The 63,851-nt window shown below is 43.9% G+C and overlaps 1 protein-coding gene and 1 pseudogene across 1 annotated transcript; both read left to right on the top strand.

Moving 5' to 3' along the window:
• Positions 1-30,251: 30,251 nt before the first annotated feature.
• LOC122108605 (NACHT, LRR and PYD domains-containing protein 1a-like) lies at positions 30,252-60,412 on the top strand. Its single transcript, XM_042680593.1, has 14 exons — positions 30,252-30,292; positions 31,264-31,457; positions 36,809-38,408; positions 40,831-41,001; positions 43,184-43,354; positions 45,397-45,486; positions 45,692-45,783; positions 46,349-46,505; positions 47,944-48,167; positions 51,130-51,392; positions 52,523-52,648; positions 57,295-57,436; positions 58,805-58,849; positions 59,202-60,412. The coding sequence occupies exons 1-14, from the start codon at positions 30,252-30,254 to the stop codon at positions 59,471-59,473; spliced, it is 3,588 nt and encodes a 1,195-aa protein (XP_042536527.1). The 3' UTR covers positions 59,474-60,412.
• LOC122108584 lies at positions 54,516-54,920 on the top strand (annotated as a pseudogene).
• Positions 60,413-63,851: the final 3,439 nt, after the last annotated feature.

Below are 63,851 nucleotides of genomic sequence, written 5' to 3'. Positions count from 1 at the left end.
GTGACTTTTAGCTGCCTGTTGTGACCACCATTCCCCATCCACCTCAGATCCCCTGCTGACATGACCATTGACAGGCCCTGCCTTATTCTGTCGCTTGTCCCCCAGCTCTGAGTTGACCACTACAGGACACTTCTCTCCTGAACACTTTCCCACTTTTATGGTGACCTTCACATCGCCCCACGTGCCAGATGCTTCATCTGCCTCTGAAAGAGTGTGCTTGCAGGTGCTTCAGACACTCCTCCCCCATGACAATGACCTCGGCCATGAGATCTTCCCCCATCGCTTCAGAACGCAGGAGTCTGAGACTCACATCATTTTTCCCCTGAAAATCTGACTTTGTTTATTTCAATGATATCCCAGGCACTCCCCCTCAACCCTGAAGCCTAAACCTGAAAAGCAGTGCTCCCTCACCACCCTCCACCCCACTGACAATGCCCGCTCCTGGCTCCCTGCCTCTGTGACCAGTCAGTGTCAGTCTGTCTGTCTCCCCTAGACAACTCTCTTCATAAATATTTATCAGACACTGAGCTAGGCCAGGCCCTATCAAATACAAATCAAGGAGCATAAGCCCTATCTGAAGGAGCGTGTAAACAGCAGAGAAGAAACACATTCACTCAGTAATGACAAGAGTGTGTGACAACTGTAGTGAAAAAAAACCCACAGTGACCCAAGGAAGGAAGTATTCACACATGGGTATTACAAAATGAGAGACTCTCTGAAGAAATTGCTTGTTTATTACATCTTCCAGTTTCAATTTTTTAAAGCTTTTCCCTCTGATAAAAACTTACCTTCCAGCTGAGTATGGTGATGGGAACTTCTAATCCCAGGTTCTAGGACTGAGGCAGAAGGGTCATTTGAGTTCAGGAGCTTGGGATCAGCCAAGGTAATATAACAAGACTCTATTTTTTCAAAAAAAGAAAAAGAAAAACATAGTAATGAGGACTATTAGAGAAGAAGCTGGGAGAGGATGGAGGGGGAGGGAAGGGTAAATGAGTATTAAAGGGCCAAGAATGATCAAAGTATGTTAAAGCTATCTCAAAAATGTCTCAATGAATCCCTATCATTCAGTAATTTGCCATGTCTATTGTTGAAAATAGGAATGTGCGGAAATGAAAATTAATATCATTTAGCATTCCATCACTCTTGAGAGAACCATCGTGAAGAACTGAAGTAGGTGTGGCAGGCACAAGCCGGTAGCCCCAGTTCTCAGGAGGTGAAGGCAAATTACAAGTTCAAGACCAGCCTCAGCCTCAGAGGGAGTTACAGGTCATCCTGGGCTATATAATAAGAATAAACCAAGAAGCTGGGCACTGGTGGCTCATGCCTGTAATCCTAGCTACTCAGGAGGCTGAGATCTGAGGATCGCAGTTCAAAACCAGCCCAGGCAGGAAACTCCATGAGACATTTATCTCCAATAAACCACTAGAAAAACCGGAAATGGTGTTGTGGTTCAAGTGGTAGAGCACTCGCCTTGAGCTGAAGAGCTGAGGGACAGAGCTCAGGCCCAGAGTTCAAACCCCACGACAGACCAAACACACACACACACACACACACACACAACAAGACTTCAAGGTATGGCTCAGTATTAGAGCATTTACCCAGCACATGCAAAAATTACACCTTAAGAAATAAACTGAAGGGACTGGGAAGGTGGCTCAGTGGTAGAGCACTTGCCTGACATGCATGAGGCCCTGGGTTTGATTCCTCAGCACCACATAAGCAAAAAGAAAAAAGCTGGAAGTGGCTCTGTGGCTCAAGTGGTAGAGCGCTAGCCTTGTGCTGAAGAGCTGAGGGACAGCGCCCCAGGCCCAGAGTTCAAGCCCCACAACTGGACCCCCCCCCCAAAAAAAAAGAAAGAAAAAGAAAAGAAAGAAATTGAAGTATATCCTTGCAGTATTTTCCTATGCACTTTTCTATTGGAAACCTCAACTGTTATACATTTTGTCTTATAGACAACATTTTTTCTTAATCTATTGAATTATATTGTGTTATTAAGATATCAAGCTGGGTATGGGTACAAATATCTGTATAACCAGCACTCAGATTGTTGAAGCAGGAGGATAATGAGTTTCAGGGCAGCCTGGGCTACATAGTGAGCCCTTTGTTTTAAAGGAAGGAAGACTCACTATTTCCAGTGGACATTTCCTGGGGAGAGCTTCATGGCTGTTTTCACAATCTCCCTGTTCTCTGCCATGATAGGTTTTTTAGTTATTATCGATGATAAATATGATTTGACCTTGAGGGGCCTGAATACAGGTATTGCCAGTGGCAGTGGATTGATGTGAGGCCTTCAAGGAGTGCAGAGAAGACACAGGACAGAGGCCAGATGCAAAAAAGAGAGACCAAGGACATCAGGCCAGAGCCAGAGGGTTTGGAATGAACAATAATAATTCATGGAGATTGGAGAGAATCCTGGGGAAATTAGAACTTCTATTGGTGAAGGAAAGAGATGTGTGAGGAGGTCCTGAGTCATCCAGGCAGGGCAGGGAGCAGGAAGGAGGCTGCTGAACACAGGCTAGGGAGTCCAGGGAGAAATGGTAAAGACTGGTCCCAGGCAGTGGGGAGGAGAAGATGGTCCACTAGAGATTCTAAATGAAGGAAATGGCAGGAAAAGACCCTCTGGGCACTTAGTTCATAATTAAACCTCAAGGATTTTGGAAAATAAAATTTTAAGCTTTGTTGCAGTCAGTATAAATTATATATATATGCCATTCTTGGAAAATTATTTGATTTCTTTTACATTTACCTAGTTTGTTGAAATTGAAAAGATTCACACACACACATGTGTGTGTATGTGTATGTGTGTGTCTGTGTGTGTTGGTACTAGGGCTTGAACTCAGGGCCTGGGTTCTGTCCCTTAGCGTTTGTGCTCAAGGCTGGTGCTTTACCATTTGACCCATGTTTCTACTTCTATTTTTTGCTAGCAAATTGAAGAGTCTTACAAACTTTTCTTCCTAGGCTATCTTCAAATATGGATGCTCAGGTCTCAGACTCTTAAGTAGGATTACAGGCATGAGTCAGCAGTGCCTAGCAAAAGAATGTGTTTCAGTCAGCGTTGTTCACTTGTAATCTCTTGATGTACAAGATGCAGTCATACTTCTGAAGATGTCAAAGCTAAAAAGAGCACTAGGACATTTTTTATTATTAATAAGTTTTTATGTGAAAATACCATACAGAGGGGTTACAATTACATGAACAAGGTAATGAATACATTCCCTATTAAGCATTGTTGCCTCCTACTTTGTTTCCCCTTCCCATCCCTGCCCTCCCATTCCCCTGACTCCCTACCTCCCCACCTACACTCCCCATCCCCCCACCCCCGCCAAAGTTATAAAGTTCATTTTTCAACATAGCATCTTGTACATTTCATTGTAGCAATGGGTCCATCTGTATCCCTATTTAAACCATTTGTTTTTTCCCTTCCCCTCCACAAATTATACCAACATCAAATACAGTGAAAACAGGGGTTATACCATGGGTGATGGACATAAAAAGCAACAAAAAATCACCTTATAAATATATTAGAAACAATAGCAAGAAGGAAAAGCTATTTGAGTCCTTATCTTGGGATTCATTTTGCCTAATATCAACTTATCTGACCTTTTCTGCTTCTCTCAGACATATACTAGTTATTGCAAATAAGGGAAACCATGGAACCTATGTTTCTTTGGACCTGGTTTACTTCACTTAATAGCACCCCTTTATGATGAATGCTCTGGAAAAACTAGAAATCCATGGAACATTCCTTAATACAATAAAGGCTGTATATGACAGCCAGCATTATACTTAATGGTGAAAAACTAACGCCATTTCCTCTTAACTCAGGAACGACACAAGGATTTCCACTCCTCTTCAATCGAATATTAGAATGCCTAGCTACAGCAATAAGACAAGATGCAAACATAGAAGGTATCCAAACAGGAGGCTGGGAAGATGGCTCAGTGGTAGAGCGCTTGCCTTGCATGCCTGAGGCCCTGGGTTCAATTCCTCAGCACCACATAAGCAAAAAGAAAAAAGCCGGAAGTGGCGCTGTGGCTCAAGTGGTAAGAGCGCTGGCCTTGAGCTGAAGAGCTGAGGGACAGAACCCAGGCCCAGAGTTCATGCCCCACGACCGGACCCAAAAAAAAAAAAAAAAGGTATCCAAACAGGGAAACATGAAGTAAAACTCTACCTCTTTGCAGATGACATGATCCTGTATTTAAAGAATCCTACGGCCTCCACTCCCAAAGTACTCGAGCTGATTCAAAACTTTGGCAAACTAGCAGGGTATAAAATTAATCCTCAAAAATCAATGGCTTTTCTGTATGCCAACAATGAGAAGAGCACGGCTGAAATCAGGAAAGGAGCTCCATTCGTAATAGCTCAACAAAAAATAAAATACCTAGGAATTAACTTAACCAAAGAAGTGAAGGACCTCTATGATGGAAACTTTAAAAACCTGAAAAAGGAAATCAAAATAGAACTTAGAAAATGGCAAAACCTCCCATGCTCCTGGATTGGAAAGATCAACATCATGAAAATAGCAATACTTCCCAAGGCTATCTACAAATTCAATGTGATACCTATCAATATTCCATCCTCATTCTTCAAGGAAATACAAGAGGCAATCCAAAAATTCATATGGAACAATAAAAGACCTTGAATACCAAAAATGATCTTTAACCCAATATCAATACCAAATTTCAAACTCTACTACAAAGCCACAGTAATCAAAACAGCTTGGTACTGGCACAAGAACATACCTCAGGACCAATAGACTAGGACTGAAGACCCAGAAATGAACACACAAATCTATAGACACCTAATCTTTGACAAGAGAGCTAAAGAAATAAAATGGAAAAAAGACAGCCTTTTCAGTAAATGGTGCTGGCAAAATTGGTTGAGTACTTGTAGAAAACTAAAGCTAGATCCTTATATATCACCCTGCACCAGAATCAACTCCAAATGGATCAAAGACCTGGGAGTCAAAGCAGACACCCTGAAACATTACAGGATGGAATAGGAGAAACCCTAGGTCTCCTTGACATAGGCCGAAATTTTCTTAATAGAGACCCAGAAACACAACAAGCCAAAGAAAGATTGGACAAATGGGATAGCATGAAATTGCAGAACTTCTGCATGGCAAAGGACATAGCTAACAAGATCAATAGAAAGCCCACGGATTGGCAGATGGTCTTCACTAGCCATACAATGGACAAGGGTCTCACATCTAAAATATACCTGGAACTCAAAAAGTTAAATCCCCCAACAACAAATCCTCAAAGAAACAACTGCCCAATAAATAAGTGGGCTAAAACTTCCAGAGAAACTTCTCTGAAGAGGAAAGAAGGATGGCCAATAGGCACATGAAGAAATGGTCAACCTCCCTAGCCATAAAAGAAATGCAAATCAAAACATCACTGAGATAAAACCTCACACCAATTAGAATGGCTATAATCAAGAACTGTAACAACAACAGAAGATGGAGGGGATGTGGACAGAAGGGAACCCTACTGCATTGTTGGTGGGAGTGTAAACTTGTTCAACCACTTTGGAAAGCAGTATGGAGGTTCCTCAAAAGACTCCACATAGAGCTCCCCTATGATCCAGCAATCCCACTTTTGGGCATTTACCCAAATGATCACAAACAAGACCACATTAAAGCTACCAGCACAACTATGTTTATTGCAGCATTATTTACCATAGCTAAGATATGGAACCAACCTAGATGCCCCTCAGTAGATGAATGGATCAAGAAAATGTGGTGTATATATACACAATGGAATTCTATGCCTCCATCAGAAAGAATGACATTGCCCCATTTGTTAGGAAATGGAAAGACTTGGAAAAACTTACGTTAAGTGAAGTAAGCCAGGTACTAGGACTTTTGAGAGACTGCAGTATTGTTCAATGCTCATGACCCATCTGCAGCTGCAGAATGATGGCTCTACTGACTACAGTGGAGGCCGAGACACAGAGTCTCAGATGCAGGCATCTAGGTTCCAAGCATTGGCTCCTCATTCACCTCTACGTGGGATGTGATGGGGGAGGAGGGAGAGATGAGTGGATGCACGGATGCTGGACACTGTTTGGGACCTACTGAGTCAGAGTTACTGAGGTATTGAAGCAGAGATATCTAGCTAAGACACAAAAATACCAGCTTGGCACCTATGGCTCACATCTATAATCCTAGCTATTCAGGAGGATCCCAGTTCAAAGCCAGCCTAGGCAGGAAAGTCCATGAGACTCTTATACCCAATTTACCAACTGAAAATGGAGCAATGGAAAACCAGAAGTGGAGCTGTGGCTCAAAGTGATAGAGCACTAGTCTTGAACAAAAGAGTTCAGGAACAGCACTCAGGCCCTGAGTTCAAGTCCCATGACCAATAAATATATATATACTATATATAATATTTATAATATATAAATATAAGTTATATATTATACTACATAATTATATGTTATATAGGATATATATTAAAATATATGTTTATATATAAATATATGCACATGTATATTTATGCATATACATATATAAATGTATTATATGTGTATGTATGTATATACGTGTATATAATAGAGGATGACTGGTGGAAGTTTGAAAAACTGAGTATGTATAAAAAATAAAGAAAAATGGACGGAAGTCACACATGGCAGAGTCTGTTCAGAACTCTCAGATGTAGCTCCTCATCCCCACCAGTGGAGGATGCAAACATTCTCTCCTACACCTTCCCCTTTTCTAACTCTCTCCTGAGGTCATCTCTGCGACCTCACTGTCCTGGTAAGGGACGGGATCCAGGCAAACCAGCATAGACAGCAGTACATAAGATCAGCTGCAAGATACAATCACACAGTCATCCTCAGAGCAACTCTTCCATCTTCTCCTTTTCTTTCTAGCTACTGAGGCTCTAGTATTCTGTGCACATAAAGACAAAGGTATCTGCAGAGAAAGCAGGAAGGTGATCCAAATTACCAAGCTCCCCCTTGGTATCAGATTCTGTGTGGGCCACTACAGATAAAAACAGATGACAACATCAGATGCCAGAGATATTATGATCAAGAAAGACATGGAACATGATCAAGGAACTTGTGAGAGATTGGTGACTGTCTGGAACTATACTAACAAACATGTAGAAGATCCAAATCTCCCATTCCCACCCTCCCTGCCCCCTCAAAACCACTTCTAGTGTTTCTTTGTACTTTGTTTTTTCCAAGATTTCACAAACAAGTGGGATCAAGCAATTTTCTTCTATGTCCATAGTTCACTTTGAGGGTTGCTCTTGAAATACATTGTATAGGCTAGAATCAAGAATTGAGTGTATTAAGTAGACAAAGAAGTTGTTGCAAATAGAGAGGTGGAAAGGTCAAAGAGACAGAAGGAGCAAGACCAGGAATGGACAGGAGGATGTAAAATCAAAGACACCTGAAGGTAGGGACATGGCCTCCTCTGAAGCAAATAAACAGAGAAGGACTGTGTGAAGGCATACGGCTGAGGGCAATGTTGAGGGACATGGAGTCTCGTAGCAGCACTAACATTCTTCAGGGCCCTGCCCCAGGTATGTGGAGCACCTTAAATCCCTGATCTTTGTAAACACCATGCATAATATTGTAGTAAATACACATTGTAGATGAATAAATGAAAGTTGAAAGTAAGGAGACCTGCCTCTAGTCTGCACCTAATAACACGCAGAGGACAATCTGAACCTCATATACGTCTGGCTCCAGAGCCCTTACCTAGCTCACTCCACCACCCCAGTCAGCTCTCCCAGTGTTCTCACTGAAATCCAAGGCCACAAAGAATGGGGAGAGGTGGAGATTTAAGCAAGAGAAATCTGCAGCCTGCACTTTAGATGGTAAGACTGGGGTAAAAAAAAATATCAGAAGACAGAATTGTTTGTGCTGAGATGAGTGAGTCATAGGACAGAAACTTAACCAGTGGCAATGGATGTGTCACCAAACAGGAATAGATGAGCCAACTGGTGATATCTAAAATCCAGAGAGAATGGAGTACAGGAGGTAGCCACAGGAGACAGCTGTGAGATCTCCAAATGGCAAGCAAAAAGCTACCTTTGTATCCACATCTGCCACCTCCACTAAGACTTTCTTTGGTAACAATCCTTTAATTAAGGTGTTGGTAGCAAATAAGAAAGACAAATTGCCTAGGGAGATTACCCACAGCCTACACAGCACACTAAAATCCAAGTGCTAGGACCACTCCTCCATTCAACTGACCTTGGATCAAGCTGTTATGAAAATAAGTAGACACCAGAACTTTAGCATGGGATAAGGTCTGTGACAGCCATCCAGGAAAAGCATAACCAATCCCCACTCTGCCTCCTGCATTCTGAAGAACACTTTCCTCCTGCAGCTGCTTGCCATGCCTCCATGAGGAAGTCCATGCCCAGACTTTGAATCCTCCTCCAGGAGGTTCCAGAGGCCCCTAAACCCAACAAACTCCTAACTAGACGTTCTACTTTGTCTAAAGAAAAGCTACTTCAGCCTGGCGCCGGTGGCACACGCCTATAAACCTGGCTACTCAGGAGGCTGAGATGGGAGGATCACGGTTCAAAGGCAGCCCGAGCAGGAAAAGTCTGTGAGACTCTTATCTCCAATAAGCCACTCAGAAAACAGGAAGTGGTGCTGTGGCTCAAGTGGTAGAGCACTCACGTTGAGCTGAAGGGATGAGGGCCAGCACTCAGGCCCAGAGTTCAAGCCCCACGACCAACCAAAAAAAAAAAAAGCTGTTCCTCCTCTGAAGGAAAGCTTCATTATTATAAGGACTCAAGACAAAATAACCTTGCAATGCTCTTGGTCAAAAAATAAAGTTGAGGGCTGGGAAGGTGGCTCAGTGGTAAAGCGCTTGCCTTGCATGCTTGAGGCCCTGGATTCGATTCCTCAGCACCCATAAACAAAAAACAAGCTGGAACTGGTGATGTGGCTCAAGTGGTAGAGCGCTAGCCTTGAGCTGAAGAGCTGAGGGGCAGCGCCCAGGCTAAGAGTCCAGGGCCACGACCGGACCCAAAATAAAAACCAAAACAAAAAATAAAGTTGAATTGCATCTTGGTATAAGATATAGTGTCCTTGCTTCTAATAGATGGCCAACCTTCCTCTCAAATTATTAGTGTTTTTCTTTCTTATTTAATTTTTCCATTTAATGCTGCACTACCTTAAATTAGTATCTGGACATGGCCTAAAAGTGTCAGGTTTTCCCTCCCAACAGTCAACAGACCCATGCACCATGTCCCAAAGTGTAAAAGTTAAGCTAGATGGACTCCATTTCCCATGGGTCAATCACTCCAATTTACAGAACATGGAGAACCCCCATCAGGAGAATTACCAGAGTGTGTGAGGTGTTCATTCCAGATCAGCACTGCATGAGAAACTTGCCCTCACGAAACCACCAAGTGTACCATGGTGTGGATGCCCACCTCATCTTCCCCAGTCCTCCCTTAAGGCCGGAAACAGAAAAGTAGTGTTCACTAGGCTGAGAGGAAGGCAGGGCGGGACTCTGGGAATATGGGTGCTGGAAAGTTGTGGCCAAGAACTCTTCCTGCATAGGAAAAAGGGAGGAAATGGGCTAGAGGTAAGATCAAACATGAACTGAGGGCCCATTGTCCCATCAGAAAATGACATCAATCCAAAGTAGTATGATAGTGAGCAATAAATCCCCATCTGTGGGCTCTTCTGAGCAGGGGGTATAACTGTCCTAGTCATATGCCCCTAAACCTATTGCCTTCTCTCTCACAACCAACAGCTTTTGCCTTCCTATTCAATCTAGAAGCCTCCCTGGCCCCCACAGCTACAGAATCACTCACAAAGTACTATCAGGTCTGCTAGGAAACCCAGGCATTTGTTCTCCAGCCCAAACCTTGTACATACTGTCCTACCCAGCATGGTACACTCATGGTACACTCCATGAGTGTAATGCAAAGATCCCATCGCACAGGATCATTATTGCTCTCAACCAGGTGCAAATGTCTTCTGATCACTTGGAGAACTACCTCCCTCCCTCTTGGTATTTTCTAGCTTTGCTCTCCCACTCCACCTCTATGCCAACATGATTCCCTATTTCCCAAGGTCACATAGCTAGGAAGCAGCAGCCCCAGGAACTGAAGTCAGGCTTGACCCCAAATCCTGGTTTGAGGAAAGGAAAGGGAAGACTTTCTCATCTGAAAAGACAAAGTAAACCAGCCAACCCCCCCATCCTGGCTTCTCATAGATCAACTAACTCCCACCTTCTCTGTGATTCCTGGATCCTGAACAGTGAGGGATCCTACTGTCCTGGACATCATGGCGCTCAGACCCTCCAGATCTATGATCTTCCTGATAGACAGCCATCATTCTAGCCTAGCAGAAAGCTGGCTAGTGGACCCCTACCTTGTGTCTAATGGGCCTGCAGATCATCTATGGGAGCTATGTGATTTGTCCACTCAGATTAGGTAAATCAGGCTAGAGATCTTATCATTGTCACATTGAATGTAGGGCATCAGACTTGACCCTGGTCTTGAAAGCACTTACTCCATTCCGTAGGAAATGGACTCATTACCTTGCTCATGTAACTGTAACCCCTCGGTACAGTAGCTTTACAATCAAAATATGCATATATTTTTTTAAAAAAGAAAGCACTCCAAATCCCAGTATCTGTTTGGAAGCCTGGGATTGGCCCTTAGATCCACTGAACTCACCATACTCTCCCTCAACATTAGAAGAGAAGCTCACTGATTTTTCTCCTGTATTGGAAATATCATTAATATTGACTCCACCTGAGTATCCATTGTCCACTAACTGTGTACTGGGCAGGGTCACTGTGACTGACAATTAACCCCAGGTGTACAAATGGAACACTGAATAAGTTATTCTTCTCAGGTTGATACAGTAGGGACAGGAGTTCTGTGAATCCCAGAAGAACCTGCATAATGAGACTCCTTGGGTAACAAGGGAATTAAAGCCTCCCAAGTTGCCAGGCAAAGGTGGTTCATGCCTGTAATCCTAGCTATTTGGGTGGCTGAAATCTGAGAATCACATTTCAAAGCCAACCCAGGCAGGAAAATCCATGAGATTCTTACCTGCAATTAACCACCAAAAAACTACAAGTAAAGCAATGGTTCACGTAGTAGAGCACTAACCTTGAGAGAAAAAAAACCTCAGGAGCCATGTGTAGGCCCTACATTTGCCCTGGCTAATATTACCCCATGACCCAAGACTTACAGCTACTAAAAAGGGAGAACACACCCCGGGTACCCAGAGGATTGAGTCTTCTCGACAATGACTGAGTATATCTCTCCTAAAGGTTGGTTGGCTGTGGCCTTACCTCCAGAAGCTGCAAGGACCTGGCCTCTGTGCCCAGCACCAACCCTAGATTGAAGCAGCTTGAGCTGAGCAGAATGACTTGGGCAACCATGGTATGAAACTGTTCTGTAAGGGACTCAGTCATCCTGCCTACCAACTCATGTTCCTGTGGTAAGGCCTTGTGGGTCTGTATTGGGCAGGGAGAGGTGTGGAGCAGAGATGGGGTCCTAGGAGGCCACAGAGGCAGGGGAAAGTAACAGTTAACATACAGTAATCAGTCTGGTGCTTACCCATAGTACCAATTACTCTGAAAATATGTGACTCAGGCAAGTTCACTGTCTCCTCTGAGATTCAGTTTCCACATCTTTGCAAGAACAGTATCACACTCAGCTCATGGGTTACAGTGAAATAAAATGTATATATGTAAAAACAAGGAGCCAGGTGCTCATGGTTCGTGCCTAAAATCCTACCTCCACAGGAGGCTGAGATCTGAGTATCATAGATTGAAGACAGACTAGGGAGGAAAGTCTGTGAGACTCTTGTCTCCACTAAACTATCAAACAAAACCTGGAAGTGGAGCCATGCCTCAAGTGGTAGCTTGCTAGCCTTGAGCAAAACATCTCAGAGACAGAGCCCAGGTCCTGAGTTCAACCCCAAGACTAGCATCAAAAACAACCAAACCAGAACAATGCTGAGAGAACCAGATATGGCAGAATGATTTATTGTCAGGGAGACTGTGTGATCTAAGAGACTCCCTGGTTCTCCTCGCTCCTCCAGCACTGCACTGACTTCTTTTACTCTTTGTTTCATTCAGAGCATAGCTCCTAGGTGTCAAGCATTCAACCAGGCCCTAGGAATCTGGTGAGCAGCTTACACAGCTAGGGGGAAGGGAGAAGCATTGATATGCTATCACCGTGAACATATGGTCATAAGCTGTTTGAAAGCTATGAAGAACTATACAAAGTATTAGGAGAAGGTGGTGTTGGAGAGGGTGGAATTGAATTAAAACCAGAGAGGGCTTCCTTGGGGTCTGAAGGACACATAGAAACTGACCAGGCTAAGATGGAAGTCACAATGAACAGGAACTTCCTAGAACTGACAGGAGCCAGATCACTTGAGCCTTGACCAGTCCTTTGTGACTGACATGGAGTAACTGTCCAGCCCAGAGTTCATGCAAGCCAGGAATAACATCCTGCAGCCCTGGAGATCCATGTTCTCCAAACACCTATTGCCATGCTGTCTCTCTGCCATTTCCTCACTCTTCCCCCTCCCTAAACCACAAGTTCACAGACCACCCCTAGCCAAACACTCCCTGTCACCCCTAGTCAGGCCCAGCCATGTGCTTAGAACACTTCCGGTCTTATTTGGTTAGGGCCCAACATGGGCTTCGGACACTTCCGGTTGTCTTTTGTGAGGCCCCACCAGGTCCTCAGGGCACTTCCTCTCTTCCCTGGTCAGGCCCTGTCATGCCCTATCATGCCCTAAGAGAACTTCCACTTGTCCTGGGTTCAGGCACTGCTAACCAATAACTTGGCCACCTCACAGAGAAGCTGGCTCCTTAAAGCCTGAGACACTTTCTACTCAATTCCCTCCGGGAACCCTGGGTTTTGTGGACAGAAATGTATGCTTCCAGTGGCCCCTCAGCATTTAGCAGCAGCAGCTCTGACAGGTAATGGTGACAATAGAGGAGCCCTTCAGCTCCTGCCAGAGCAGTTAAGCAGTCAGGAACTGAGGACTGAGGTCTGCAAGAAATATCACACAGCTCCATGGACTTGAGACTTGTGAGTTTGAAACCAGAACTCTCTTTTTCTAGCAGACTTGCCAGACTCTGGGGAGGAAATCTCAGGGCTGTGCCCTAAAGAGTCACTTTAAACAGCTACCTTATGGGGGACACTGGAGAGTTCTATCCAGAGTCATTTCAAAAACAAAGGCATACCCACCAGACACTTGGACTGCTGCTGACTACAGGAATGCCCTTTGACAAGGAGAGCCAGCTCACACTCATCAGGTCTCCTTCCTGGTATGATCTGTATGCAAAGCCAGGCCCTCATTGGGCTATAAAGGCCCAACCCTTCCCTCCACTCTCCTCAGCACTGAAGAATCATCCTGGATTCTAAACTCCCAGAGTCGGCTAAGGCCCTTCTTGAGACTATCCTGAAACCCGTGTCTCACTCTGCCCAGTTCTCCTACTCTCCCTTCCCTGATCTTGTTAGTATGAATACATTACCTGGCAGCCTTCATGTAGCTCCACCTCAGAGCCCAACCACAATGGACTTGACTCAGATACCTTAGCAGCTGAGAGAGTCCAGGATCCTGAGGACTGAGGGCCTAGAGATGTGGATCCCAGGACATCCAGGCTTCCCTTGCACTTACAGGCTGGATCAGGAGGTTCATAGTGACCAGGTGAAGGAGAAAACTAATGGTTCTGAAAGGAGAAAAACCTTACCTGCTGGTCATCTTTGGAAGGTAAGGAGTGGAACTCCCTCTAGCTGACCACAGACCAGGGATGAGCCCTTTGTGCCTGGTCCAGATATTAGAGATGGGGAAAGTAGCCTGGGGTGGTGGGAGAGACAAATAGAGCCAGCCAGGAAGAAAACAAGAAACCACACATCCTGAGTGATGTAGGGGATCTTTGGTAGGTAGTGAAATTATATCACTTAACCTGGCTAAACCCTTCTGTTAGACAAGTAAGGAGATGAAAGTGAGTGCCTGAGTGAACAAGTGAGTGAGAAAGTAAGATAGGAAGTGTCCTCTGGCCCCATAGTATAATCAGCAGTAGCCAGTAGCACTACAGGCTCCATAGTGTGCCAGATTGGAACAATGAAAGTAGTCAGTACAAGAGGGGCAAAGGCAAAGAGAGATCTCCTTCTGGTCAGATTGGCTTAGAGTTTATCCATTTTACTTATCTGTTCAGTCCATCAACTTTTTGCTGATTCTTTGTATAGATTTTTTTAAAATCTTTACTTCATTATTTTTGCTCTCATCTTTATCCTTCTGTTCTGTTTCACTGGTTTGGAGTTTGGCTTTTTGGCTTTCAAGACCTTATGGCCTACCATTAGGTTATTGATTTGAGATATCTCCATTTTGTGGATAAAGGCACGCAGAGCCATAGACTTTCCTCTTAGAACTGCCTTTGCTACGTTCCAAAGGTTCTAATGTGTTTTCATTTTTATTAGAGTCTAGGAATTATTGTATTTTCACTGCTTTTTCTTCTTTGAAAATCTCCTTGTGTGTGCGTGTATCTGAATATGTGGGGTGTGTGTGTGTGTGTGTGTGTGTGTATGTGTGTGTGTTATGTGTGCTGCTCCTGAGGCTTGTATTTTTGCTCAAGGGTAGTTCTCTCCCACTTGAGCTACTGCTCCACTTTGGGCTTTTGATAATTAATTGGAGCTAAGCATTTCACAGACTACCCTGTTTGAACTAGCTTTGAGCCATGATCCTGAAATCTCAGCCTCATGAGTAGCTGGAATTACAGGTGTGAGCCACTGGAAAATTTCATCTCTTCAGTGGCCCACTCAGCATTCAATAATGTGGTCACTCTCTGCTTGTGAATATTTTCTGTGTAGGTTTTTTTTTATTCAACTGTTAGTTTCTAATTTCATTCTGTTATGGTCTGACAGAACAGAGGTCTGAGGTCTCTTCTTTCATTTTTTATTTGCAGAGACTTTTCTTTGAACCTAGAATATGGTCAATTTGGTGACTATTCCCTGAGCTGCTAAGACAGATGTGTATTGCACAGCTGCTGGATGAAATATTCTATAACTAAATGCCAGTTCCATTTGGTCCATGGTGTCATTTAAATCTGAGGAGTTTCTTTGTTGTTGAGTTTTTGCCTATATGACATCCTTCTTGGTAAAAGTGGGATACTCCTATAGGAGTCTTCAACTCCTATAATTGTTTTAGATTTTAAGGTGTTTTGTGCCCACACTGGTACATGAACTCAGGGCCCTGTGTTCATGTTCAGCTTACTCCCTTGCCACTTGCTCTACCACTTGAGCTGTGTCTCCAGTTGGGCATTTTGATACTTAATTGGAGATGAAGTCTTGATAACTTTTCTACGCAGGCTGCCTCCAAGTAGCAATCATCCAGATCTCAGCCTCTTGAGAAACTAGGATTTTAGGTGTGAGCTCTCATGGTCTGGCTTATTTTCAAGGTACTTTTATTGGCATACATTAGTTGTATAAGGGGATTTCATCATAAGATTTCCATATATACATACAAGCAACGTATCCCATTAACTTTCTATTTCCCCTCCCTCTTCTTACATTTTACCAGGTTTTACTGTTCTATTTTCATACATGTACTTTGATCATTCACCTCCATACTTCAGCTGATACCTTCTACTCAAAAAAAGCCTGATTTGGGCTGGGAAGGTGGCTCAGTGGTAGAACACTTGCCTTGCATGCATGAGGCCCTGGGTTCGATTCCTCAGCACCACATAAGCAAAAAAGAATAAAAGCTGGAAGTGGCTCTGTGGATCAAGTGGTAGAACACTAACCTTGAGCTGAAGAGCTGAGGGACTGCGCCCAGGCCCAGAGTTCAGGCCCCATGACTGGACCAAAAAAAAAAAAAAGCCTGATTTACAATCTGATCATTCTTTTTTGAGTTTATATTAGCTGTACCAAGGCATCTCATCCTAGTATTTTGCATGTGCTTACTCTTATTCTCTCTTGTCTCATCCTCCATTCTTCTAATATGTAACCGCATCTTCATACATAAAAGCCATGTGTTTTGTATTTCTACTTGTCAGTTAAAAGACCCTTTTAACCATTTTTGTCTTTTTTTTAAAAGCATCATTTTTATTTGTACACTTAAAAAGTTGTACATAAAAACTCTTAATACGGTTCTATAAAACTGCCAGGGGAAAGGGATTAAAAGACCCTTTTAACCATTTTTGTCTTATATAAGTCAAAGAGTTATAGAATTATAGTCCAGCAAGCATTAGAAGATGACATAACTACCAAGCAATCTTGAATAGCAAATCTACTTTTTTGGACAAGCAAGAAGCCAGTGAGAGGGAAAATACAAAAAGTAACTCAAAATCTTTACATGTCAAGGATTTAACAATTTAGCCTTTCCACACACAAGATAAATGGTCTTTTGCTGTTGAAACTTCTCTTCCTCAAAACAGTATAGGTTTTATAAAATAAGGGCTCAGAATAAAAGAAAGATGTAAAGATGGTGCCCCATATTGATATGAATGTAGCATGCTTTGTTCACCCCTGGAGTTATTTAGAGATCCTCTTCTCTGCTGTAAATGGCCTTATGGGGACCCTCAGCTTTAGCCAGACATGGTCAACAGGTCTGCATCTTTTGGGGCAGAGGGCAGTGTTGTTTCCAATGCCTCTTGTGCTTGCACGTGAGACAGAGTTTCTTTGATGGCTACCTTCCTTGCCCTAATGTGCAGATCTTCTGTACATACAGCAAACCTCTTGGGAGAGTACTTCCCAAATTTTTTGTGGGCACCGTAGCTTTTCAGCAGACAACCAAAAAATTGTTCTCCCTCTTAAGCAGACTCTGATCTCTCATCTTCTGGCCCGTATTCTTGAGCTAAGCCTGAACAATGCTAGTCTTTTCAAGTTTCTTCCTGAAGAATGAGACAGACTGTCTAATAAAGTATGTTTCAAACTGGGCACTGGGGGCTCACACCTGTAATCCTAGCTACTCAGGAGGCTGAGACTTGAGGATCACAGTTCAAAGACAGACCAAGCAGGAAAGTCTGTGAGTGAGAGTCTTATCTCCAATAAACAACTCAGAAAAGTCCAGCAAAAGAAGCTCAAGGACAGAACCCAAGTTCAAGCCCTGTGAGTGGCCAGGAGGCGGGGAGGGGTAAAACAAGGGGGAACCTATGTTTGATCATGACAATAGAACAAGTAGTATACAAGACACACATGAGAGGAAATCTTAGATCACTGACTTTTAAGAGTAAATAAAACAAACTTGTTTTACTTTTATTTTTATTACATTTACATAGTTATAGAAGGGGGCTTCAATTCTACATATCAGTTTATGAGTACAGTGCATGTTGGTCAATGTCACCCCTTTTATTCTTCTTTCCCAAAGCCCCCCTCCCCTCAATGTATCGAACAAACATTTAAATGTCCAGAGAAAATCAAGCATTGCCCTAAAGTGAAATGTCTGCTTATTGTGAGGCAAAAATAATCACATAATTCCTCCCCTCAGACATACTAGTTATTGCAAATAAAGGAAACCATGGGACCTATGTTTCTTTGGGCCTGGCTTACTTCACTTAATATAAGTTTTTCCAAGTTTTTCCATTTGCTAATGAAGAACTGAGAATTGTATTCACCATTTTGCAGTCACTAACTGCTGACTTCGCTTCTGTAACTTGCTTTTGCTAACGTTAAAGTATAAAGATAGGTCTGTGTCAACAAACTCTAAAGAATGTAACTGCTGTGATAGATAACTAACTGCTGACCTCAAGCCTCAAACATTCCCAGAGTCTGGAACAATGGCTAACACATATTCCGGATCCTCCTCTGGGAACTGGACCCCGAGATAATGACCACCTAAGAGAATTCCCCCTAACCCTTATCATCCAAAGCAACCATCCCCCTTGAGTCACCCAGAGCCAATCATTTTACAAAGAGTGTTACAAAATTTCCCGCGTGGCATAGTGATTTGCTGTGAGTGTCTACTGGGGCCCTGCCCCTACCTTAAAATGTATAAAAGGTGCTGCAACCCTTTGTTCAGGGCCTCCTGCTAACACCCCTACAACAGTGTGCATGAGGTCCGTGCTCGCAAGTTTGTTAATAAGCGACTCTTTGCCGCTTGTATTGTCCAAGGTCTCTGTGATCTACTGGGGGCTCCAAGACTCTGGGTACTACATTTGGTGCATTGACCGGGAACTGCTCCGTTGCAGACTATCCAGACATTGGGATAGTGAGTCGTCGAAGGAACCGATTGGTGAGCTTTTGGTGGTGCCACTTTTATGTTTTAGGAATTGGTGAAAGCCTGCAGGTGTGGTCTTGTGCTGGTGAAGTCTTGGCGGACATGCTATAAGACTGCCAGCGGGGCCAGTTGGAGACGTCCCCTGGACCCCTGGGTGGGGCTATCCTCGAGATCGGGTAGGGGGTTCGAGTCCCCTGATTGCCTGATTCTCTCTGGTTGGAAGCCCTTCTGGGCAGACTGTCTGACCAGCAGTCTGATGCGCTTGCTGTCTGTCTTGAGTGTGAGTATATGTCTTCTGTTAACTCTAATTTGAATCTTAGGCATGCAGCCCTGGGGCCAGTGGATGAGGGGCTTACTGATCCCCTAGACCAGAGGAAGAGCCCGCATTTCCCACTTAATTGCCCCATCCACCTTTTTGGAATTCCAGGAGTGCCCGGACCGGAACACCCCCCCCCCCCCCAGAAAGCGTGACCAAGTGCGCCCGGTTTTACTAATTTGGACACTCCTTGATGCAGAGATGGGGCAAGGACAAAGCAAACTTACTCCTCTCAACCTCCTGCTTGGTCATTTCAAAGAGGTAAAAGAGAGGGGGTATAATTTGAGTATAATTGGAAATCTCAGAAGAATCTGAAAAGAAAAATTCTCGGGAATGAGTAGAGGGGGTTCGAGTCCCCTGGTAAGTGGTGAGATGTCACCCATTCACTGAGACCTGATTTTGTCTTTGTGACCACTTGTTTGTCTTGTTTACTTTAGTGTGTGTGTTCATTTTATGTTTTCTGAGGTAGGGAAGTTCTGGGTGAGTGTGGCAGGCTCGTTCAGCAGACTCTGGATTCAGCTTACTGAGTGGGAGAACCACCGAGTTCTGGTAGGGATGAACTGGGGGCTGATTAGTCCCCAACTCAGCCTTCGGTTGTTGTCTTGTCTAGTTCTGTTTTAGAATTGGTACCAGTTTTAAATGTGGGTCCTTGGTTTTTGTGTTTATTTGTGTTTGTGTTTTTTATTTGAACATCTCTGGAGGAATAAAAGTTCCAGCCTCCCACTGAGCTTGGTCACAGACCTGCTAAGTCCCCCCCTTGTGTTACAGCAGCCAAGAGGCGGGGCATGGACAAGCCTCAGGCTGCACCTTCTCCCAGTGGAGGCTGCCAGCAGGGAGGGTATAGAAGGCTGTGTGCCTGGTTTGGACTTTTTCAGCTAGTCCTGACAATGTAACAATTTGTAAAGGGCTCTTGTCAATATTGGATAAAAAAAAAAAATCAGGCCCGTTTAATTTTAGGTGACCCCCTAAAATTAAACAGCCCTCCTCCAACAGAAGGGAGTCAAAAGACTGATTAGTGAATTGCCTTGCTAAACAAGCAAGCTCTGGGAAAATGAAGCCCAACAAAGGTACCTAGTTTAAAAGAAATACTGTCTTAAATTTTTGTTTAAAAACTTTAAATAATGTACATACAACTGATTTTGATTTTTGCGCTCTTTAAGATCTGTGTGAGTGTTTTGTGTGTGTTTCTGAACATGTTCAAAGATAAGAATTGTCAGCATGCTGTAACAATTGGGTGAGTTTAAATTTAAAATGTAAAAGGTTATGAGGTTTGGACATTACCAAAATTTTTAAAGAATCTTCATAGTGTTTTAAATGACTTTTCAAGGATTCTTTAACTTGAAAAATAGAAAATCTGGTATTTGAGGATGCATAAGACTGTTTATACTGTAATCAAGTTATCTGGCTTAACAAAAATGCATTGGCTGTTTGGGATTTCATTCCCTTGGCTAAAATTTGGGGATAAATATTAGAAGTTTAAATGTAAAGGTTAGTTTAACACTGTCAAAGACCATACCTGTTCTGTCTGCCTAAAACTGTGTATTTCATTCAAGAACCAACAGAAGACCTATCTTTAGGGGTGAGGGGTAAACAGGCAGAAGTGCAGTTCAGCTGGTCATGCATGGTAGGACAGACCCTGGGGGAGTCCACAGATGGTGGGACAGGCCCTGGGAGGAGTCCACACATGGTAAAAGAGGGCAAGCTGGCACAAACGCAGTTCATCTAACCCTAAAGAGTTGGATTGGGTGCGTGCCCGTTCCATAGGAGGGGCCAAATGGCCCATTTTGTTCTGTCCCTTTTCCCTGTAGATAGACACTGGAAACATGATTGTTAAAATGAGTGATGTGATGATCTGATTAGTATTGCTAAAACTATCCCTTGGATGTGTTAACATCAACATTAGAAAGGCCTAAAAAAGAGGGTTAAAAAGTTATTTGTATAATGTGGATTACTTTCAATTATGTTTTACAATTAGGATGTTTTTAAAAGTTATAAAGGTGTTAAGTCTAGCTTTGTGGCATAGTGATGGTGACTGTAATTTTTGCATTAAGGAAAAGAATTGTCATTTGAGTTCAAGATTTTTAATGTGTATCTGTTTTAAAACAAGCAGCCAAGAGGCAATGAGTGACACTTGGCCTCAAGATTTCAAGGGATCTTTTCAAAATGCAAATGAAAACTAAAGTATAAAATATTAAAGGAAATTAATAAGAAGCTTAAAAATTCAGACTGGATTTTTGGATATAAAATTTAAATGTAAAATTGTCCTTAACATTGGCCTCAAAGTGCACAAAGAAAAAATTAGGATTACCAAAAGAATTGCTATTCTAGTTCGCTCTTATAGGTTTTGTTTTTTAACAGTTTCCAGCAAACCCAGAGCAAAGCACAGAGGATTGTTACAAGTTTGTTAGATGTAACTTTGACTCTTAATAAGTTTCAGGTAAGTGCATGCTTAAAAGCTACTTCTATGCTGACCACCTTGTTGCTTTTAATTGGAGTAAAATGACCTTTTGTAAGACTCATTGATCTGAAACTGGTTCGAAGCCAGCCCGGGCAGAAAAAGGTTCCTGTGAGACTGTCACCTCTATTCAGCCAGCAGAGTGCTAAAATATAAGCAGTTGCTTTGGGACTCACAGTAGCAGAGTACTGGCCCTGGACTGAAGAGTCAGGGGACAGTACTCAAGACTCGAGCTCGAGACTCACAGTGGCAGAATGCTGACCCTGGACTGAAGAGTCAGGGGACAGCGTTCAAGCCCCGAGTCCGGGACTCAAAATAGCTGGGTGCTGGCCCTGAGCTGGAGAGCTGGGGAACAGCACTCAGGCCCCGAGTCCAAGTCCAGCAACCAGCTAAAGGGAAATGCCAATGAGACATTTATCCCAATATGGAGAAGACATTCCTGGGACAAGAGCAATGGAGGAGCATCCAGAGGCAGTAAGCCACTGCTTGGATGGCAGAAATGTCAGATCCTAGAGTCATTTGTGTGTGACCCTTCAAAACTGGTCAGAGCCGGGAGGTCATGGAAAGATAGTTTGTAAGCATGCCTAATGACTATCTACCTTGTAAGGGACAGGAACTTGCCAGTCCTCTGTGATAATAATAAAAAGCTAATGTTATAAAATGTGGGGGATAGTTTAAATCTTAACCTCTTTATGTGCCAAAAGCTCTAATTGGCAGTAACTTTTAAGCTGACACCAGTTACATGAAATTCATCTGCTCAGGAAAAAGTTTGTAAACCTGAGAGCGTGTTTCTATTGATATCTGTCTCAAGGCCTGCAAAGGTAATTTAGGCATAGTTAGGGTCACTAGAGATCACATTCCTAAGTCATCCAGAAAGATGCTTTCACAAACAAGAGTGCTAAACAAACTACACTGGTGTAGCCGGAAAAAAGGTCTATGCAGTTGTCAAAAGTTAAATATTGTTCTTAATGACATCTAACCCTGATAGCCTCTTTGTAAAATAGGCTAAGGTTAGGTTTCCTGGCTAGGTAGGATCAACGCCCCTAAAGTCAGCTTGAAGAAGTTACAGAAGATGGACCTTTGCCCACCAACCCTCCCCTTTTTAAGATCAAGGTCCAGAGTCAGTTTTGGAGAAATGAGGCAAAATAGATAAAATAATATTTTTTTAGAAAAAAAAGGCAAAAAGAATAGTGTTAACAGTTGTAGGTGTGCAAGTGTGGAGACTACATCTGTCAGAGATGATTACAAGACTAAGCCTTCTGTGTCTATTTACAAAAATATCTGGTTAGTAAAAAGTTGTTATTTTGGTAAATTGTCCTGGGCTATTGTCTAAATGTTCTTAAAAACCAACGGGGCCACAGCCTGCCAAGCCTATGTATTACTTGTATCCTTAACCAGTCTGTGTAGGAATTTGCAGCCCAGCATGAGGTGTGACAGTCCCTTGGAGCCACTGAGAGACCCTGCTGCTGCTGCTGCTGCTGTACACCTTAATGGGTAAAGTTCAATGACAGCCTGACAGTCACTTGGAGGAACTCCTGCCTGATTCCATCACCTGAGTCTGCTTCCTGGTTGAAAGCGGCTAAATCTAAGATCTTGTGGGACATTCTTTTGGGTGATATCCAAAAACCCTCTCTATTCCCACAGTGGATATTGGGGACAAGGATATCACTGGCTTGCTTGCCTTAGGCACTTCAGTGCATAGTGACTGGAAATCCACTCTATAGTAACAGCCTAGTTTGGCTCTGGTATGGTAATATCAATAGAGGTAGTAAATGAGACCCAACCTTACTCTTAGCCTTAAAATCTAGCAAGCTTCTGCATCACAGTGGTGCCTTAAGGCTGTTCTAAGATAAAGGTTCCTCAAGCCAAAGGAAAATTGGACAGTTTTAAACTCCAGCCACAAAGATGCTCAAGGAATTGTAAAGAAAGAGGGTGGTAAAGAAAGCCTTGAGAGGCTATCTACAAATTCAATGTGATGCCTATCAAAATTCCAACCTCATTCTTCAAGTAAATAGAAGAGGCAATCCAAAAATTCATATGGAACAATAAAAGACCCTGAATAGCAAAAATACTCCTCAATGGAAAGAACACTGCTGGAGGAATATCAATACCAAATTTCAAACTCTACTATAAAGCCATAGTAATCAAAACAGCTTGGTACTGGCCCAAGAACAGACCTCAGGACCAATGGAATAGAATTGAAAACTCAGAAATGAACTTACAGACCTATAGCCATCTAATCTTTGATAAGGGAGCTAAAAAAAATAGAATAGAAGAAAGACAGCCTTTTCAGTAAATGGTGCTGGAAAAATTGGTTAACTACTTGTAGAAAACTAAAGCTAGATCCCTATATATCACCCTGCACCAGAATCAACTCCAAACGGATCAAAGACGTCGGAGTCAAAGCAGACACTCTGAAAACATTACAGGATGGAATAGGAGAAATCCTGGGTCTCCTTGGTGCAGGCTGAAATTTTCTTAATAGAGACCCGGAAACACAACAAATCAAAGAAAGGTTGGACAAATAGGATTGCATGAAGTTGCAGAGCTTCTGCATGGCAAGGGACATAGCTAGCAAGATCAATAGAAAGCCCACAGATTGGGAGATCTTCACTAGCCATACAACAGACAAGGGTCTCATATCTAAAATATACTTGGAACTCAAAAAATTAAATCCCCCAACAACAAATCTTCAAAGAAACAACTGCCCAATAAATAAGTGGACTAATGACTTAAAGAGAAACTTCTCTGAAGAAAAAAGAAGGATGGCCAATAGACACATGAAGAAATGCTCAACCTCCCTGGTCATAAAAGAAATGCAAATCAAAACAACATTGAGATACCACCTCACCCCAGTTAGAATGGCAAAAATCAAGAACTCTAATAACAACAGATGCTGGAGGGGATGTGGACAGAAGGGAACCTTACTGCATTGTTGGTGGGAGTGTAAACTTGTTCAACCACTTTGGAAAGTAGTATGGAGGTTCCTCAAAAGACTCCACATAGAGCTCCCCTGTGGCCCAGCGGTCCCACTTTTGGGCATTTGCCCAGGTGTTTGCAGGCAGGGCCACACTAGAGCTGCCAGCATGAATGTGTTTGTTGCAGCATTGTTTATCGTTGCTAAGATTTGGAGCCGGCCCAGATGCCCCTCGGTGGATGAATGGATCAGGGGAATGTGGTATATGTACACAGTGGAGTTCTGTGCCTCCATCAGAGGGAATAACATTGCCCCATTTGTTGGGAGATGGGAAGACTTGGAAAGGATTATATTGGGTGAAGTGGGCCAGGCCCAGGGAAGCATGGGTCCCATGGTTTTCCTTGTTTTCAATATCTAGTATATGTATGAGTCAGGCAAAAAGGGTCAGATGGGGTGATGTTGGGAAAATGAACCCTAAGATATGTATTTTAATGTTTATTTTTCTTTCATGCATTTGTTTCTAACGCAATTATAAAATTGTTTCCTTGTTGCTTTGTATGTCCCTACCCCACAGTGTGACCCCTGCTTTCACTGTGTTTGATGTCGGTGTAGTTTGTGGAGGGGAAGGGGAAAGGCAGGTCGTTTGAGTGGGGATACAGGTGGACCTGTTTCAACAATGAGAAGTGCAAGTTGTCATGTCAAAAACGAACTTTAGAACTTGGGGGGGGGAGGGAGGATGGGAAGGGATCGGAAGGGTAAACAAAGGAGGAGGCTACAATGCTAGATTAGAAATGTACTCACTATCTTGCCCATGTAATTGTAGCCCCTCTGTAGAGTATTTTCACAATAAAAAAAAAAAGAGAAAAAAAAAAGAAAGCCTTGAGAAAGGAATTGGGAAAATTTGAAAAGTAAGGATTGTCTTTAAATATTTGAAAAAAGAAAAGAAGACAAACCTCAGAAAGTTTATGTAGCAAATGGTATGAGTATGTCTTAAAATTGGAGCTTACAAGTACAGCTGGTATAAAATTACGCTAACTGTGATACACGAAGTCAGGACTGATGGGGAAAAAAAATGTAAGGGCCTTTGGTAATGTTAATTTTGTTACAATCGGACCTTGTATACTCAACAGACTGGTGTCCTTTGTAAAAGAAAAAGATCAGCACAGTGCGTCTATTAGTTCTGAAATCCCAATACCAAACTGTAGATATAAAAGACTGCCAATAAGGGGACCATGATTGGTTCCTGATACTCTAGACAAGGGAAGAATGAAGAACATGAAAATATATTTAGACAGCACCTAACAGCCATTTTCGTTTCTGTATCTTTGCTTGCTAAAAACTCTGCTAAAACCTTGAGGATCAAGGTCAGGAGGCCATAAGGAAATAGTTTGCAAGCATGCCTATCCTATATGATTAGTACATTTACTTTTGACGGTCTAAAACAATTTTAAAAATGCGTTGTATTGTTGTATTTCGGAACAAGGGCATGACTGAAAAGTCAAGGATTTGACTTAGTTCCCAAGACAAGGGGGGAATGAAGAACTGAGAATTATACTCACCATTTTGCAGTCACTAACTGCTGGCTTCGCTTCTGTAACTTGCTTTTGCTAACGTTAAAGTATAAAGATAGGTCTGTGTCAACAAACTCTAAAGAATGTAACTGCTGTGATAGATAACTAACTGCTGACCTCAAGCCTCAGACATTCCCAGAGTCTGGAACAATGGCTAACACATATTCCGGATCCTCCTCTGGGAACTGGACCCTGAGATAATGACCACCTAAGAGAATTCCCCCTAACCCTTATCATCCAAAGCAACCATCCCCCTTGAGTCACCCAGAGCCAATCATTTTACAAAGAGTGTTACAAAATTTCCCGTGTGGCATAGTGATTTGCTGTGAGGGGCCCTGCCCCTACCTTAAAATGTATAAAAGGCGCTGCAACCCTTTGTTCAGGGCCTCCTGCTAACACCCCTATAACGGTGTGCATGAGGTCCGTGCTCGTGAGTTCGTTAATAAGTGACTCTTTGCCGCTTGTATTGTCCAAGGTCTCTGTGGTCTACTGGGGGCTCCAAGACTCTGGGTACTACAGTTCTAGTCACCTATTCAGGCTGTGGGACTGAGATGAAGCCTTAAGAAGTGGCGAGCACATAATAGAAAAATGAGCTATTAGGGAGACATTGTCAAGTGATTAGCCCTCAGGCCGGGCACATGTCTTAGTTCATTTTGTTTGGATGAAACAAAAGACCTATAGAAGAGAGAGATCATTTAATTTTCTTTTTATCTATAAAAATATTTTTTATCTTTAAGTGGTTGTACAAATAGGTTTCAATTCAACATATCAATTAATGAGTCCATGGGCCTCTACCTAGAAATGCCCCTCTTGCTCTGTCATTCATGGCACAAGGTGGAAGGAACAGAGAACACACATGTGAGATCAAGAAGGGGCCAAACTTATTTTATACAGAACCCTCTCTGAGTGTAATATAAACACTTCTTCAATGATGATATCATTGTCTGTTCATGGGGGCTAATCTTCATTTTCCCTTTACTTCTTTAATTTTCCCACCTATCCACTACTAATGTTCTGATCCATGAAGTTGAGGGACACATTCAAACCACAGCCCAGAGGGAGGAGTCAGGATGGTGTCAGTTTTGGTATGGATATATGGGTGGATAGGATGGGGGGGGCAGTCTCGGAGACAGGATCAACAAAAAGAGATATGGGCTGAGTCCAAATCCAGGAGTTGAACCTCCAGTGGGATGTGGGGAACACAGGCAGCAAAGATGGCCCTGAGAGGAAGTTGAGTGGGCAGAGCCTGATTTGTTTAATTCAGTGCATAAACAGCTTGTAGAAGCTTAGGTGCATGATAAGTTGTGACCTTTACAGTGATTAGTTGGTTCCATTTCCTCCCCTCTCACGCAGTCTTTTGCTTTAAAAAGGGCTTGCTCTGTGTTAATAAATGAGTTCCTGCTTGATTTGACTCCCTGCTGGGTCTGATAGTCTCCTGGGCTAAGGGAGGCTGGGGGATGGGGGAGAGGTCGCACTTAACCTTTCCTCAGACCCCGTCCGTCTTTCATGGGACGGACAAAGACCCAACAGTGGGTCTAGATTTTCCAAGACTGAGTTAGAATGAACATCTCTGTGCTCAGGAAGTCCAATGAGATGAGCCCTTATGAGAGCCCAGATGGAGAAGAGCAGAAGAGATGGAGAAGAGCAAGCTGCCGAGACCACAATAGGGTATTTGACTGGACTGGGGAGGGGTACTGTGAGAAGGTACCATGCCAATAGCACAGTGCCAGCTGCTGCAGCATCCACTCAAGAAAAGCCAAACATTTGTATTTTTTTTTCACCAGTCCTGGAACTTGAACTCAGCCTGGAGCTTCTTTTGCTCAAGGCTAGTGCTCTATCACTTGAGCCACAATGCCACTTCCAGCTTTTACTGCATAGTTTATTGGAGATAAGTGTCTCACAGACTTTCCTGCGTGGGCTAGTTTTGAACCCTGATCTTCAGATCTCAGCCTCTTGAGTAGCTAGGATTACAGTCATGAGCCACTGGCACTTGGCTTCCCAACATCTTTAATAGTCCATGCTCACATGGGATTATTTAGAAGAGGACCTCAGCAGAGCACCAGTACCAGTGATTCACACCTATAATCCTAGCTACTGGGGAGGCTGATATTTGAGGATCACAGTTTAATCCAGCCTAGGAAGGATTGTCCAAGGGACTCTTAGCTCCAATGAACCACCCAAAAGCCAGAAATGAAGCTGTGGCTCAAGTGGTAGAGCACTAGTCTTGAGCAAAAACACACAGGGACCACACCCAGACCTTGAATTCAAGCCCCAGTATCAGAAAAAAAAAGAAGAAGAACTCAGAAAATTGATTCAGTGGCATATCCTCCTTTTATTTCCTCTTATATTCTGGCTTACGTATTTCAGTGATTTGTCTCCCTTCCATGCAAGCATAGTTTCTTCCAGACTGGGGAACTTTCAAACAGAAGGGGGGACATTTTAATAGACAACCACTTAAAAGATGCTCTGCTGGATACTGTGAGTGAACTAAAAGTTTTGCTTTGTCTCGGTTGTCCTGTGATCTGAGCTGTTCTCTGCTGCCGTTTCTTTGAGCTCATTTGTTCACCAGAGAAAAGAGAAGATTTGATGATGACAACCATCTTACATGGGAAGCAAACTTGCCCCTCCAGCAAACCATGTCTTCTCTTTATTATCTTAGAGTTCAGGAGACCTAAATCACTCCTGTTCTCTCCATGACTTTTCCAGAATCCTTCCTGGGACCAAGAGTGAGCTAATGGTCAATCAAGACACACCTGTGGCTTAGGATTGTTTACACTATGTATACTACTCTTATCCTCTGCTCCCAATTCTCCCTATTTAATATGAAGCTAATTTCAATACCTCTAAAGATTGCTGAAGATGTACTGAAGTGCTGTCTTTCCATCATGACCATGGAATAAATCTCCTTTCTCTGCCCTAAAAAAAAATACAAACAAAACAAAACAGAAAGCAATCATTCAACACAGTGTTCAGGAGAAAGGCTAACAAAACCCAGCCTGCTCCAGCCACACCTGTGTCCCTCTCACCTGCAGCCATGAGAAGTTCAGGTCCTCAACACCCACCTACTGTTCCTAGAACAGTGCCTCCAGACCCTCTCACTTATTGTCATGGTGTTTCTTTTGATATACATCAATTATTTCTCTGGCAAAAAGTGAACCTCTTTGCATAGGTCTGCCAACACAAGAGTTTGGTACCCCAGCAAGCATTTACTGCCCAGAGTAGTGTAGGGTGAAGACAAAAGAAAAGATACACTATCCTGAAAGGTCAGATCTGTCTTCAACAGCTTTTGTTTCTTAGAAAACTTACAATGAAAAAGAAAACCTACAATTTCCCATTTAATGTTTTTTAATCAAGTGAAGGCTTAGATAAATGAATCGATCACCTAGGAAGTCAGGGTCTAAGCACATGGAGGCAGCTCATCAGGTATGGGGTCTCCTAGCCCAGAGGAAACCAAGTCATCAGCAGAAAATTCCCAGAGTAATTTCATAGCAGCAGATGGAGTGATGAGACATCCTTCTCAATTCTGCAGCCCTGGAGTGCTGCTCATGTGACAGAGGAAGAACTTCTGTGCTAGTCATCCTCCTGCCTGGGTTTGTGGTGATGAAGCAGGAACTAACCTTTGGCCCAGCTCTAAAGTTTCCACTAGTAACTGCCCTGTAAACACAGGGCCCTGTGATCCTGAGCCCAGTCCTGGGCTGGAGTCTGCGCCCCAGCTCTGCAGGCAAGTTCTGGGTGGTGGCAGGATGCTTGTGTGCCTTGTGTGCTATATATGCACCTGCTGCTGTGGAGGTTTGTCCTGGCCCAGCCCCTTCCGTGGCCACACCCTAGAAGTAGTGGGGTTTTTTTCTGAGTGAAGTGTACTTCCTGCTTGGCTTACAGGCAAGTATTTCCTCATCTCTTTGTGGCCTAGGACCTACAGAGTTCTGAAGACACTTGGAAAAGGGCAGCCCAGTGCACAGTCCTGAGCTCTGAGCTTAGCCTTAGCATTGAATCTACACACACACACACACAGCACAGCGCGCGCGCACGCACACACACACACACACACACACACACACACACACAGAGCACACAGCACACACAGCCTCCTAGAAGCACTGCAGCTCAAGAGGGGACTTCAGGAATCCTGAAGCATGGAACAGCAAGGACCCTAATGCTAATCAGTGAGTACCACCCACAACTATATTGCTGTCCCTAACTCCTGCAGCCTCTGTTCCATTATCCTCCCATCCTCCTCCTGTTTCCTGCTCCACTTCACATTTCCTGACTAGTCTTGGGCCCTGTCCAGGAGCCCCACATAATCTGACCACCTTGAGTGTTTTCCAGTCTCCCAGGGCTCCCCTTTACTATGGCTTTTCCTATCTCTCTGCTTCCCTCCACCCACACCATCTTTTAGCTGATGCCTTGGGGGTTACAGACTGGGTTCTGAATGCTGATAAGGAGTGGTTTACCCAGCAAACAGAAATTATCCACACTAAGAGTCTCGCATTGGGAAGTAGTAGGACCCAAGGCACAAGGAGATCACGTCCTCTGCCTGCCTCATGCCCTTCACTTCCCACCCTCTGTGTTTGTCTCTAAGGAGATCTTGTACAGGGAACAAGCCAAGCTTTGGGGGCCACCACCAGGAGCTACTACAGAAGCAGGCTCTAAAAGAGTTCCAGCTATGTCTGCTCAACAAAGCACTCCTGAAGAGCACCTCCAGGGGCAAAGTGGCTCAGTCACAGAAAGCAAGTGGAATGAAGACGACCTCAGAACTGATGGCTTAATTCAGAGGCAAGGATCTAACCCCAGGTATGTGGCACCTATGGGCCGATGGAAGTTGTGGCCCAAGGCCTAACAGCTGTGGATATCAAGTGAGTAAGCAAGACCCTAACCCACTCCTATTGATACCTAAATGCCAACCTCTCCTCAGGTGGTGACTTGCACGACCCTAGTCCAAGGATTCCAGCTCACCCTAGGCCAGAGCTGGGAGGCTGACTGGGAAGACCTTACTGGACAGTAGAGTCCCACATTCTCTTCTACTCCAGTGCATTCCCAGACCCCATGTGATTCCCATAACACCCAGGATAAAGTCTTCCAGGGCTGAACAGGGAAGAGACTGCCATTCAGAATGGCACTACAGGGATAGATATGAGTTCAAAACTAGCTTCCAAGAGGAGTGCTTGCTCAGCAATGAAGTTATGAACACAGATTTGGGAGCTGAAGGGAAATCATTTCACTGTCTGCCTTTGTTTCTTCATCTGTAAAATGAAGAGATGAACCCCTTGGATTTGTAAGAATTAAAAGTGATCGTCTATAGTAAACATTTACCAGAGTCCAATGTTCAACAACTAGGAGTGCTTGCTATTGCTTTTGCTATTGCCACTGCTGCTGCTCTGATCACGATTCATATAACTGCAGGGTGGAAGCTCATAGCCCCCCATGTGAGTGCCAAGACTGAGAGAGGAATGGTAATTACACAGGGGAGCAGTGAAAACCAGAACAGGGCCATGGATTTCCTGTATCTCAGATCAGAACGTTTCCTAGCAGCACATATGAGAGCTTCACTTTCTGCATGAGCTTTTGGGGAATTGCGTGCAAGCTGCAGCGCATTTGTAGGATCTTAGTGCCCACTGCTAAGACAGGGCTCCTAAGTAATGTAAAGAAAACCAGCCTCAGTGCCCTGGCTCCTGCCCCTGCCTTTAATAAGCCTCCAACCTCACTGTGTCCTTCCCCATAGGCCAGTCTCTGTCAAGGGTCCCCCCAAATCACATCAAACATGGAGTTCCTCAACTGCCCTAGCAAATCTCCTAACTCATTTCATTCCTGTCATTTTTCTCTCTAGAAAACTTCTCTCTCAATCACACTCAGGAACACCAACAACATCAATCACTAGACAAGCAGCCCACCATTCAACATCCCCAGAGACACGGGTCATCCATTCAGAAAAAGTTTATGGATGTGACACAAAGTCAAGAAATCTAAGAATATTAGAGATACAACGGCCTCTTGCTAAAGCAGGTGAAAACTACCACATAGGTGAGGCCAACATGACTGACTCTGTGTGTCTGTGTGTCTATGTATCTGTGTGTGTGTGTTTCTTTGTGTCTGTGTGTGTGTGTCTGTGTGTGTGTGTGTGTGTGTGTTTGTGTGTTGAGGTCCTTATGGTCCTAGGGCTTAAACTGAGGGGTTGGGCACTGTCCTTGAGCTTTTTCTGCTCAAGGATACTGTGAGGAAACTGAGTCATGAGTATGCAGAAAGATCAAATGGAGACAAGACAGGCTTTAATCATGGCTGCAGAGGGACGCCATGTAACACGAAGCAGGATCAGAGGAACAAAGAGGGGAGAAATCTGAAGCTTAGGTACAATTTGTCAAGGACACATGTGGAATTGAGTTAGGGTCAAGGGTAGCAGACAGTAAAGTAGACATTATGACAAACATTTAGGCCAAAAACCTACATTGCCATCTATTGTGGCTGAAAAGAATGATTTAAATTTAGGTGTGTTTGTGATTTGAATTTTATGTTGTGTTAGGTGAGAATGATCCCAAGAACTACTCAGGATGGGAGTTCCTGATAAGCGGTCCCAGGGAGGGCAAGGGAGCTCAGTGGGCCATGGGAGCACATTGGGTTATAAAAACAATCAAGACAGATTCCCATCACTTGAGACCCTGAAGGGATATAAAAAGTTGAAGGGCATTGTGGTCTTTTCTGGCTAGTTCCTGCTGCCTTAGGGGCCCCAAGAGGTCACTGGGGCCGGGGTCTTCAGGGGCCAGTTCTGCATTGGTCAGGGAGGTATTAAGCGAAGCCTTCAGTGGCCTGCAGTAGTAGATGGCCTTGACTTGCTCCTGGGCGTAGGCTTGTATGATGGCTGTTATGAGATGGATGAAAAAATTCTGAAAATAATTTTTTAGTAATGTAATAAGGTTAAGATAAGAATGATCACTAGAGATAGAATTATCACTGGCAGAAGCCAGGACATCTGACTACAGACATTACTCCATTGATTAAAAAGAAAGAATAAAAAATGATTACAAGGAATGGCGTTATCAATGTTAGGAGCCTGGATGTCTGGCTCTGGATGCTACTCCACTGACTCCCAGAGTTCACATAGAAGAAAGATGAGGCTCACAAGGAGACTGACAAGTATTGTCACAGCCATGCCACCCGATACAGGGGAAGGTTTGTGAAGGTTCCCTTTAGAAGCCATTGACTTCAATAAAAACAAGCAACCTTGGTAGAACCTTTATTCAGAAGTGGGGGGAGGGTGGGTGTTGGGGACTAGAGGAAATAGCTAACAAGCAGAGTTTCCAAATCCAGTCAATAAAGACCTAGGTCTTTATTGATCTTCCCTCACCTACTTAGGCAGCTGAAGCCATGAGCTGGTGAAGGTGGAGGCTTCTAGTTGCACACAGCCAACAATTTGGCCACAGGGTGGGAAGGATTATTGGATGGGATGAACAGGGGTGCAAAATCCCCCATGTTGCTAGGCTCAAAGGGGTGCAAAATCCCCCCTGTTGGTCTGGCTCTCTGAAAGCCACTATTTGTGAAAAGAAAAAAAGAGAGAGGAAGAAAGAGGAGAGAGGAAAGAAGAGGAGAAGATAGAAGAGGAAAGAGAAAGACAGAGAGAGAGAGAGAGAGAGAGTCTCTTAAAACTGAGTTTGCCTATCAAGTCAATATGCCTAGGTGAAGGCCTAACATCCTTTCCTAGCAGCTCAGAAGCTAGAACTAGGGATTCCGGGTCCCTTTCTGACCATCATTCATTTATAGTAAGCAGGAGGAACCAATTGGCTCTCAGAAAGCCTCTTGGGAGGAAAGAAAAAAGGAGAGATGGTGGGAGAGAGATAGAGGGATGTAGTATCCTCTACAAGGACAAGAGTCCTCCGGGGGAACACTGTTCCTGATGAGGGAGCCATCTGTTGGAAGCTGAGTCATGAGCATTAGGAACAATCAAGTGGATGACAGGAGACAAAGAAGTCAGAGACCTCAGCAGACATGAGCAGGCTTTAATCGTTTTGGCAGAAGAATCCGTGCAACACTGAGCAGGGTCAGAGAAACAAACAGTGGGGAAGGAAGTGGATCTGAAGCTTAAGTATAATTTGTCAAGGACACATGTTGAATTGAGTTATGGTGGACAGTAGAAGGCAGTCATGTTCATTATGATGAACATTTAGGTCACAAGGTCACATTGCCCTCTGTGGTGGCTGAAAAGAATGGTTTAAGTTTAGATGATTCCGGGTGTGTGTGTATTCCCAACAACTGCTCAGATGGGAGTTCCCAGTAAGGGGTTCTAGGGAGGTGGGGAGAACTCAATTGGCCCTGGGAGCCAAACTGGGTTCATTAAAAAAAAAAAAAAAGCAAGACAGATTCCCATCAGCTACCATTCTACCACCAGACTCATAACTCCACTTCTGGCTTTTTGGTGGTTAATTGGAGATAAGACTCTCCTAGGCTTTCCTGCCCAGGTTGGGCTGAAACTGTATTCCTCAGCTCTCAGCCTCCTGAAATGCTAGGGTGACAGGCATGAGCCACCAGCACCAGCTTTCTTTCTTTCTTTACTTTGTTTTTGAGGGGGACAGCAAAGGCATGAACCAAGAGTCAATCCCCTGGGGACCTGAAACACAAAAAAGACTGAACACAAAAGACCTAGAAATCCTCTGAAACAATTCTACCAACCCTGCCTTGGAAGTTTCAAAAATGGGCTCTGACACTGCCTCCAAGAAGCCCCGGGTATTAAAATGCAGGTTCATTCTTCAGAACAGGAAACACAACACCTGGCTTAGTGGGCAGGGCACTGGCCTGGGATCAGGAAAGTAGCATTTGTTTCCCACAGGGGCCCTCAGCATCTCTCTACCCAAGTGCCTAGAACAAGTCATGTCCTTTCAAACGACCTCACTCCAGGTCAGACCTTGGTCCCAGTGCTTCACTTGCATGCTCTACAATTTCACAACCACTCTGTGACAGAGACAACTATTGTCCCACTGTAGAGATGAGCAAAGCTCTAAAGTTAAAGTCACACAGTTAGTGCAGAGCTGGAATTAAACTATCACTGTCTCCTTCACCATAGTCCACATCTCTATCTTATTAAGAACTGAAGCCCTATGCCCTATGACATCTGGGTAATGGGGACAGGCACACCAAAGCCACGGGCACACAGGGCCCAGTGGCATGATCTTAACCATGAATTACACTGCCTCTAGCATTAGGAGATGCTACCTTGGAAATCTTAAAGATGTTCAATTAATAGGATTTGTTCTACATGAATTTAGGAATAAACTCATAGACTTCATGGTTCTAAAATGTGGTCCATGCTCCATGTATATTGACTAACTTCATAAGTCATACCACTTCTCATCCAAAATGGGGAAAAAGGAAGAAAGTGTCACTGGGTGGAGATGAGTTGAGTAGTTTCCTTTAAATGCAAGAATTCATAGGGCTGGGAAGTTGGCTCAGTGCTCGCCTCACATGCATGAGGCCATGGGTTCGATTCCCAACACCACATAAACAGAAAAAGCTGGAAGTGGTGCTGTGGCTCAAGTTGTAGAGCACTAGCCTTGAGCTGAAGAGCTGAGAGACAGCACCCAGGCCCAGAATTCAAGCCCCACTACCGACAAAAAAAATTCAGGAACTCTTCATTTAGGGTCCTTGACTTTGATTGCAAAATTTTTCTGGACAAGTGAATATGGTAAGAAAACTTGGCAGACTTTGTTAAGTAAACAAACAGGCAAGCAGGCAAACACACAGAAGGGCTGGAGCACACTCTAACAGAGTGCATGCTCTTACAGTGAGAGACACACTGCTCCTTGGCCTGTTAGGGCATTTATAGGATAAAGGCAGGGGGTCTGGATTTCAAGTTATGCAAAGCTGGGTTCTTTGTCTTTACTCTAACCACATCTGGCATTATTTTCTGAGTTTCCAAGTAGGAATGCATCCTGCCAAAAAACAAATCCTATCTTTGAGATAAGGCAGCACCTTGCTATTTGCCTTTTAAGCCAGGTGGCTTAAGTTTGGGAAGGCATTCTTCTCAGAAAGGCATACATAAATGCATCCATCAGGAATGAATGCAACCTGTTGTCTCTTGAAGCAATGATACCATTTCTATGTTTCTAAATGCTATATTTCCAAGTTGCTTTCACCAGGCCTCATTTTCCTTAAGTTTTCCTGTTTCACCAAATGACTTTGTTCCCATAATCTTAATGAAAATGAAGGAATATCTCCTGTATTTGCTGTAATCTGACTATACCTCCTTTTTTCTTAGTCCATCTGGCTTCAGAAGGAACGAAGGAAGGAAGAAAGAAAGGAAAAAGCAAGGAAGGAAGAAAGGACTAGAATCATCTTACAGAAACATGCAAATGAACTAAACATTAAAATGATATATGCACAAAATTGAAACGAAAAAAGTGGGAGGACAAATTAGTAGGCATAAAAGATATTTATATTAGTGATGAGTGTCCAAGCAAGTAGCACAATGGACATATATAAAAGGGATTTAATGGTAGCTTTCATACATAAGAAAAGGCTGATTCTATAGAATTGCATTTTAAATAGTTTTATTAGTTGTACAAAGGTGTGGCCATTAAACAAAGCAGTTAATGAATACAATGGGTCTTGGTCACTGTCACCTCTCAACAAAAAATTGCTTTTTTTCACCTGACTTTAAATTCTAAGGGAATTCTTCGGTGGAGCACTTGAATAAAATAGCATCTCAGAACAAGTACAAAACATATATGGCATTTTTTGAAATATTAGAAGCACAGGTAGAGATATGTGTGTAAAGACAGAACAATAGGATGTGGGTTTTTGGTAGACTCCAGTAATCCTATCTACTCAGGATCTGAGATCTGAGAATCACAGTTTGAAGCCAGCCTGGACAGAAAAGTCTATGAGACTCTTAATTCCAATTCATCAACAAAAAGCCAGTAGGGGGAATATGCCTCAAGGGTCAAGCACCAGCCTCAAGTGAAAATGCTAAGGGAGAACTCCAGGCCCCGAAAACAAGGCCCTATATCTCACCACCCAAAGTATGTTTTATAGGTCTTCATTGCAACTATCTAAGCCTGCTCTCATAGGCTTCAAGTAGTCAGAGATGAGAAATCAAGAAACAGTGGGAATTCAGTCTTTATTCTAGCCACTGAAGCAGTGCCCGTGATACGTATTTAATAAAGGAAAGAAAGTCATGCATCTGGCTTGCTCACATCAGGACTTGAACTAGAATCCTCTCTGTCTACGTTCATGTTCCCTCACTGTGCTACCAAGAATGCTCCACGGTCTGCAGCTGATGTGACATGTAGCTTAGAGTCTGCACAAAGTTCATGATTGTTTAATAAACAAATAAGTCATAAATCATTCTAACCCATTCATTTATGTTCCCTCTACGCTCCCTTACTTAGAAGCCAGAAAAATAAGATCAAAGAACCAGAAGACAAAGAAACCTTTCCCTTGGAAAAATGAGTATTTTACTCAACTGCTACTTCTAAAAAAACCTTACCCCAAAGGACAGGAGCCCTTCTTCAGGAAAAGCTGGCATCAGGATGAAGTGGAGGAGAGAGGACATTTGATTGACATCAGAGATTTATTTGGCCCACGTCTAGACACTCAGGGACAATCTCCAACAGTCATACTGTATGGGTCTGCCGGAACTGGGAAATCGACTCTGGCCAGGCAGGTGAGAGCAGCCTGGGAAGAAGGGTGGCTGTACAGGGACCGATTCCAGCACATCTTTTTCATCAGTTGCAGGGAGCTAGACCAGCATGGCATTTCGAGTCTGGCTGAGCTTCTTGAAAATGACCCAGCTGTCCCAGAAGTTCCCATTCATGAGATCCTGTCTAGGCCAGAGCAGCTGCTCTTCATCTTAGATGGTGTGGATGAGTTACTATGGACTGTAGAGAGGAAGAAGTCTTGCCTTGGTCTGCACTGGAGCAAGAGTCAGCCAATTTACATGCTAATGAGTAATTTGCCAATTTACATGCTACTGAGTAATTTGCTGAGGAGAATCATGCTTCCTGAGGCTTCCTTGCTCATCACAGCTCGGACTACAGCTCTCTCTAAGCTCGTCCCTATCTTGAAGCAGCCATGTCAGGTGGAAGTCTTGGGCTTCGCTGAGTTCAGCAGGAAGGAATATTTCTACAAATATTTCCCAGACGAGAGCCAAGCACTCAAAGCCTTTAGCTTGGTTGAATCAAACCCCGAACTCTTGACTCTGTGTCTGGTGCCCTGGGTGTCGTGGCTGGTCTGCACATGCCTCAAGCTACAGATGGAGCGGGGGGAGGAAATTGTACTCACCTCCCAGACCACCACAGCCCTCTGTCTGCACTACCTTGTCCATAATTTCCCAGCTCAGCTCCTGGGGACCCATCTCAGGGGAATCTGCTCTCTGGCTGCTGAAGGCATCTGTTGGAGAAAGACTGTATTCACTATAGATGACTTGAGGAAGTATGGTTTAAAACAGGATGTCATTCTCAATTTCATAGGGATTGGTATCCTTCAAGACCATCAATCTATGAGCTACAGCTTCTCTCACCTCTGTTTCCAGGAGTTCCTCGCAGCAGTGTCTTTTGCCTTATGGGATGAATATCCTATCTTCCTGATAGCAGAAGAATACTTGCAAATAGAGAATAGAAGGCATAGCCTGTTTGAAGAACCAAGCATTCACTTCCTCTTTGGTCTTTTAAGTGAACAAGTAACAAAAGAGATGAAATGCATTACCCACCAACTGCCTCAGATGAAGAAACAGGAGCTGCTATATTTTGCACAGATGAAATCCAGGTACCAGCAGCCATTTTCACTGGAAGTGCTTCACTGTCTTTATGAGACTCAGGATGAAGAGTTTCTGACCCAAGTTATGCAAAGGTTCTTGAGAGCCAGAATGTACCTCCATACAGACATGGAGCTTCTGGTGGCCACTTTCTGTATTAAATTCTGCAGCCATGTGAAGAGGCTTCAGCTGATTGGACCGCAGATACAAGTACAGAGATTCCCTGGAGTAGTTCTGTGAGTATCCCACAAAACCCTTCCTCCAGCTCCTCTGTGTCTCAAGAGCCCCGTTGTCCTGTGTACCAGAAACACACTCAATCTGGCCCCAGGGCTCTGGATGTAGGTCATTGGTGACTTCTAACTGCCCAAACTGACGTCCATTGTCTGCCCACCCAAGAGCTTTGGTATGACTGTGTGACAGATCTGCCAAGTCCTGCTGTCCCTCTTCCTAGCTCTAAGAGGGCCACCACCTCCTCTGCTGGGCACTCTCCCAACTTCATGCTGATCTTCACATGGCCCTAACCTCTCCAAGACTCAGAAAAACCTGCCTCTGAGCCTCTCTTTTCATTGGCTTTCTCTGAGAAATTGTCACTCAGGCACTTCAGATACTCCCTTCCCCATTTCAGTGACCTTTGACTTGAGACCATTTCTCATCACCTCAGAATACAGGTGTCTGAGAAGAACTGTTGAGTTTTCCCTGCAATCCTGGTTCCTTGTTGATGTCTGTTGTAGGCAGTCAACCTGAATCCAAATGGGAGCTTGGAAGTGTAGTGCTCTCTAACTACCCTCAACCTAACTGCACTGAGAATGTCCCCTGCCTCTCACCATGCCAGCCCTGGGCAGTGGTGTGTTAGCTGATGATTTTAACTCTTAATAAATTCCCTCAGTAAACATTCAGATTTCCAGGCCTTAAATATTGCAAATTGAAGAGCAAAATCCCTAAAGTGCTCCGAAACTAGGAGAGAAGACACATCAGGCAGCAATGCCAATACAGAGATACAATATAATACAATAACAAAGGTACAGAGGAAGAAGTGGTCAACATGGGGAACAGAAAGGGAACGATCTCAAAGGAAGAAATGGTCAACTTATATGATTTTCAGACTTTTTAAAGAGGTTTATCATGATAAAAACCCATGTTTCTTGAGAAAGGATAAATATAAAGAAGGAAATGTCAATCACAGGTTTGGAGGTGCGGCTAAGTTGGTAGAGCACTAACCAGTGAGTGAAAGCATCAGATACTAAATTCAAGTCCCTGTCTCAGACCAAAAAAAGAAAGAAAAAGAAAATATAAATCACAATTTTATCATGCAGTAATGAAGTATACCTATGGAGTCATTTTTCTATGTCCTTCCTATAAGGAAATTGAACCATTCTATATAGTTTATCTTGTAATCAGCTTTAGTTAGTTAGTGATGTTAATATATCAAGGCTATACCTCCTTTTACTGAGAAGACTGATTTAACACTAGTCCAAAGGCCATGTGCTGTTCCCTTGGGAGAGCTTTATGGCTGATCCCACCAATGCCCTGTTCTCCTACCTGTAAGTTAGTTTCTAATTGTTCATGGTGATAACATGATTTGACTTTGAGGCTTGACATGGGTTTTCAGAAAAGCTCTGATCAGGAATAGGACAGAATCCAGAGAGTGCAGAAGGAGCCAGGGATACCAGGTGAGAGCCAGCCAGTTTGGAATGGACCATCACTTGTGGAGATTGGAGAGGATCTTGGGAAAGTTGGAGCTTCTGCTACTGAAGTAGAGAGAAGTGAGAGGCCCTGAGTCAGTCAGGAAGGGCAGGGGGTGGGAAGGAGGCTGCTGAACACAGACATGGGGAAGACTGGCCCCAGCTGTGGAGCAGCCTGTGAAAGGAAGGAGTGAGGACGGCGGAGGAGAGGCTTCCAGGTTCCTTGGTTCATAATTAAACCTCATGCATTTGGATAATCAAGTTTTAATTTTTCTTTCAAACAATGTATATGTGATACTACCATCAAAAAAGATATCGCTTGCAAATTTTATTCATTGGTATCTTTCACATTAACTTCATGTTGGTAAATTGGAATAATATAGTTTTTAACTTTTGCTACAGTCACGATTGGACAATTGTAATGTTTTTGAAGAATATGCACTGTTTATATTTCTGAAGTGTTAAAAGGTTCAACAGAATGTACACCTTTGTGGGACTCAGAAAGGCTTCATAATCCTCACAAACCCTCTTCACAGCAGGTACTATTATTACCTTGGTTTTACAGATGAATAAATGGTCACAGAACCAAGCCTAGCATGCAGCCTGCTGGCTTCAGAGTCTCATCTCCCTGTCCATAGAAGCTATTCAGAATTGAGGAAAAGTTGAATGGTTAGAGACCTATTGGAACCTACTGGGTCAAGAGTTACTGGGCTACTGAAGTGGAGATATCTGAAAAGAAACAAGAGTATCATTATGTAGCTTGAAGCAGAACTTAAGAGATAGAATGAACAGCCACATAGAGGAGGGGTCAGGGGTTGGGGACAAAGGGCAATTATGTAGGATGGTCAGTCCTGACAATGGCACTGTCCATGGAGGACTGGTGCTCAGGGAACAAACCTGCACCGTTGTACAAGGCTGCGCAGCTCAGACCCTGTCTGCTTATGATACACTTCTCCTGGTCCTCTCTCTGCCTCAGGTCCATGTGGGCCCCACTCACTGATACCTCGTGGAAGGTTCTCTTCTCCACTCTCAAGGTCAGTGGAAGCCTGAAGGAATTGGACTTAAGTGGCAATCCACTGAGTTGTTCTGCAGTGCAGAGTCTGTGTGAGACCCTAAGACACCCCCAGTGCCATCTGGAGACCTTGAGGTGAGTCAGAGCTGGGCTGGGCTCTCCCAAAAACGGAGATGGGCAAGAGATCAAAGGCAAAAGCCAAGTACAGAACTTGGCTTGGTTTCTGTAGCCATCAAATATTCATGGAACTACTCTCTGACCAAGACTTGGAGAGATGTAAGAGTTATTGTGGTAAACAAAGATTCTTAGAAGCCATGCACAAGTGGCTCACGCCTATGATCCTAGCTGTTCAGGAGGCTGAAATCTGAAGATCACGGATCAAAGCCTGTCAGGTCAGGAAAGTCCATGAGACTCTAATCTCCAATTAACCACCAGAAAACCAGATGTGGCACTGTGTTTCCAAGTGGTGAAGCACTAGCTTTGAGCAAAAAAGCTGAGGGACAGTGGACAGGCCATGGGTTCAAACCCTATGATCATCTAAAGAAAAATCTTTCCAGAGTTTGCTAAAGATAGAAATCAATGAGCTATGCTAACAGATGTTGCCTGGATGCTGACTTTCTGGGCGTACCGTTGATATCTCAACACTGGGAACAGTGAGGAAATATAAATTGTCTGTGGACAAGTGCTCTCAAATGCCAAGTGCTGGGACACACCTTCCATACAGCTCACCTTGACTTTCAGATGTGTAAGGAAGTCCAGATGAACCAAGGAGTAAACAGGTGGGGCTAATGGGCAGGCAGTTATTATTTGATGAAGGAGAGAAGGGGACGATAAAGCGGGAGACGTCTTTGGTATCCAACCTAAAGAAGCATAACCTGTCTCCCACGTCAGCTCCCTGCCTCCTTCCTGCACCTTCTACAGCTGCCTGTCAGGTCTCCATCTGCAACTCTCGATCCAATGATACATCCTCCTGTGGAAGGGCCCCGAAACTCACCATATTCTACACTTCCCACTGTGCCAGAATAAAACCTGTGTCTCTCAGTGCCTGCTGCATCATTGTCAGGACACAGTACTAAAAAAGTGTAGCACACTTCTTCAAAAAACTCAAAAAGTTATTGTTCCTACTGCACACAATTATTCACAGACACACACATGGGTGCACGCACTCTTTCAGTTTCCATGGGGGTCACTTTTGGCTTCTAAGATCAGATATTCATAAACCTGGTTCTACCTGCATTTCTCTCCTTTATCCCAATACCACATCTTCATCTTCACAGAGCCATTGCTGGCTTCCCATCAATCTTCCTGAAAAGAGGTGGGTGGGATGAGAAGAAGGGCATGAGAGCAAGCTGAGATCTCCTAATATCAGGGGTTCAGCAATCCCAGGAAGAGTGGGAATTCTATCACATTTATAATACTGAAACTTTAATACATTTACAGACTATGAAACTGAGTCAAGAAGGATACATACCAGGTATCAGCATCAATAGAACTTGAAGCTAAATCTAACTTCTAAGCCTGGTTCTACTTGTCCAGGATCTTAGCCTAGATCCTGTAAGTTCATTCCTTCTTGTGACTCTTGGCCCATGAACAGAGAAGGTTCAGACTTCCCTGGACATCGTGGGTATGGAGCCCTCTAGATCCATGATGCTCCAGCTATGCAGACCTCTGGGTCCAGAAGCAGGCTAGGGCCCCCACCTTGATTCCACTGGTTCTGCAGCTGTACTGTGGGAGACCCGATTTATTCACCCAGCTGAGGAAAGAAGGCCTGAGAGCCTGGCACTGCCAGCCCAGCACACCCGGTTCAGTCATGCCTCTGGCCTGCCACAGCACTGACTCCAAACCTCCACATGTACTGGGGAGCCAGGATTGACCCTCAGTTTCACTAAACCTTTTGTATTCCTCTCAATATGAGTTATTATATTAGAAACTCACTGATTTTATTTTCCTGGATAAGAGATTCCCTTAACTTCCACATACCTCTATAGAGCCATTGTTCACTGCCCATAGGTACTTGGCAGGGCCAGCATAGTTAACAATTAAACGCAGGTTTACAGCTAGAACACTGGGTAAATTATTAACACAAGGTGGAGAAGATGGGGGACAAAATTCCTGTGAATCTTATCAGAAGTAAGGGTGGTTGCTGTATCCTAAGGACTTGGCTAAATGAGGAAATGAGGACTTCCCAGGTCTCTTCAGCCAGGAAAGCCTCTCTTCCTTTAATGACACCTCAGGATCCACAGAGAACATGAATTACACTCCACTTCCATAGATGAGAGAGCCCTCAGGACAGTGAGCTTGTGTGTCTCTGCTGCAGGCTGGCCAGATGTGGCCTCACCTCCAGCTGCTGCCAGGACCTGGCCTCTGTGCTTAGCAACAGCTGCACGCTGAGGGAACTCGACCTGCGTCAGAATGACCTGGGTGACCTTGGTGTGAAGCTGCTCTGTGAGGGTTTCAAGCATCCTGCCTGCCAACTCACGTTCCTACGGTAAGGCCATGGGGATCCCTTCTAGTCTGGGTGCAGAAGAAGGGCAGATGGAAGGTTCTTGGCAGCCTTACAGGTGAAGAAAAGGGACAGTAAATGCTCAGTCAGGCCAGTCCTTGATGGCTAGGCCATTTACACTCACATGTGATTTGAGCAAATCACTGTCTTCTCTGAGATTCCGTTTCCACCTGTATGTTATGGGAGTATCACTTCCACCTCATGGATTACAATGAGATAAAATGTATTTGAGTTCAGAGTGTGCAGAGTCAGATATGATAGAGAGATCATGTCATTGAGGCAGTATGATTTTAGAGACTCCCAGTTCTCCTCACTCAAGCATGTCTGCACTCATTCATTTGCCTCTGCCTTCATTCACGACATTGCTCTTGTGTGCCAAGCAGCAGGTCAGGCCCTAGAGACCCACTGGAAGGCCCTACCCTCCTATGGCTGACACACTGGGGAAGGAGAAGTGTGGACCACCCATCAGCACAAGAATACATATTCATGACCTGTTTTGAGCACTGTGAAGCAAAATACAGATACTGTAAAGTTAAACATTGGCACAGGTTGGAATTACATCAGTGGACCTCCGTAGGCTTCAGGCCTGAAGAATAAAAGGGGAGCTTAAGCACCAGAGGCTGAATAACGCCATGTGCAGCTGACACTGAGCTGGCCCCAAGCCCTGGGGATCATACAAGCCAGAATAATCTCCATCTTCCTCATGCCTGTCTTTCAACAAGCCCTCCTTCCCCATACTGTCTCTCAACTGTTTCTTCTATTGTCTTTCTTATACAAGTTGACAGACAGCTAATAGCTGTAGCTCCTGGACAGGCCCTGCCATGTGCTCAGAGTCTCCATTTTCAGAACCCCGTCCCTTCCAAAGCTGAAAGGGTGCAAGAATTCCATGCCCAGTGGCTTCCCTTGGCCAGTTCTTCATCTTGAAAGAGTAATCAGAACAGAATAATGGCATAAAAAATAAAACGTGTCTGCTCTCTGGTTCCCCTGCAGCTGAAACTGACCTTAACAACCAGGTGAACTTTACTCCCCAGCCTGCACCCTACCAAGCCCTCAGAACCATCACCTTCTGCTGCATCCCCTCTCCTCTCCAGATCTGTCTCTGCCAGTAGATCTGTATTCAGGTCATAGCTCAACACTAAGCTGTGATACTTTGGCTACCTCGGAGGAAAGCTAGCTTTTATAAATCTTGTGGAAGAAGGTTCTACCTCCTTCCTGTCCTCATAAAACAGAGGGACAGAGGCAAACTTACACACTCAGGATTCTATTACCTTCCCATGGGAGCGCTGCCATGACAGAGTAATGATGATCATGGTGCAGGTTTCTTAGATGCTTTGTCTTGCCTCACAGCAGCCAAGCAAGAATGACCTGTCCTCAGTCGGAGACAGGGATGGACAGGCCTGGAGAAGGTTGTAACCATCCCAGATCCGATGGAAACTACAGTTCCTGAAGTCTGTAAGATGGAAACCAGGACTCTCCTTTCAGCAGATCTTCTAGGTTCTGAGGAGAAAGCCCAGGCCCGTACTGTGCACAGCTGTTCCATGGGTTCTAAAGTTCTATCCAAAGTCTCTTGAGGAACTAAGAAATGCCCCCCAGCACTGGGAATGATGCTTGCTCAAGCTCACATTCTACCAACATGAACAACTTCATCCATGGTCCTGTCTCTTTCCTTGGATGGCCTGCTGGAAGCCTGAGCCTTATAGATCATAAAAGCTCATCCCCTCCTCTCAACTCAGGACAGGTCCAAAGGGTCATTCTGGGTTCAGAACTCCCTGTGAGCTGACCAGTGCCTACACTGAGTCCACCTTGAAGCTAGTGCCTTCTTCTGCCCAGTTCTGCTGCCCTCCCTTCCTCTGACTTGGTATTAGCCCAACAGCACTCCCTAGTCAGCCTCCTCAGAGCCTGATTCCCAGGGACCTGACTGAGACAGATGCCTCCAGCAGGTCTCAGAGTCCAGAGTCCTGGGCCTGAGGGCTTGAAGATCCTGTGATGTGGAACCCAAGAGAACCAAGTTCCCCTTGTGCTTGCAGGCTAGACCAGACCTCTCTGAGTGACTCAGTGAAGGAGGAACTGAAGGCTCTAGAGGAAGAGAGACTTGAGCTGCTCATGTCAACACTGTGGTAAGTGTTGGGCCTGGCTGACCCGGAGCCAGGGTTGAGCCTTTGCAGCTGCTCTAGAGCCAAGAGGTAGAGTCATTGGATGGTGGATAAACAGAGGTAAGAAGGAAACAAGAAACTACAGAACTAAAGTAATGTAGGGTATTTGGGATCTTTTGTGAAAAATATCCCCTACATCTAAGGGAGAGTCAACATCTCTCTGTTATAGGAAGACGAGTGAGCTGACCCCTACTGAGAGATCAGATGGAGGAGAGATAGATAACAGCCCCAACTCACTCAAGGAGCAGAGACTAAACTCAGGTATTTGAAGGGACTTGGGGAGGGGCAACTGTGGTAGAGTTTCCTCTTCATCAACTGACCATCATGTGGTCCAGAGAAGATTTCCTACCTGGAAGAGTCCATCTCATGCAAGATCATGTGTTCCAAGGGCCTAGAGAAAAATCTGTCCTCTTTTCCAGCCTCAGGGGCTGGTATTACCTGCCTCCAGCATCTGTATCCTGTGTCAGACCCTGTCCCAGGATCTGATGTTCTATTCTGGGTTTCTGAGGCCTGAGAAGCTCTCTCTATCCATGCCCATCCATCTGTAGAGCCAAGTTTCACTTCCATCCTTCCCACAGCAACATGGTGGGAAGTACAAGACTATACCAGTGGGAAGGAGAGGTAGGCAGAGTGTGGGCCAGTGGGATAGTGGGATAGGTATCATCAAAAGTGGGAAAGTGATCACAGCAGCAGAGACAGAGGCTACAAACACAGTTCTGATTTACCTAGGAAGTCTAGGCTTGAGAAAAGCCCAGCATAGGCCAGCTATGAATTCCTGGGAACACCTAATTGGACAGTCTAGAAATAAAGTGTCCTGCTCTTCCAGAGGAAGATGCCCGACTAGTATCAGAGCTGGTCTCGTATCTTACTGCTGCCTCACAAACCGTCCTGCCCGGGGATTGTCTAGGAACAGAAGATGTCTTCTTGGGTCCCATAGGGCCTGTGAATACTGAGCTGATTGACAGCGAAAGGCACCTGTGCTGGTGAGTGAGAGGCTCTGCTACCGCAAGCTGAAATTTCCCCACAGTCTCCTGACTCCCATTTTCAGACAGCATGCTTTTAATGTGTACTTTGATTGTGTGAAAAATAGGAGTATTATAAAATTTTCAAGCACACACAAAAGCTGAACATGTTAGGAATATCCTTGTTCCTTGATCTAGCTCCAGTGAACATTTTCCAAATTTCTTTCAATCACTTTCTTCCTCTTCTGTTACTACTTCAGTATTTTAAATCCAGATATTAGATAATTTTTTTTGCCACTTGTAGAGCTTGAACTCTGGGCCTGGGCACTGTCCCTCAGCTCTTCAGCTCAAGGCTAGCGCTCTACCACTTGAGACACGGTGCCACTTCTGGCTTTTTCTGCATATGTGGTGCTGAGGAATCGAATCCAGGGCCTCATGCAGGCAAGGCAAGTACTCTACCACTGAGCAACCTTCCAAGCCCATTAAATGATTTTTTTTTAACTTTAAGTATGGCATTATACATCTCAACTAACAAAAAAGGACCTTTTTTCCTAATCCAACATAATTTTCACCTCTTAAAAAACTAGCATTAGGTCTTGGCTGTTATCTAAATCCAGTCTGGTTCACATTTTCTCCTTTGGGAGGTGTATTCTTGCTGATATTTGTTCTAATCAGCTTCTGATAAGGACTGCTCAGTGTATTTGATTGGTTTTTCTCCTCAATCTCATTTCAGTATCCTATAATCCCTATGTTCCAGCTTCATTCATAAGCACTAGTTGTAAAGCACCCTTTTATTAAGAATACCTATGAAGTCATGAGGAACATGGCAACCCTGTCCTCCAAGGTCTCCCAGTCTCATAATTAACAATTTAGCCAGAATCATGTGCTCAATCCAACAGGCTGTCATTCATCATTCACTGCCACAGGCACTGACTCAGCAGGGAAGAACAAGGCACTTCACATCGACTCTGAAGCTATCATCTGACCACCCAACTACACACCAAATGGGGATCCTTGGGAAAAATCATTTTGATCTGTGTTCAGCTACAAAGCCTGCTCATGAGCAATAGCATGTAGGTTTAGTCACTATTGGTAAAATTCCTCTTCAAAACATAAGTATATGCTTTAAAAAATAAGAACACTTTCCTATTTTGTCATGGTCAACATAATAGCATTGACCAGCTGCTCCCAAGCATGTGTTAATCTATTGATTTACATTACATTACTCATCACTCCCAGCTCTGTAAGGTATGGTAACTACCACTTATAGATGAGGAAACTGAGATCAGGGAAGCTAACTGATTTCCTCAGAGAGCAGAGGAGCCAGGACTAAACCTGTGACCTTGGGTGGAATAGGGTTAGCTATTCTGGACTACCCACAGCTGCTTTATTGTGTTTGGCATCCAGAAGGGGCTTAGTGGATTTGTGTAATTTGATGTCTGCCTCTCCCTCTTTACAGTGTTCACTTCCCTGTGGCCGGCTTCTACCACTGTCCCAACATGGGTCTGGGCTTTGTGGTGAGCAGGGCAGTGACCATCACCATTGAGTTCTGTTCCTGGGACACTTGCCTGGACAAGACATGGCTGCAACACACCTGGATGATAGCAGGGCCTCTGTTTGACATCAGGGCTGAGCAAGGAACTGTGGCTGCTGTGCACCTCCCTCACTTTGTGGACCTCCAAGGTAAAGAATGGAAACATAGGAGGAGATTGGTAGAATAAGGGCCCAGAAAAATGATATAACATAGTATAGAGTGTGAGGAAAGAGGATGAGCAACTCAGAGCTTTCTAGCAAGGTGAAGAGGGTATGGAAGTTGGAGACTGTTCTTCATCCCCTATTTCCCTAAATATAATTGGAAGCATATGTCTCCAAGTCATACAGTTATTTCTGCCTAGACTTACCTTGTAGTTTCCCAAATATAAAGCTATGTCATCAATGATAATTAGTTGAAGTTTATTCAGTGCTCTTACATGCACAGTCTCATCAGGAAACATAGCATGCTCTCAGTACCTCCATTTAAAAAGATTTTCTAATACATAGCTGTGTACAAAATAAGACCAAAGGAACTAATCAAAAATATTTAGTACCCAGAGTCAATCATCAATGAGAAGCTATCACCACCTGTCAGGCAGGGAGAAGACATAATGTTGCCAGATTACAATTGAGATCTGGAATCACACAAAAATGGCTCAGAATGGACAATGGTCAAAATAGCCAACCACTATTTTTCCCGTAAGAAATACAAGTTCACAGTTCCAATCCTCACAGAGAAAGTTGGGTACAATGGCTCATATCCACCATGCCAGCACACAAGAGGCTCAAGCAGGAAGATCACAAGTTCCAGCCTGAGATACATATCAAGACAATGTCTGGGGAAAAAAGTAAATATCACAGAAAAACTACAGTGTACCAGAAATGAAACCCAGCAGAAAACTGCATAATACAAATCAACCCATTAAAACTTCAGTCTCTGAAATTATCACAAATAGAACATATATATGTGTCCAAAATACACTTAAAAAGTGGTAAAATATGAACATGAAGCAAGAAATAGTACAAATGATAAAATAGGAACAGATGAGATTGACAGATAACATGTTTAAATATTACATACTTTGGAGGATACCATGATGAAAATAGCTGTATAATTAATTAGAATTCCAGAATAATATGCTTGAGAGAATAGAAATGATGCAATAATAAAAGAGATAATTACCAAGAGAATTTCTGTGATATTACTGTGAAATGTAAGACTTCTCAGGGTGAGAACTTAAAAAAGTGCAAAGAAGAAAAGAAAAAACAAAGGGACAGAAACAAATCAACATTATAGCAAAACTTGCCAATCCCAAATCTTAAGCAAAGGTTACTGCCAACAGAAGGAAAGCTTACCTAGAGAGGTATGTTGACTGACTTCTGAGCAGCAACAGTGGAAGGCAGAGGACAATGGAAAGATGTCTTCATGGCCCTGAGAAATAACTGTCCATCAAGAACTGTGAATTGCAAAACTACAATTATTTTGAGTTCAAAAAGAGCTTTACAAGAAATTAAAAGCAGAGAGATTACCAAAAACAAATACTTCCTGAACAAAAGTCTTAAATTTGTACCTAGAGAAAATGGAACATGAACTCCAAAGTGCAAGGTAGAATAATAAGCAAAGACACTGAATCATGTTTAAGTGAAGCTAATGCTCATTGACTGCATAAAGCAACAGCATCGATTTCTTTAAAAAGAGTATTTAGCAAAGTGCTTCACACATAGTCTCTGTTCTCAAAGAGCTATTTATAAAGAGACATCTTAAAGGAAATGTGTAGGTACTGTTTAGAGAACAAAAAGAGCCTTCTATCATTAAAATATTTATCACATTATTTCTGTATTATAACATCAATTCCTGGGATCATTGGCATTTAAATGCATGTCTAGGTCTTTGCCTATCCCAAAATATGGTAAATGCAGCATATTTTCCAGGAAAAATCAATCAATCTGTGGTAAGGGCTGAGGCCAAACAGTCCATGAATGATAAAATATTGCTATTGTTTATCACACATCCAAACTTGTCTCCAACCGTCCCTTTATCTCAACTTCACCTCTCTGAACTCAAGGTCCTGGCTAGCAGCACATACTTATTCAAGTCTTAGACACTAGCAGCTTCCTAAGAGGGAGCCATGACCTCCACAATGGCGGATGCCATGGTGCTTCCCAATAGAAGAGTTTCAATGGTGGCCAGACATTTGATCAGTGGAGCCTGTCCTTGGTCACTCCATCTTCCCACAGCCCCTCCCACCTACAGTTATCTACTTGCTTAGAGTCAAACCTGTCCCCACCACATACAAGGAGAGTCCACAGCTGCACAGGGAACCACAGGTTCTGTGTCTGTTCAGCTCCAGGGCCTGGGACTGGCTTATCTATGAGTTTGCCTCAAGGCCTAAAGTGTCTGTGATAGTCCCACTCCAGAGACCAGATGGTCCACAGCATCTGAGGCCATTCTTCCTTCTCTACCATAGTCTCTATAGGCTGCTATAAGAAAATAGCATATCCTAGGTAACACTATATTTTTGCCAGTCCTGGGGCTGGGCACTGTCCCTGAGCCTCTCTGTTCTCAAAGCTAGCACTCTACCATTTGAGCCACAGCACCACTTCTGGCTTTTTCTGTTTATGTGGTACTGAGGAATCCAATCCAAGGCTTCATGCATGCTAGGCAAGCACTCTACCACTATGTCCTATTCCCAGCCCTTAGATAACACTATTAATACCATATGGATTTATCAAATTGGTAAAGGCTGAGATCCAAGATGGTGATGTCTGTAGATTCAGTATCTAGTAAGCATACTCCTATGCACAGGTGTTGTCAACCAGCTGCACCTTCACAGGGAATTTCCTTGGAACTCTTTCATGCAGGAATTAGTACCATTCACTAACATGTCCATGTCCTGATCACCCCCCAAAGCTCTTGCCTTACCCTATTACATTGATGGGGAAGTGGGGGAAAGGTTGGGATTTCTACATGGAAATTTTAGGAGGACTCAGTCATTCAGACTATACACTGGGTCCCAGGGAAGATCTCTGATCCTAAACCCTGAGATCTTACTGTCCCCGCCAAGCCTGATGGGACCTGAAGTGCACAACTCTCAAATCTGTTTTCTGACAGGTGAGCATGTGGACATCTCTCAGTTCAACGTGGCCCACTTTAAAGAGGAGGGGATGCTGCTGGAGAAGCCAGCCAGGGTGGAGCCACAATGTGCAGTCCTGGAGAATCCCAGCTTCTCACCAATAGGAGTTCTACTGAGGATGATTCCTGGCGCCCGGCACTTCATCCCCATCATCTGCACCACATTGCTGTACTACTACCTGAGTCCTGATGAAGTCACCTTGCACCTCTACCTGATCCCCTGTGACTGCAGCATTCAGAAGGTGACACTGACGAGCAGGAGGAGTGGGACAGGGTGGGCTCACAGGAAACAGGAAACACAGCAGAAACCTGCAGCTCTCATCTGGGAAGGAGGATGGGATTCTCCCAAGCAGGAATCTCCACAAGGGTGACCAGTCCTGTTCTTTGTTTTTTTTTTTGTTTTTTTTTTTGTTTTTTTTTTAATTTTATTTTATTTTATTTGAGATCATACTGTACAGAGGGGTTACAATTACATGGGCAGGATAATGCATACATTTCTTACCAAGCATTGCAGCCTCCTCCTTTGTTTACCCTTCACCTCCCTTCCCAGCCTCCCCCCTCCCCCCCCACCCAATCATACCCCCCCTCCCCCCCCCCACACCGACATTGTAAAGCTGGCTTTGACATGACATTTTGTACTTCTCATTGTTGCAACAGGTCCACCTGAATCCTTAAACGACTTGTTTGTCCCCATCTCCTCCACATGTTATACTGACATCAAATATAGTGAAAGCAGGGGTTACACTGTGGGGGAGGGACATACAAAGCAACAAAGAAATAATCTTATAAATGCGTTAGAAACACATGCATGAAAGAAACAAAAACATTAAAATACATATTTGAGGGCTCGTTTTCCTAACATCACATTCTCTGACTTTTTCCGCTTGACTCATACCTATACTAGATATTGCAAATAAGGGAAACCATGGGACCTATGTTTCTTTGGGCCTGGCTTACTTCACTTACTATAATTTTCAGTCCTGTTCTTTGATTAGCCATGGTCTTTGTCTCTCACACAGGGTTTTCCCAGCTGTGTTCCCTGCTCCATCATTGATATCTCAGTTACTTGTTGTGGCATCTTTCCAGGAGCAAAATGAACAAGAAAGCTCCATGCCCCAGATTGTATCTTTTCCATCCTCTTCCTCCTTCTCTGTCAGTGACCCTATTACCATCTATCATGGCAGAGGCCAAGGGTGGTCTCTCCAATTGCCAAATTATGGAAGAATGGGAATGAGGGTACAGAGATGTGATAGCCATTCTTTACCCACATGAATGTACTAATGCACTGATGTGCTTGCTCTCTGTCTCCTCCTTCAAACTAGAAGCTGTGGGGCAGAAATCTCCCTAAATCATTATTCTGTACACTTCTTAGGCCATAGATGAAGAAGAAGAAAAGTTTCAATTTGTAAGAATACACAAGCCACCCCCACTGGATGCCCTGTACCTGGGTTCTCGCTATGTTGTATCTGGATCTGGGAAGATGGATATCATCCCCCAGGTGAGCAGCCAGGCATCTGTCCCTTGCTAGGATCATGGTGTGCCTGGAAAAAGTTGTGGGAAAACCTCAGGCCTTCCCAGGGCCTGTTGGGAGGAAATGAGGTAGGACAAAAAGTAAAGAGGGTGTTGAGTTGAATAGGAGGAAAATGGTTCACAGGAAAATTAACCACCTTCATGATTTGGAAGAAGAATTTGCTTGGGGCACTGGCAGTGTCTGGGCTAGCAGTTGGTAATGCCTGCCAATCAGAATGCACTGTGAGCACACCTGTAGTTGAATCCACCTGGTATATTATTTGTTACAGAAGAGGAAACATGCACAGGGAATTGGAGCTTCTCAGTTAAACAATGTTTTTTAAAAGTAGTAATTGTAGGATTTTGACTTTTATTGGGTGAGTTTAAGTCTAAGGAAAGAGATGAACTCTAGGTTGTGCATTTTCAGAAAGTAGGACAACTCCGTATTAGAAAATATCAACAATTTTTATCTCTAAGAAAATTACAAAGACACAAACAGAAAGTTGTAAATGTGGCAACAGTCACTACATACATCGCAATTTGAGGGTGAACTATCCATATCTTATGCCTGTCTCCTAACGCATGTGGAGTGGCTGTATGTCCATCCTTCAGTACAGGCTGAGCTGCAGGTTCAAATCAGTCTTTACTGGCACTGAAGTGCAGTTGTGTGGCTTGCATTAATTCCTTTTTGCTTACTCTTGTCCGTATCTCTCACATACATACTCTTTGACCAAAGGCTGATTAGAGTGGACCACTAGGTTTGAATCTAAGATTTCTCCATTTTCAGCCCTGTCTGGGTTTGCTGTTCAGAATCAGAGAAGCATCATGGTACAGTGTATAGATGAATCAGGGCCAGATGAGTGTGACATGACAGAAGCTGAGCAGCAGCATCTGAGACTCAAGACAGGATGCTTCACAAAACTATATCACAGGCAATGGGCAAACCAACAGGGCTGCTAGTCTTGTAACTCACAAGAAGTCTCAAAACCAAGGACCCAGATCATAAAACTCTATCAATAAAAACATATCCCAAATCAACTGGGTCCATTAAAGAAAACAATGCCACCATTTTTTTCAGACCAGTCATAATCTATCCGATTTGCAACAAATGTAAGTACAGCAAGTATTGACTCTAGTGAAAATCTTCCCAAGAATAGCTGTTAGAGTTTTTCCTTAGGGTAGGATGGAGGATGACAGACCTGATGGTCAGCTAGCTTCAGAGCAGCAGCTATAGTCTGGAAACAATGACAAGTGAATTTTGTTCTTCTTGAAATCACAAAAAGAAGCATACTACTTGTTTTTATGTTTTGTTTTATTTTTTGTTGTTGTTTTATGATGGTGCTGATCCTGGGGCTTGAAATCAGGGTCTGTGTGCTGTCCCTAAGCAATTTTTGCTCAAAGCTAGCATTCTACCACTTGAGACACAGCTCTACTTCCAATTTTTTGGTGGTTAATTGGAGATAAGTCTCTCATATACTTTTTTTGCTTCCTTTAAACCATTATTCTCAGATCTCAGCCTCCTGAATCACTAGGATTAAAGGGATGAGCCACTTGTGCCCTGCCCATATACACATTCTTTTGGGGGGGAGGGTCCGGTCATGAGACTGAACTCTGGGCCTGGGCGCTGTCCCTCAGCTCTTCAGCTCAAGGCCAGCAATCTACCACTTGAGCCACAGCGCCACTTCCCGCTTTTTTTTCTTTTTGCTTATGTGGTGCTGAGGAATCAAACCCAGGGCCTCAGGCATGCAAGGCAAGCGCTCTACCACTGAGCCACCTTCCCAGCCCCCCCATATACACATTTTTAAGGGCGAAAAAGATACATAAAAAGCCTCTTCCTCGGTGCTGTGTATGGAGGTGGATGCCCTCTCCTCCTGCTGGAGACATCATGGCCGCCCTCAGACCTCTGGTGAAGCCCAAGATCATCACAAAGAGAACCAAGAAGTTCATCTACCAGTAAAAGATTAAGCGTAACTGGTAGAAACCCAGGGGCATTGACAACAGGTTGTGGAGGAGATTCAAGGGCCACATCTTGATGCCTAATATTGGTTATGGTAGTAACAAGGAAACAAATCACATGCTGCCCAGTGGATACCGGAAGTTCCTGGTCCACAACTTCAAGGAGCTGGAAGTGCTGCTCATGTGCAATGAGTCTTAGTGCACTGAGATTGCCCAAGAACCAAAAAGCCATCATGGAAAGAGCAGCCCAGCTGGCCATCAGAGCCACCAATCCCAATGCCAGGCTGCTCAGTGAAGAAAATTAATAGATAGCTCACATACACCTTTATTTGTGCTTAAATAAACCACAGAAAATGCAAAAAGATAAATAAAAGGCAAAGGTCAGGAGTAGAATAAAAGATAAGGAAGGATGTTGAAGTATCAGAAAACCAATCTTACCCAACATATCAGGCAGAAGCTGTCCACTTCCAAAGGCTGCAGCCTCTGAGGGATATGAGTTCATGTATCTATGTGTTATGTTCCCTGATGAAGCACAGTAGCACCTAATGATGTGAAGTAGAACATGGAGGCAATGAATTGAGTAACACAGTCAGGGTGGTAAGGGAATGCACATTTGAGATATCACTTCAAATTGAGACTGAAATGATTTTTTTTAAAAACCCCACTTGGGGCTGGGAAGTTGGCTCAGTGGTAGAACGCTTGCCTTGCATGCCTGAGGCCCTGGGTTCGATTCCTCAGCACCACATAAGCAAAAAGAAGTGGCTCTGTGGCTCAAGTGGTAGGGCGCTAGCCTTGAGCTGAAGAGCTGAGGGACAGCACTCAGGCCCAGAGTTCAGGCCCCACTACCGGACCAAAAAAAAAACCCCACTTGTCCATTAAGTCATTTATAGTGGAGCCTCTCAGAATGAAAAGATGTATTCAAAAGCACAAGTAGCAGAGCAAGTTTGAACTTACCAGTAATAAAGAAATGAAAGGTGTGCTAGTGTGGAAGAGAGTAGTACATGCATGAAAGATGGAGTCCAAAAGAAGAGTTCACGGGGCTCATTGGTCCAATTGGCCCTTGTGTGCAATTTGTATTTTGTACTAAATGCAATGTTAAGTCCTTAACAAGGTAGTAAACATGCTCAAACAAGATTTTCTTTATTTTTTAAAAAAAATTTTTATTGCCAAGGTGATGTACAGAGGGGTTACAGTTTCATAAGTAAGGTAGTGATTACATATTTTGCCTAATGGTAACCCCTCATTTTTCTCCCTCTTTTCCTTCCCCCCAACCCCCACAAGGTATATAGGCCATTTGCAATTTATTGTCTTGTGAGTAATACTGTTCCCCTTTATCCTTTTTCCCACAATTTTGCTGTTTCCCTTCCCTTCCCTTCCCTAGTTCATCTGAACATATATACAAGACGCAGGGTACCAAATTCAAACACAAGGGCTGGGAAGGTGGCTCAGTAGTAGTGTACTTGCCTTGCATGCATGAGGCCCTGGGTTTGATTCCTCAGCACCACATAAGCAAAAAGAAAAAAAGCCGGAAGTGGAGCTGCAGCTCAAGTGGTAGAGTGCTAGCCTTGAGCTGAAGGGCTGAGGAACAGTGCCCAGGCCCAGAGTTCAGGCCCCACAATCTGACCAAAAAAAAAACAAACAAATTCAAACATAGTACTTTCTTTTTTTTTTTTTTGGTCGGTTGTGGGGCTTGAACTCTGGGCCTGGGCACTGTCCCTCAGCTCTTCAGCTCAAGGCGAGCGCACTACCACTTGAGCTACAGCGCCACTTCCTCAAACATAGTACTTTCTTAATGATGCACCAAGCTACACAAGCATGGTGGTACATGTTTATAATCTCAGCACTTGGAGGCTGAGGCCAGCCTTAGCAACATAACAGAATCCAGTGCCAGAAAAACAAAGATGCCTTGAGTGTCTGGAGTCTGGTTGATGAATAGACAGTTGTAGAAGTAGAGGAAAATTCAAAACACCATTGTGATATCACAGATGAAAACTGATGGTGGGTTGCCTGGACAGCAAAGACAAGCAGGAAAGTTGGTAGATTTAGGGGAATTGCAACACAAGGAATTACCCAAACCCTAAAGGATGATCAGTCTTTGCAACAGGTGTCTAAATTAATTATGGAGATAGAGGCAATAGCACAGGGCAAATTAACTGCCATTACGAGAAAAAGGAAGATGTCCAGGATGATGCTAAGACTTGAAAGTTGAATGCAAAGGAGATGCCTGTGCTATTATTGAGTTTGAGGAAACTGGGAAGGAGTATTTTTTAGAGTTGTTGGAAAGCACGAGATTTGCTTTCACTGTAACTTAGGAAAGATAATGAATGTAAATTTTTGGTTTACTGTAAACTAGTTGAGGATAGGATACATTAGGAGTGAGGGTTTGAGGTGGAGACAAGACAACATGGATTCAGTGGGAAGTTGGAAGAATTGGGCTCCTGCAACATGGTAGAGAAGGTTCTGCCTTAGGATATGTGAGCATATGATTCAACATGATCCCTGATTGGACAATGTGGTGCCCAGCTGTGTCCTCATCCTTCTGATTCAGAACATGTGGTCTGAAGATGGCTCCTGACTGCAGTGTTTGTGAGGTTGATCAGCACCAAGAAGGTGGCAAAGGAGAAAGAACCTGGTAGGATGAGTACTGGCTTCTCACATGGTGATTCTTTCACTTTTCAGGAACTGGAGCTGTGCTATCGGAGCCCTGGAGTATCCCAGCTCTTCTCTGAGATCTCTGTTAGTGAGCTGGACTCAGCAATCAGGCTGAAAATGGAAGAGAAGAAAAATAGGACTCTAATATGGGAGACCTTGCTGAAACCAGGTAAACCTGGAACAAGTCCATAGAGTTCAGGGTTGGAAGACACAGAGTCAGTGCGTGGGAGGGACAGGGGTGTGATGTGTATTACCATATTTAGCTGATGAGAAGACAGAACTCACTAATGCTAAAGAAAGAACCTACTAATACTAAAAAGAACAGGGACCATGGCCTCCCTTATGTCACTCCATATGTCAAGCATCTTTACTTCTTCCTGTATTTTTTCATTTTTAATTCTTTATTTTAATTTTTTATTATTATCTTTAGATATACAAAGCACTTCCCATTCTACAAAACAGTGTATGAATACAAGGTGTCTGACAACATTGTCACCCATCGCTCCTAACCCATCCCTTCTCTCACGTTTTTCTTAATTGAGATTGGGTGATTCCATAGCCACCCAATCACCTATCACATTCTATGCTGTATTTTACATAGAAATCAAAGTGGACCAAGTGTGATAGGAAGGCCCCCTCCTCCCTGCATCATGACGATCCTGGGCTCCTATCACAGTTTAGGATCCTTGTGCCCACTTCCTTGTACTGTTAGGTCATGCTGAATTTAGGGGGTGTTCAAACTCTCAGGGCTTGTTCACAGGGAAACCCTGATCTCCATCATCCTCTCCTCTTAGTATTTGTTGTTACTGTTGCTTTTTTAATTTTTTACTTTTTATTTAATTCCTTTTGTTAGTCCTGTTTGCTATGGTACTCTTTTTCTTGACTCTGAAATCAAATTGTAGACACACATATTAGGCATGTGAATATAGAAGATGAAACAAGGACAAGGAAGTAGCTTTCTGCTAAGAATAAGGGGTCAAATAGTTTACACTGGCTAGCAAGAAAACTAATGTGTTCCCTACCTGTTCATTCTAAAATAAGATAAAATCAAGTGGATTTTAGAGATGATGTAGGAAATATTTTGGGGGGGTCCGGTCGTGGGGCCTGAACTCTGGGCCTGGGCGCTGTCCCTCAGCTCTTCAGCTCAAGGCTAGCGCTCTACCACTTGAGCCACAGCGCCACTCCCGGCTTTTTTTTTTTTTTGCTTATGTGGTACTGAGGAATCGAACCTAGGGCCTAAGGCAAGCAAGGCAAGTGCTCTACCACTGAGCTACCTTCCCAGCCCAATGTAGGAAATATTTCTATTGCTCAATCAGCTATCTTCTCTCTTTGTTAGTTTATGATGAAAGTCTTTGGTGTTCAGGTTGCCACTTCCACATGGAAGCAATCTGCCTACATGTCTTAAGGTTCTTCCAGCCCTTACAATTCTATCAGAATTGGTCTGAAGCTTGCATCTCAGAGGTGGGAGTTTCAAGGTGTATCATGTGTCTGTAACTAACAAATCTATACAAGTTTCTTCATCTCTCTTTTCTTACAGGAGATCTCAGATCACCAACTACTCTAGTACCTCCAGCCCCCAAAGGTCAGTAACAGATCTCAGAGGACACAGAAGTCCATAGTTTTGCCAGGTGCAGCATAAAGTCCTAGAAGGGAGAGAAGAGGGCAGAAAGGGGCTCCACTTATCACCAGCCTTCCAGGGATGGGCTGGAGAGGTACATGCTGGGGGTGGGCAGAGTTCTACCCCATTGCTATTGCTTCTGTCCACAAAGGTCCTAGCATTCCCCACTCACAACCTCAATTCCCCATCATGAACCCCTCCTTCCTCCTGATGAGGCAGAATGCCAGGCTGGGTGCTGGCATGAGGGAAGTGGGAAGTACAAGTAGATAATGGGGGAGAGTTTCTTTGCTTATTCCCAGCTTCACTTTGTCCTCAGGTAGCCTGGCCTTGACACACTTTGTGGACAGGCATCGGAAGCAGCTTGTGGACCGAGTGACATCCGTGGACTCAGTCTTGGACCTGCTGCATGGACAGATACTGAGTGAGGAGCAGTATGAGAAGGTACGGGCTGAGGACACCAGCCCAGCCCAGATGCGGAAGCTGTTCAGTTTCAGCCGGTCCTGGAATTGGACCTGCAAAGACCAATTGTACCAAGCCCTGAATGAGACCCATCCTCACCTGATCAGGGAACTCTTGGAGAAGAGTTGAGACTTAGCATCTGAAATCTCAGCACTTATATTTGAGTGCTGGTTCTTCCTGGCCTTGCTTGGGGCCTCAGTTTCTCCATCCATAGACAATTTGCCGAGTTTCCTTCCAGCTCTAGAGTTATGGATGAACCTCTGCTGGGTGTTGCATGTCCAGGGCCAGGGCTACTACACAGATGGCCTCCCTAGCTCTCACAGGCCAAGAAGTAACAGCAGGTACAGGTGAGCCAACAGCATCTCAAGGATGTCCAGGAGATGGCAAGATTCCTCGCAAGGCTTCTTACAAGTGTATCACCATGTTTGTTCTTTGAGTATTTCAACCTAAAATATTTAGTCAATGCCTAGAACTCGTGAAGGGCACCACTTGGATTCCAGTGAAAGGAAAAACATGCAGCTGCAGTTTGCTGATGCACAGAGCATCTGGCTCTCTGTGTTTCTCAATCAGAACAAGGAAAGAAGTGGGGGATGTGAGCCTTTCCTGCTGTCCATGCTGGACTTGGCTTTTCTATTGGTTCAGTTGTGTATTTGGAATTTGGAATTGATTCTCAGAGTCAGAAGAAGGATGGAGAAGAAGGCTGCTTGGGGATGGAATCTTAGTCTTAGTTGAGAGTTCTCCTCCTTTGGAAAGTGGTTCCATGTCCTCCATTAGGCTTAGGTAGCAGCACCCCATGCTGTTTTATCATCCTATGTCACTCTTGCCTGATCCCAGGACTCAACATGTGATATTATTCCTGCAGATTCACTGCTTGTCTCCTCCACACTACATAGTGGCATTTAAGGAAAGGAGCCATGAATGTCCTGCTACCACTTCCTTTTTGTTCCTCCAACAGTACCTGTAACATGGTGGGTGTTAACTGAAACTTTGTTAATATGATGCCAGGTGCTGGTGGCTCATATCTGTAATCCTAGCTACTCAGAAGGCTAGGGTCTGAGGATTGCAGTTCAAAGCCAGCACAGGCAGGAGAAAGTCTGTGAGACTCTTATCTCCAATAAACTACCAAAAAACCAGAAGTTGAGTTCTGCATCAAGTGATAGAGCACTAGCCTTGAGCAAAAGAATCTCAGGAATAGCACCAGGGTTGTTACAATGTTTGGATGTTCCCACTCTCGCTCTGACATGTTAAGTGTTGGTCCTTTTTTACTAAATGTGGGTCTTTGGAACATATATGTCTGATTTGGTCAAAACTGACCAAGGCTTAATGCGTCAGAGCCCAAGTGGAAACATCAAAACATTGTAACATCAAAGAGTCGTGCACCTCTTTCTCAGAATAAGGGAGTATTTCCAATCTAAAAGAATGTTAAAGCTAAGCCACTCCCTAACTTTAGAGTTTAACCCCTGCTGCTAGCAGGCTCATTGCATTCTGCTCAGTGCTAGCACTTCGCCTAGGAAATGTGTCTTTGCTTTCTCCTGCACTTGCTGAATACAGCTTTGCTAGGGCCTTACCATATCTATTGCATTTCTGGGCCTGAAATTCTTTCCTGTGTCACTGACCAGGGCAAAATGGCACAAGTATCCAGGGATAGGCTAGTAGTTGGGTACTAATTGACTGTCATCCATCTTTGGTGACACAACCATGATTCCAATGAATCATGAAATTACAAAAGACTCAATCATGTTACAGATTCAATTAATTATTGTCTTCAACTCATGAGAGCAAAGCCTAACACACACATACCAATCCCATCCAGGATTCAAAAGCAAAAGTTGACTTTCCCTCCCTCTCCACTTAGTCACTGCCCTGGAGCCCCCATTGACTGACCTCCCTTCCACTGCACATGACAGACAGATAAACCTGGAAAGGAAATCAAAAGAAAGCCCAGTGCTCCATCTGTGGCATGGTTACTCGTGCCTGCTTCTGCCAATTTACAGTGAGGCATTCATACACAGAGACACCAAAGAAGGACATTTTTAGGAGAGGAACAGAAAGGCTTAATGCTTATGTGCCATCTGATCATACAAAATAATTTTTATCAAAATAAACTCCAGGAAACAAAAACAAGAGCATGTTTTCCCTTTTGCTGTTTTCTTTCCATTTTGTTCTGTTTTTTTTTTCCTTTATCTGCTTTTTGGGGGGAACAGAGGCACAACAGGTGAATAAATGCAGCAGTGATACTTACTGTACATATGTTGAAAATGAACTATACTACTTGTGACTGGGATGGGAGGGAAAACTGAGAAACAGCAGGGAAAGGGGCAGCATTGCCCAAAAAGAAATGGACTCTATCTGACCTATGCAACTGCAACCCCTCTGTACATCACCTTTATAATAACAATAAAAAATTTTAAAAGAGAAGACAAGCAAAGTGAAAAGATTGGTAAAATACGTAGTTGGGCCAGAAAATAAGCAAAGGTAATGTTGGGCCAACGAAAATGTGGCTACTGAAGATACTGATACCACTAAAAAGACAGCCCTGAAGCCATCCCAGGAAGTGGCCAGGCTTCACCCATGGTAGCCTTAAGGATATACACCCATTTGAGACTTCCCCCAGAGAACAGAACACTGCTAGGCATCTGTGACCCCAGGCTGCTCCACATTCAACTGTTCAGACATTCAGAAGCCGCAGCAGCTGTAATCTGATGACTGACAACAGCCCCTGCTGGTGGTGAACCTTGGTATTGCATATGTGAGGCTGATTTTGCAGGCATGTAAGGTAAGAAGGTCATGAATGAATCTATCAAGATTTCACAAGAAACCCTGGGAGACCAGGCAGTATGTACTAGGGTCAAAATCCCCATAGGGAGCCAGGTGCTAGTGACTCAGGCCTGTAATTCTAGATAGCTACACATCAGGCTGAGATCTGAGAATTACAGTTCCAAGATGGTAAAGTCCCTGAGACTCTTATCTCTAATTAACCACCAAAAGGCCAGAAGTAGAGCTGTGGCTCAAATAGTAGAGCACTAGTCTTGTGTGAAAAAAAAATTCAGTAACACTGCCCAGGCCCTGAGTTCAAACCCCAGGACTGGTGCACATGTACACACACACACAGACACACACACATACACACACACACACACACACACACACACACACACAAATCCCTGCAAGGAATCTCTGAGAAGATAATGCATGAAGCTGTGAACATGATGTAAAAGATGCAATCAGGGAGACAAAAACTGATGAATCCAGGAAATGTGGAACTTCTGATGAGAAAGCCAGAGGCAGCAAGAAGAGAGACCCTAGCAGAGCTGCTCTGTGGCCACAGCCAACAAGACCATGTAGGGTCAGGGCTGCCCAAGCCTATTGTGTCTCACTTCATGCCCCAGTTGCAAGACATGTAGCTAGAAAACTGGATGTTTATCCTGCTGGGTCTCAGCCTTGCTGTGGTCTCATAATGCCTTTCTACCTTTGAATTCTTCATTTTGGAATGTAAGTGTGTAGTCTATATCACCTTGGGCAGGAACTCTTGGGCAGGGAGGAGCTCAGGTCTCAGTGGACCAAAGGTGGGGATAATACAAACAGTGGGGGGAGGGGATGTACATGTGCTCACATGCACATGCATATGAACTTCCTGCAAGGTATAGGTTTCCACTGTGATTCCAGAGCAACGGTTCCTCAAAGAAGGGCCACATGAGGGCTACAGGCCAACCCCTAAACAACCTGTTCCAGACAAAGCAATGATATAGTGGGTGGAGCAAGTAAATCTTCCCACGTGGCCAAACATATGAATGCACAAAATACTATTCTGCCAAGGACCCCAGAGAAAACTGCACCTTAGTCTGGTCATAGAAATCATCAGGCATCGATTATTCTTTGCTCCTAGGAGAACAGACAACAAAGAACAGACAGTGTCAGAGACTAATATCAAGACACAGGCTAGAGAATGACCCACAAAATCATGAGGTCAAAGAATAATGAATGTCCCCAAGCGTCAACCATGGTGTTTCATTACCTAACCTATTTTGACCCTCTTTCTTCCCTCCCTCCTTCTCATGACTGTCACTTGGAGGCCTCTTGAAGATAAACGCTTGGGAGTCCAGGACACATTCACAGAAGTAGAATGTATGGCTGGGTTCTATTCTAGAGGTCAAGAGGTTGGCTTTGTTTCCAGTGCATTTGGCTGCACTACATCTAAGATGGGGAGCTGCACTGAATACAACAAAAGGACCACAAAGAACAGGAATATAGCAGGGAAGGATAGATTAGCAAAGAAGTACTCCCCCCCACCCAATCATACCCCCCCTCACCCCCCCACACCGACATTGTAAAGCTGGTTTTGACATGACATTTTGTACTTCTCATTGTTGCAACAGGTCCACCTGAATCCTTAAACGACTTGTTTGTCCCCATCTCCTCCACATGTTATACTGACATCAAATATAGTGAAAGCGGGGGTTACACTGTGGGGGAGGGACATACAAAGCAACAAAGAAATAATCTTATA

The sequence above is a fragment of the Dipodomys spectabilis genome, unplaced genomic scaffold, assembly GCF_019054845.1.
Source record: "Dipodomys spectabilis isolate Male_0828 unplaced genomic scaffold, ASM1905484v1 ptg000062l, whole genome shotgun sequence".
NCBI lineage: Eukaryota > Metazoa > Chordata > Mammalia > Rodentia > Heteromyidae > Dipodomys > Dipodomys spectabilis.
This window is presented reverse-complemented; position numbering and strand designations above follow the sequence as displayed.

What these genes read in the sequence shown, in the direction of transcription:
- LOC122108605 (XM_042680593.1), top strand. Translation starts at nt 30,252, where the DNA reads ATGGAAGTTGTGGCCCAAGGCCTAACAGCTGTGGATATCAA. An exon ending in TCACTTTGTGGACCTCCAAG is followed by an intron (nt 48,168 to 51,129) that starts GTAAAGAATGGA and finishes GTTTTCTGACAG; the next exon opens with GTGAGCATGTGGACATCTCT. An exon ending in GTGACTGCAGCATTCAGAAG is followed by an intron (nt 51,393 to 52,522) that starts GTGACACTGACG and finishes TACACTTCTTAG; the next exon opens with GCCATAGATGAAGAAGAAGA.